Source organism: Phoenix dactylifera, unplaced genomic scaffold, assembly GCF_009389715.1.
Source record: "Phoenix dactylifera cultivar Barhee BC4 unplaced genomic scaffold, palm_55x_up_171113_PBpolish2nd_filt_p 002051F, whole genome shotgun sequence".
In the NCBI taxonomy this organism is placed as follows: domain Eukaryota; kingdom Viridiplantae; phylum Streptophyta; class Magnoliopsida; order Arecales; family Arecaceae; genus Phoenix; species Phoenix dactylifera.
This window is the reverse complement of record NW_024069326.1, coordinates 1-51,980: the sequence shown is the minus strand read 5'-3', so window position 1 is coordinate 51,980 and position 51,980 is coordinate 1. Positions and strand designations below refer to the sequence as shown.

The 51,980-nt window shown below is 45.2% G+C and overlaps 1 protein-coding gene across 2 annotated transcripts; it reads left to right on the top strand.

The window, feature by feature from the left end:
* Window positions 1–37,006: 37,006 nt before the first annotated feature.
* LOC120109335 (RNA-binding protein 24-B-like) lies at window positions 37,007–39,381 on the top strand. Of its 2 annotated transcripts, XM_039123083.1 has the most exons (7): window positions 37,007–37,318; window positions 37,409–37,624; window positions 37,702–37,837; window positions 37,921–38,047; window positions 38,192–38,231; window positions 38,314–38,557; window positions 38,650–39,381. In XM_039123083.1, the coding sequence occupies exons 2-7, from the start codon at window positions 37,421–37,423 to the stop codon at window positions 38,730–38,732; spliced, it is 834 nt and encodes a 277-aa protein (XP_038979011.1). In that variant the 5' UTR covers window positions 37,007–37,318; window positions 37,409–37,420; the 3' UTR covers window positions 38,733–39,381. The 2 variants fall into 2 exon arrangements, with proteins under 2 accessions (XP_038979011.1, XP_038979010.1); XM_039123082.1 differs by having other exon boundaries at window positions 37,007–37,624.
* Window positions 39,382–51,980: the final 12,599 nt, after the last annotated feature.

Here is a 51,980-nt window from a genome sequence, read left to right as displayed (position 1 = left end):
TCCATCAAAGCTATCTCTGCAAGGGAGCTAGCACCCCGGTGAGATAGAGAGCTTGGATCGGATCCTGCTTCGTGTGGATACCCGTAGAGGCCGGACGTTTGAACGGCTTCAAGCGAACCCTCTTCCAAAACCACGAATTCAGATTTGCGGTGATCATCTACCCGCGCAAGGTGAAGATTTGATCTTCCTAATAGTTTTAAAAGTTTTAATTCTTACCTAATTACGAAAGGTCTCGAAACAACGTTCATGCGATGAACGTCGAACCCGTGCATGCCGATTCCGCTGCCATCTGATTTTTTTGAAATATCAGCGGCATGGGCGGGTTCCCAACAGTGGTATCAGAGCCTAGGCTTCGTAGATTAAGGTAAGAATTAAATATCTAAAGGCTTATTAGATCTGAAAATTGAATGATCATGCATGCTGAAAAATTCTGCATGCAGATTTTTCAGGGGTGCTGATTTTTGCATGCTGATTTTTATGTGATAAAAAGATGATTCTAATTGCATTGTTAATGGGATTACAAAGTTTAGAATCATGATTAGCATGATCAGCGACCTATGTCATGATATAATCAGTTAGTTTTCAGATCTGAAAATTATAATTGTTGCATACGGTGATGATCATAGGATTCAAACCCTTTTGGTATCAAATGTAATGACCTGCGATGTGATCTGCGATGTCATGTAATTTTTCAGATGCTTGCATGCATCTTATTTGATGTTTTGAGAGGCCTGCGTGCCTCCTAAAAGGAGATGTAATTATTTTTATTTTTATTTTACATCTGGTATTTCGGTGATGTATGTACGTCATACGATCAAGTCGAAGACGAGCATGAGATGAACAGGGGTCTAAGCGGTTGATGGGCGATTGGATCAAGAGTTGGTCAAGGATTGAATCAAGGAGGCTTGGAACCAATTCAAGAGTTGAAGACCACTTGATCGATTGATGTGCATGTGCTTGTAATACGACCTAATTAGAATCCATGATCATACCTATTTAAAGTTAACTTTATTGATGCTGCGATTATAACTGCCTGTGATGTACCGTTTGCATGTGATGTGAATGCGAGTCGGGTAGATAGGTTACATGTGATGTAGCAAACCCAATTGAGACCTAAATCAAAACCTCCTCAATAAGTCGAGAGTGAACCGACATGAGCAAGTCATATTAGATTAATTGATCTAATTGGTGTCTAGGAAAGCATGAAAGGTGGTTACTTAATTAGGACCTTACTCTCTGAGTAAGGGGAGCCTCCCACCTGCTTACCTGGCCAATTGTTCGATTACCTCTTATGAAGGGCTCAAGTTGCAAACACTAAGACCTGATTAACCAATATTAAGTCAATAGGTCTTCCACTGTAGTAGAGCTGCTAAGGCCTTTTGATGTGATTTGTCTCGGCTGGACACAGTGGTCAAGTTGCATCGGGGGCTGGACCTCTCTATAGACATGAGATGTTGTAGGGTAAAGGTGGGGTTGGGCACCAATAACTGTTAGGTGAGGACCCAATGACGACTTTATTCCTATGGTTATACGGTGGGTCTGACTTAACTAAGAAATGGGACCAATAACTGTTAGGTAGGTCTTCATGGCTTAGAGACCAAGTTACACTGCAACATGCTTGAGAAGCATGTACAAGAGTTGTACACTCATCCACTATGTGTCACCAATAACTGTTAGGTGAGGTGGCATGTAAATCGGTGGACCGCATGCCCACTAGAAACCCTAGTCGTGTGGGATTCCGTTTCCCTACCAGGAAGTGTGAGGGATTCGAGAAAATAGTGGAGTTACATTGTCTAAAAGACCTTAGAACAGATTAGGATCAAGTACAAAAGTCTAACTAGAATCTTTACTCTCTGCAGATACAATGTCAGCTTCAAACCCTTTGACCCGTATTCTTGAGACCAACCGACTGACCGGAACCAATTACAAAGACTGGCTTAGAAATCTCAAAATTATTTTGGACTGTGAGAAAATAGGCTACATACTCGATTCAGATATCCCACACTACCAGCACGTCCTACTGACGTTCAGCGTGAGATGCATAAAAAGTGGTTGGATGATGACATAGAGTAAAATGCTATATGATGGCATCCATGTCAAATGAACTCCAATGCCAGCATGAAAATATGAAGACTGCTAGGGACATACTGGCACACCTGCAAGAGTTGTATGGTGAGCAGAGTCGCACAGCTCGTTTTGAAGTGTCCAAGAGGCTTTTAAAACAAAGATGCGCGAGGGGCAGTCTGTCCATGATCACGGTCTGACCATGATCAAGGACCTAGAGGAGCTTGAGAAGCTCGGTATGGACATGCATAAGGAATTACAAGTGGATTTGATCCTACAGTCACTTCCTGATTCATTTGGTCAGTTTATAGTAAACTACCACATGAATAAGATTGAATGCACTAAGACTGAACTAATCAACATGTTGGTAACTGCTGAGGGAGCCTTGAAAGGTTCAAGGGGCAATGTCCTTGCTGCTGAGTTGACTTCTGGTTCCAAGAAAAAGTCTACTTGGAAGAAAAAGAAGCCTGCTAAGAAGCAGAAGAAAGACAAGAAGCCAAAGAAGGAAGTTCAAAAGAAAAGGGCTGACGACAAAGGAAAATGTTTCCACTGCAATGTCGAAGGCCACTGGAAGAGAAACTGTCCTTCATACCTCGAGAGCCTGAAGAACAAGAAAGGTGACACACCTTCAGAAGGTATAGACTTGCTCATAATTGAAACTAATCTAACGGTTTCTTCTACTTCTAGTTGGGTTATAGATCTGGTTCTAGTGCTCATTTGTGCACTACCATGCAGGGTCTAAAGGAAAGTAGAAGGCTGGCGGAAGGTGCAGTAACCCTTAGGATTGGCAACGGGGCAAAAGTTGCTGCTGTGGTGTGGGCACCTACCATCTGCGACTACCGTCTGAATTAGTTTAATACTTAGAGACTGCTATTATGTACCTGTTGCTAGCAGAAATTTGATTTCTGTTTCATGTCTAGCACAGGAAGGTCATGTTTTTACATTTGACAAAGACTGCTGTTCTATTTATTTAAGAAATAAAATAGTCGCACGTGGTTTATGATTGACAGTCTCTATCATTTACATATGGATGTATCTGTGAATGTTACCGAGCAAGATGTGAGTGCCAAAGGATCCAAAAGATCCAGAGATGAGATAAACCAAAGATATTTGTGGCACCTCAGGCTTGGCCATATTGGAGAGGACAGAATGAACAAAATGGATAAAGATGGGCTTTTAGGCTCATTGACTTCCGAGTCATATCCAGTTTGCGAGTCCTGTCTTCAAGAAAAAATGGCTAGACTGCCCTTTGTAGGACATGGGGAGAGGACCACTGAAATACTTACCCTAGCACATACAGATGTATGTGGCCCATTCGATGTGCTAGCCAGGGGACGTTATTCTTACTTCATTACCTTTACCGATGATTATTCACGGTATGGGTATGTGTATCTTATGAGACACAAGTCTGAGTCTTTTGAAAAGTTCAAAGAGTTCAAGAATGAAGTAGAAAAACAAACTGGAAAACCTCTTAAGGCTCTTCGATCAGATCGAGGAGGAGAATACCTTAGTGGGGAATTCCGGGACTATCTCAAAGAAAACGGCATAGTCTCACAATGGACACCTCCGGGTACACCTCAACTCAATGGGGTGTCAGAGAGGAGGAATCGGACCCTATTGGATATGGTCAGGTCCATGATGAGCTTCACTGATTTACCTATGTTCCTTTGGGAGATGCCTTACTCACAGCGATTTATTTATTGAATAGAGTTCCCTCTAAATCCGTTCCTACCACACCGTATGAGATATGGCATGGTAAGAAACCAAGTCTGGTCATCTCAAGATTTGGGGATGTCCGGCCCACGTCAAGAGACTACAGGCGGACAAACTAGAGGCTAGGACCATAAGTGCTCGTTTTATAGGATATCCTAAAGAGTCATTAGGATACAATTTTTACGTCTCAGAGGATCACAATGTGTTTGTGAGCCGTCATGCCATCTTCTTGGAAAATCAGTTTATCCTTGATAGAGGCAGTGGGAGGAAAATTGAGCTTGAAGAGAAAGTCTCTGAAAAGCAACGAGTCATGGATCCTATTGAACCCATTCATACAGAGCCAGTACATGATGTCCCTCGACCACCTCGTAGATCTAGTAGGGTCTCCCATCCTCCGATAGATACTTAGGTATACTAGAAGAGGATACCGAGGAAATGTTCCTAGTGGGAGATAGGGATCACATACAGGATCCCAAAACCTACAACGAGGCGATATCTGATATCGATTCCGAGAAATGCTGGAAGCTATGAAGTCAGAGTTAGACTCCATGCATTCCAAGCGCAACGTTCTGGACCTTAGTAGTATCCACCCAGAAGGTATTGACCCTATTGGGATGCAAATGGATCTACAAAAGGAACGATAGGCCTTCGGATGGAGGAGGTAGATCACCTACTAAGGCAAGGGCTTGGTGGCGAAAGGGTATAGTCAGCGCGAAAGCGCATTGACTATCAGGAACCTTTTCACCTGTATGCCATGCCTAAAATCCCATCCGAACATTGCTTGCCATTGCAGCATTTCATGATTATAGAAATCTGGCAGATGGATGGTGAAGAACTGGCTTTCCTGAATGGATTATCTTGATGGAAGATATCTATATGGACAGCCTTTGGTTTCACTTCCATGATGGAGATCACAGAGGTCTGCAAGCTCGCAAAGGTCCATCTATGGACTAAAGCAAGCATCTCGGAGTTTGGAACCACGTCGTTTCGACGACAGCAAATCAAAACGTTTGATTTCATCAAAAACGAAGAGGAAACCGTGTGTTTACAAAAAAGTTAGTGGGAGTGCTGTCGTTTTTCTCGTACTGTACGTAGATGACATTCTCCTGATAGGGAATGATATTCCCATGCTACCTCGGTTTAAGGTCTGGTTGTCAAAAGAATTCTCCATGAAAGACCTTGGGGGAAGCATCCTATATTTTGGGAATAAAGGTCTATAGAGATAGATCTAAAAGGATGCTTGGCCTTTCACAGAAGATGTACATAGAGGAGGTACTGAAAAGGTTCACATGGAAAACTCCAAGAGGGGTCTCTACCCCTTAGGCATGGAATTCATCTCTCCAAGAAGATGTGCCCCAACACATCTGAAGAGATTCAACGCATGAGCAAGATTTCTATGCATCCGGCAATAGGAAGCCTCATGTATGCCATGCTGTGTACACGACCTGATATAGCTCTTGCTGTGAGTGACACAAGCCAAGATATCAGTCGAATCCCAGGTGAAGAACACTGGACAGCTGTGAAGAATATTCTTAAGTACTTGAGAAGAACTAAAGATTTATTCTTGGTTTTTGGAGGATGCATCAGAGTTAAAGGTAGAAGGGTACACAGATTCAGACTTCATGACTGATGTCGATGACAGGAAGTCAACATCTGGATATGTGTTCTTGTGCAATGGTGGTACGGTAAATTGGAAGAGTTCTAAACAACCGATCATTGCTGATTCTACTATGGAAGCTGAATACATCGCCCGCCTCTGAAGCTGCTAAGGAAGGCTTCTGGTTCAAGAAATTCATTGCAGAGTTGGACGTGATGACATCAGATGCCATAACACTTACTGCGATAATAATGGCGCCATAGCCCTTGCTAAGGAGCCAAGGTCTCATCAGAAGTCTAAGCATATAGAGCGGCGCTTTCACCTCATACGCGACTATGTGGAGAAGAAATATGTAGAGGTGCAGAGAGTAGACTCCGCGGGATAACGTGGCAGACCCGTTCACTAAGCAGCTAAGTCAGCAAAAGACTGAAGCCCACCTTGAGAAGATGGGCCTAAGATATATGACCAATTGGCTTTAGTGCAAGTGGGAGATTGTTAGATGTATGCCCTAGAAGCCAATTTGGCTGACACATTGTTGATTCTAGGGACATAATTTTGTACTTGACTATTATTATTGAATAAATAAAAGGCATCTTTTCATTCATATTGTTTATGTGTCTATGAATCGTCCAAGAAATTAATAAGATGATGATACATATTCTCAAGAGTTGAGAATTTGAGCCATGTATCATTGGTGATTAATTTCTAAATGCTCCTGATCAATGAATCGTCACGAGGACGGTGATCGATCCGATCAGTGCACAGATCACTTTCCTTCTGGATGGACGAGACTTGAGTCCACAGTGTAGGGACACTGAAATAATAGTGCAGGTGCTTGTTAGAGAACAAGGGTACTGAGCGTGACCAAGACAAGAAGTCACTTGGATGTCTATCCACTCGTCAGTGACTTGCTTGATGTTGCAGTAGTGTGACTGGTCCTTTGACCTGCGGTGCTTCGGCTACTCACCAGTGAGGTTATGTGTAGTTTGACTGCACACATACATGGTCTCTAGCCATATGGGTCCATGCAGTTGTAGATTGGCTGCAGTAGGTTCACTGTAGGAGTAGGGTATGCACCTATAAGGAATCTATCGACCTTCGATAGAAGAGGAGTGATCCCTATGTGATTTGTTAGACTGAGTTCTAAGACCTTGGCCAGGGCCAGTAATAAAAAAGTGGAAAAAGAGTTTTTCCACTATCCGACTCGAGTCGAATAAATCTTGACAATATGACAGACATGGGGTTTGACGAGTTTCCATGACCTCCGTCCTGTTAGGGATCCACGATAGTAGGACTGTATCACATGTTAACTGCACCTAGAGGTTCATCATTCCATTCTGCTGGGTAGCCACTACATGCTGGCTAGGTGTCACTGGTGGATGGTGGGACTCATAGGGATTATCTTGATGATCGATAAACCCTACGAGTTGAGTTGGAATCGTTCCAACCCATTGAAAGGAGTTTTCAATGATATTGAGATAGAGATCACAATAATCTTCACTACCAGTCAGAATAGAACCTATGGGGTCACACACGCTAGAAGTATTGACCGATCCGATGGTTGAATAGTGATTATGAATCACGAGTAATCATTCGATTGATATTCGGTTGAAGAAGGAACAAAGGAAATTAATCAATTGGACCTTAAACACAAATCCTACTTCGGGTAGGATTCCTAGAGTCCTAATTGGATTAGGACTGGGAATCCTAGTTGGAGTAGGACTGGGATTCCTACTTGGAATAGGATTCCTACAATCCTAATGAGATTAGGAATTTTGAATTAAAATAGGATTCCTACTTGGGAGTAGGATTCCTAGAAATCCTAATTGGATTAGGACTTCGGATTCAAATAGAGTCCTAATTGGATTAGGACTAAAATTAATACATCCTAATTGGATTAGGATTCCTTAAGTCTAAATTAATTATTAATCTAATGAATCAACATGACTCCTAATTGGATTAGGATTGAAGAGTTCAATTGAGTCATGGTTCATTCAAGTCCTAATTGGATTAGGACTAGTATAGATTGAACCCAATTTGGCTAATCCTAATTAGATTAGGATTAAACCATGAGAGAGGCACCTAATCCTCTTTGGAAGAGGATTAGGTTAACCAAGTAAGAGGGGCATCAGCCCCTCTCCACATGGCTAGGGCGACATGAAGAGAGGGGGCCGGCGCCCCCCTCTTTGGTAAGTTATCATGGAGCTCCTAATTGTTAGGAGCTCCACTCCCTTTAAAAGGAGGACTAGGGCCGGCCCCCCTTAAGGTTGAATCCCTCTTCCTCCAAGCCGTGGCCCTCTCCTTTCCCTTGGTGTTTCAGCCGCAAGCAAGGTGCAAGGCAAAGGAGAGCTTGGCGACATCCCTTCTTCCTCCTTTTGGCTTCAACGCGTGTGAAGAGAAGAAGGCTGCGAAGGGCTTGATCTTCTTCCTCTTCTTCATCCTTCTTCTTCCTCCTCTCAAGTGCAATCAAGAGTTGATTGAAAGAGAGGACATCAGCCATCAAAGCTATCTCTGCAAGGGAGCTAGCACCCCGGTGAGATAGAGAGCTTGGATCGGATCCTGCTTCGTGTGGATACCCGTAGAGGCCGGACGTTTGAACGGCTTCAAGCGAACCCTCTTCCAAAAACCACGAATTCAGATTTGCGGTGATCATCTACCCGCGCAAGGGTGAAGATCTGATCTTCCTAAAGTTTTAAAAAGTTTTAATTCTTATTTAATTACGAAAGGTCTCGAAACAACGTTCATGCGATGAACGTTGATCCCGCACATGCCCCCTTTCCGCTGCCATCTGATTTTTGTTTTGAAATATCAGCGGCATGGGCGGGTTTCCCAACAAAAATGTGGTTGGTGACAATTTATCACGATTAGTTTTTTAATGATTCGGTACCACAGTTTTCTATCAAGGACTCACTCTCCGAAGAGCAGTTGTTTGCACTTTCTACTATGCCATGATATGCTGATATTGTAAACTTTCTTGTCACGAACCGGATTCCGGAGCATTGGGGGTCGACAGATAGAAATCTTTTTTTGCGCGAAGTGAGGAATTAATTACTATGACGAATCCTATTTATTTAAATATTGCAATGGACCAAATTTTTAGACGATGCATACTGGATCATGATATACAAAGCGTACTTTCTTTCTGTCATACTGAATGCTTGTGGTGGACACTTTGCTTCTAAGAAAACCGCGCAAGGTCTTGCAATGTGGTTTCTATTGGCCTACTATGGTCAAAGATGCCCACAAGTTCTGCAGGACATGTGATCCATGTCAACGTATTGGAAGTCTAACTCGTAGGCAAATGATGCCTCTTCAACCCATTACTATTATCGAAATTTTCGATTGTTGGGGCATCGATTTTTATGGGCCCATTCCCACCGTCTTTTGGATATGAGAACATTTTAGTCGGTGTCGAGTATGTGTCCAAATGGGTAGAAGCTGTCGCTTATAGGACCAATGATCACAAATCTGTCCTGAAGTTTTTAAAAGAAAATATTTTTCATGATTTGGGGATGCCTAAGGTTATAATTAGTGACGGTGGAAAACACTTTTGTAATAAGCCTTTCGAGACCTTATTGAAAAAGTATGGTGTCACCCACAGAGTTGCTACCCCATATCACCCGCAAACTAGTGGCCAAGTAGAATTAGCCAATAGAGAGATCAAGCGTATTTTAGAAAAAACGGTAAATCCATCACGAAAAGATTGGTCCTTAAAACTATCAGATGCATTATGGGCCTATCGTACTGCAAACAAAACCATTCTTGGCATGTCTCCCTACCGGCTAGTTTACGAAAAAGCGTGTCATCTGCCTATAGAAATAGAACATAAATCGTATTGGGCAATTAGAAATTGAATTTTGATTTACAAGATGCCGGTCTAGCTAGAAAATTGTAATTGAACGAGTTTAATGAGATTCGCAGAGATGCTTATGACAATGCTAGACTTTGTAAAGAACGAATGAAAATTAGGCACGATAGATCAATTTTAAGAAAATCTTTTAAACCTTCGCAAAAGGTTCTTTGTTATGACTCTCGCTTACATATGTTTTCTGGCAAGTTGTGATCGAGATGGGCAGGTCTTTATATTATAAAAACTATTTTTCCACATGGGGCGGTTGAGATAGAGAATTCACGGAATTGTAAAATTTTTAAGGTAAATGGACACAGGTTAAAACCTTTTCTTGAGAATTTTGTAGATGAAGAGGACTCCTTTTTCTTGGGGGAGCCTTCTTATGACTGAACATGAAGGCAAAGGTATGTGTATATTAGTTAGAATTATTTTTCTAGTTTTGTAGGTCTTATTTTCTGGATATCAACAGCTCAAGAAATTCCTCTTCTCTCCAATATTATTTTCTTGTATCTATTATATTGAGGACAATGCAATGTTTAAGTTGGAGGGAGGGAAATATTTTGCCACCAAAAAAAAAGCAAAAAAAACCTGTTTCTGCATTTGATTTATTACCAATGCACATGTATTTTCATATTAAGTTTGTGCAACTATTAAGGCAAGGAACACATGCATACTATGACTGATCAGAGATCTATTATTAGATCCCCGCACATGTACTTAATGATTATAGGAAGGCCTCAGGAGTTCACATTTGTTTAATGCATTTTTATTAAGCCATATCTGTAAAAGAAGTACGAGCATCCTTGTCCGTACTATAAGGTTTATGATTTAGTTTTCACATAAAGATAGAAGTTGAATACCCTGGCTAGATCACCTAAGTGCCTTATGATCCGACCTTGGTTGACCTATAGTCACGATGCAGTCACGTTATATGGTTCAGTTTACCTACTAGATCTTATTATTAAAAAAAAAAGAAGAAAGAGATGACAAGTCTGACCTCTTGGCGTAGTCTGGTTCGAGTAATTAAGTCTGAGGGGTGTTTCACCTAATGCCTTGAGCCAACTAGATCAGGAGTCATTGGCCGAAAACTCGCTACATGGACCTTACTAGAGCCTAAGGGGGTTGGACTATTGTAATCGTCATATTTGATAAAATAAAATAAAAAAAGAAGCATGAATAACGTTGGTTGGACTGAACCCAGTAACATGTGGTAATGGCTGGTTTGACTCCATTAAATTGGAACTTTGTGTATGTTGCCCAGATAGACAACCCAAGAGGGGGGGGTGAATTAGGTTTTACACTAATTTTGCAATTAAAACGTTTGTGGATAACTAATTAATTCTTTTTGCAGGTTAATTAATTAGATGCTGTGTGCAGTGAATGAAAAGAAAGTGCAAATAACAAGACAATCACAAACACAAGGATTTTATAGTGGTTCGGAGCTAACCCTTGCTCCTACGTCCACTCCCCAAGTCTCACTTGGGAATTCACTATAACCCCTCGGATTACAGCCGGTTGTTTTGCAAGCTCACAACCCAACTTGTTGTTTTACGAGGTCACAACGAACTCAGTCGGTTTTTCCAGGCTCACCGACTAGAACCGCCCGATTGTTTTTCCGGAATCACAATCGAACCCTTACACCGTTGGTTTCAACCTAGGCTCACCAACAAACCTTTACACCCTTGATTCAATCCCCTGATTGAATCAAGTAAAGACAAAATAGAAAGAAGGAACAAAGAGAAAAATACAGCTTCTAAGAAAGCAGATATTCAGCAATATAAACAATAGAGAAGTTAAGAGCCCTCAAACTATTTTATGACGATGTAGAGGAGGGCTTCTCGAACTTTGGGTCTCCTCTTGAATTTGATGCAGACTTGCTGTCAGGAGGAGAGCCTTGAATGTAAGGAAGAGAGTTGGAGAGTCGACTTCAATGCACTTCTTCCTTCTTTTTCGAGAGCTCTTGGTTGGTGGAAATCTCTTTTGCTTTGAATGGAGTCTCACTTTTCTACCTTGCTACAGTCCTCTGTGGCTATTTAAGCCATTCCCCACGGAAACTAGCCGTTAGACACACTTTTCTAGCCGTTCTGCACATTCTGCACATCCTGACAATGTGTCCGTTGGGATCGGAGTCGACTCGCGCGATCTGGAGTCGACTCGGCTGTAGCAGGAGTCGACTCATGCTTTTCTGGAGTCGGCTCGGCAAACTGTTCCAGATTTGAATTAAAGTGGTCTTCTCGACTGGGAGTCGACTCGACTTAACCCGGAGTCGACTCGCCAAAATCTGGAGCTGACCTTGCCCTTTTGGAGTCGGCTCATCCCAAGAAATCCATAGATGTATTCTTCAACTTGGCTCACTCGAGTCGACTCGTGAATTCTGGGAGTCGACTCGGCGCTCAGAGGCCGAACTCCCGATCTTCTGTCTTTTGGCTCGTGCAGTCTTGGAGTCGACTCGAACTGTTCCGAAGTCGACTCGGCTCTCAGTATCCGAAAAACAGTCTTCTGTCTTTTTGGAGTAGCGCTGCCTTGGAGTCGACTCGAACTGTCTTGGAGTTGACTCGCGTCTCAGAGACAACAATACTGTCTTCTGTCTTTTGGGGTCGCGCTGTCTCGGAGTCGACTCGGGCTTTGCGGGAGTCGACTCGCCTCTCAGTGCCCGAAAGTTGGTCTCTGACTTTTCCCGTGTATAACACTGAGAGTCGACTCTCGCTTTCTCTGGAGTCGACCTACCAACCATCGGAGTCGACTCGCGTTCCTCAGGAGTCGACTCGGCTCTCAGGGTCCGAAAACTGCTCTCTGACTTTTTGTCTGTAACTTCCTGGAGTCGACTCATACTGCTCTGGAGTCGACTCGGCTAGCATCGGAGTCGACTCGCGCTCTTCAGGAGTCGACTCGCTGACAGGTTTTGAGTTCTATCTTTCTGCTCGTCTGTCTGTTCTCAGTCGGAGTCGACTTGTAATGTTCCGGAGTCGACTCGAGCCTGTGCCAGTGCTTCTGATACGCTTGGAGTCGACTCGAGTCTCAGACTTTTGTTCATCTTGACTTCTTAACTTATCCAAATTGTCTTGAACCAAATCTAGAGACACTTAACCATAAATTTACAAGAATATCACTAAAACACTAGATTGAATTCATTAGTAAACATAAGATATACTCAAATGCTTTGAGCTCATTAAAATCAAATAGGGTTATAATCAATCACTCCACAATCTCCCCCTTTTTGATGATGACAAAACATTGAGTATATGTAAAGTGAATTGCTCAACAAACAAGGAGAATTATAGTAAAATTTTAAAATGAATTCAAATATCTGGTTATTTAATTTATCCAAACCTGAAAGGTGTGAAACAATAAATTTTGAAGTTAAGGCTCCCCCTTTCATTTGGAATTATATAAGCCTTCATATCATGCAATCAATTGTTTGGTTTATATATATTTAATGATTTTGCTTTCTTAAACATTCAGATTCTCCCCCTCAACACATGCATTCAACTTAGTTTTGATTTTCAGAATTTAACCTTAAATTTTTGGTTTTTAGAGGAAAAATCTGTCAATTTGTTCTTAAGTATGATTCAACTAATCTCTGAATATCCCTTGAATAGATTCTGGAGATTACTCCATTAGGAGCCCCAACAGAGAGATAATGAGCCTCGAGGTATCGAATCCACTAAGAACAAATTCTTGTGTGTTTATAAAAATTTTCTTTTTATTGATTTTCATTGATTCCTTTTACATATCTATTAAATATATTTCTCCCCCTTTTTGTCATTGCATCAAAAGAGAAGTAAGCAGAACACACAAGCAAGCGGAGATCAATTTGCACAATTTTGAAGAAATTTGTCTACTCATTGTATTGATGTATATGTAAGTACATTTGTGAATACAATAAGTAAAGCAGTAAATACATGTCAAAGTAACCAAAATAAGCTAGGGCTTCCTCGAGGAGGATGCGGCTCCCTTGGGCAGTCTGGACTGTTGTTCCACGAGTACGGTGACCGCATCGATGACGTGCCCTAACTATGTGATAATGGCCGAGGTGGCCCTGCTGTGTGTCGTGGAGAGCTCGGTCAGAGTCTCCTGAAGTGTGTCCAGCTTGGCGATCATCACATTCGCCAGGCGCTCGGCCCCCTGACTGGTAGTGCCCATATCGTGTCGGATGTCATCTCACATCTTCCATGTGTTGCTTGTGACATCGCTCATGTTGGAGAACTGGGCTTGTATCAGGCTTCTGACATTGAAGATCTCCTCCCTCAGATGAGCCGTCATCTCGGTCACAGCTGATAGAGAGGGAACCAATGCAGAAGAAGGTGCAGGGGCTGGACCTCGGAGCTCCCTCAGCAGGTCGTCCCGAAGATCCCGAACAATCTCCTACCGCAACTCCCGGAGCTGCTCAGAAGATATCCGGACCTCCATCGGCTGAGTGGGTGGAGCTGAGGAGGAGGGTCTGGCTAAGGTGGAGGGTGCTGAGGTGGAGGGAAAGGTAGGAAAGTCTGAATCTGGATCAGGACTGGGGGAGCGTCTAGTGGTAGGTGTGGAGGAGGATGGTTTCCTGACCCAGGTTCCCTCTACCTTATGAAAACCCATCCTGTGAAAGGTTCCCTCACTCATGCGATCTGTCCATCACAGTGCGCGAGAGGGTTCCCCCTCAGGAATGGGGATCCCGAACTCCCTAAAGATAAGAGTGTACATCATGCCATAGGGAAGGGTGAGCCTAGGCCTGTCTAGTGGCTCACATAGGTACTTGTAGATTAGTTTGGGAAAGTTGATTGGAGTATCCTGAAGGAGGTAGAACATAGGGGCTAGGTCCCTCTCAGACACAAAGTCAAAACGGCCGGTTTTAGGGAATAGTGTCCTAGAAATAATGCTCAGGAGGAGCCGCATCTCAACTGACAGTGAGCTGGCGAACACCTCATCTAATGGGGACTGGGGTGGACTCCCTAAAATGGCCGTAAGGGCCTCAGTCCTATCCTCAGGATGAGTAGGTGATACCCCTACTTGGGGAAGATGGAGGATTTGAGCAATGATATCCTCGGAAATAAATAGTGGGACACCCGCTACGGTCCCCTCTATCCCACCATTTCCCCTATGTACTGTTCCATAGAACTTCCTAACTAGACCAGGGTATGTGGGGAGATCCAAGGAACAAAAGAACTCTAAACCCTAGGCCTTCATCTCCTATGGTGAAGCCCTCCCGGGAGAGATAGTCAAAGTTGACATATCTCCCGGTGGAGACCGCCTTCCCGGTGCACGGACGCGAGGGAACGGGCCTCGGCGGAGAACGAGCCGGAGGTTGTGGCCTCACGGGATCGTTCCGAGCCTTGGACCGTCGCTCGGCACCGATCGCGGGTTGGGGCCTCTTCCGGCTTGGGACAACGGTTTTCCGAGGCATTCTAGACCTAGGAAAGAGGAATGAACCCTAAGGGACGGAAGAGGGTCGATGGAAAAGCCCTAAGGACGGTCGGAGACGACGTAGGAGACGGCTTTAGGGTTTATGAATAGTGGCGGCGGTGAATAGAAGTGTTGATTAAACGCTTGGATTAGGGTTAAAAAACTCGGATCCCGACCTCGAGTCGACTCCAAAATATGCGCGAGTCGACTCCCCTAATGCTGTCATCGACCTCGAGTCGACTCCCGCCTATGTGCGAGTCGACTCCCCTTATGCTTCATCTTCCTCGAGTCGACTCCCGTCTATGTGCGAGTCGACTCCTCCTTATGAGCCGACTCTGAAACGTATCCAAGTCGACTCGAACTCTGGCACGCACTTAAAAATCATGCTATTTTTCGTGCCAAACAAGTGATAAGCACTAAGTTTATGATCTGACTTGATAATCATCGATGAGAGACTCTAAATTCAACACCACCTAATCATCAAAATCAATGGACTAGTGGATAACATCACTAGGATGGATCAATCACTCCTAATCCTCTCCTAAGCACACTAAATCTCTCTTCACTCAAAGGTTTTGTGAAGATATCAGCTAATTGATCATTAGTGCAAACAAATTGGAGTGTCATATCACCATTCAGAACATGATCTCTTATGAAGTGATGTCTTATCTCAATATGTTTAGTTCTTGAATGCTGAATTGGATTTTTGGTTAGATTAATTGCACTTGTATTATCACAATTAATGGGAATTTTGTTTTGTTTAATGCCATAGTCTTCAAGTTGTTGTTTAATCCACATGATTTGAGCACAACAACTCCCGGCAGCTACATATTCAGCTTCAGCAGTAGATAATGCAACCGAGTTTTGTTTCTTGCTAAACCATGAAATTAAGTTTTCTCCTAGGAATTGACATGACCCGCTGGTGCTTTTTCTATCAAGTTTACAACCAGCAAAGTCTGAATCTGTGTATCCTATTAAGTTCAGACTAGATTCTTTAGAATACCATAAACCTATACTTTTTGTTCCTATTAGGTATTTAAAGATTCTTTTTACTGCAATTAGATGAGATTCCTTAGGATTAGACTGATATCTAGCACACATGCATACACTAAACATGATATCGGGTCTACTTGCAGTGAGATACAATAAAGATCCTATCATACCTCTATACATCTTTTGATCTACAGATTTACTTGATTCATCTTGGTCTAGTTTGCATGATGAGCTCATGGGTGTGCTGATTGACTTGTTTCCCTCCATATCAAACTTCTTAATCATTTCCTTGATGTATTTAGCTTGATTGACGAAGATCCCCTCTTTTGATTGTTTGATTTGAAGCCCGAGGAAATAGTTCAGCTCTCCCATCATGCTCATTTCAAATTCACTCTGCATCAAGTCAGCAAATTCTTCGCAGAGGCGATTGTTAGTAGCACCAAAAATAATATCATCAACATAAATCTGCACTACTAACATATCTTTGTTTTTCTTCTTCAAAAACAGTGTTGTATCTACATTTTTCCTAGAGAACTCATGATCTAGTAGAAATTTGCTAAGTCTTTCATACCATGCTCTAGGCGCTTGTTTCAAACCATAAAGTGTTTTGTTCAATTTGTACACATGATTAGGGTATTGATGATTTTCAAAACCAGGAGGTTGTTCTACATACACCTCCTCATTAATATATCCATTTAAAAATGCACTTTTTACATCCATTTGAAATAACTTGAAATCCTTAGAGCATGCAAATGCTAATAATAATCTAATTGCCTCGAGTCTAGCAACAGGAGTAAAGGTTTCATCAAAATCTATACCTTCTTCTTGATTATACCCCTTTGCTACTAGTCTAGCCTTATTCCTTATTACAATTCCATTTTTATCAAGTTTGTTTTTATATATCCATTTGGTAACCTATAGTTGAATATTCAGAAGGTCGTTCAACTAGATTCCATACCTTGTTTCTAGTAAATTAGTTTAATTCTTCTTGCATTGCATTTATCCAATTTACATCTTTTTCAGCTTCTTCTATGTGTTTGGGCTCAAAATGTGAGACAAAAGCTAGATGATTATTTAAGTTCCTAAGGGAAGCTCTAGTCCTAACAGGTTGAGATGGATCATCTAAAATTAATTCTTTAGGATGCCCGTGAGCATACTTCCAAGCCTTAGTCAACTCATGATCCATAATAGCCTCTTGACTTGATGATGCATTTCCAAGTAATTTTTGTTCATTATCTTGTAATATCATCTCATCAATCTTTTCTTCAAGAATTTCAACATCATCATCAAGATTAACTTTCTTACTAGAAGAGGTATCACTTGAATCATCAAAAACAACATGTATAGATTCTTCTATAACTAGGATTCTTTTATTGAAAACTCTATAGGCTTTACTAGTCGTAGAGTACCCCAAAAATATACCCTCATCAGATTTGGAGTCAAATTTTTCTAGATTATCTTTCCCATTATTATGAACAAAACACCTACATCCAAAGACATGAAAATAGTTCACTTTTGGTTTTCTGTCTTTCCAAAGTTCATAAGGTGTTTTCTTTATAATGGGTCTCAATAAAACTCTATTTAATATATGACAAGAGGTATTGATGGCTTCTCCCCAAAAGTACTTAGGAAGGTTACTTTCACATAACATGGTTCTAGCCATTTCCTCTAGAGTTCTATTTTTTCTTTCCACAACTCCATTTTGTTGTGGTGTCCTAGGTGCAGAAAAGTTATGAGTTATCCCCTTTTTACTACAAAACTCATTAAATAAGTGATTTTCAAATTCGGTTCCATGGTCACTTCTAATAGCTATGACTAAAGTATCTCTAGCATTTGTTACTTCTTTATGAAATTTTTTGAAAACTGAAAATGCTTGATCCTTATGAGCTAAGAACATGACCCAAGTGTATCTAGAATAATCATCTACAATAACTAGACCATATTTATTTCCACCTAGACTTGTGGTTCTAGTTGGTCCGAATAGATCCATGTGTAGTAGTTCTAGAGGTCTAGAGGTAGAGACACAATTTATAGATTTAAAGGAGTTTCTTGATTGTTTGCCAAATTGACATGCTTCACATATTTTATTCTTTTCAAACTTTAGTTTTGGCAAACCTAACACGGAATCTCTTTTAACTAGTTTTGATATTGTGTCCATGCTTGCATGACCTAACTTACGGTGCCATAACCAACTAGCATCATTATCCTTAGTTTCATTAACAACTAAACATGGATTATGTTTGGCAAGATCCTCAAGGTCTACAACATACACATTCCGACGTCTTATTCCTTTAAAAACTAAACTATTGTCATTTGAGTTGGTTATGATGCATAGTGATGATTTGAACAAAACATCAAAACCTCTATCACACAATTGACTAATGCTAAGTAAATTATGCTTAAGACCATCAACATATCGAACATTATCAATAAAGGTTGAAGGGGTAATTTGTACTTTATCTATACCAATGGTGTGACCTTGGTTATTGTCTCCAAAAGTCACAGCACCTCCCTTCTTAGCTTCTAGGGTGAAGAATTGATCTTTGTCACCCGTCATGTGTCTTGAGCAGCCACTATCCAAGTACCAACAATTTTTGTCGACCTTGGCTGCAAGACACTCCTACACAAGCAAATCATACAATTTTAGGTACCCAAGTTTTCTTGGGTCCTTCAAGGTTAGTGATAAGTGCTACATAATGCATAAATTAATATCTTATTCATAGCACTTATCATTATTTTAATTCACATAATTTGTAAATTCAACCAAAAAAATGCATTACCTTCATGATTGCATTTTAATAAATTATCCAAGGTAATTCAAGTTTGATTTGATTATTTATTAATTAAGCTTAATGCATGCAGGTCGAGTCGAGCTCAATTAGGTAAAGCTTATGGACACTGCAGCATCCCCCAGAGTCGACTCCAAGAACTCTCCTCCAAAACCCAGTGCTTCCCATTAATTCCCGTTTCTTCACAATTTCACCTACTTCTCTTCCCACACTTTTCAATCATTTATTTCTCAGATCTCAAAGTATATCATTTATTCATCTATAGTTGCACAGATCTCAGAGAATTCTAGTCATTGGCCTTTTCCCAGCCAAATAGAATTAATTCCCCTGTTTCAAACGGTTCAATTCCCACGTCCTTCCCAACTTCACCAAATCCAGCGTCTTCAACCAACCCATCCTCATCCTCCCCACGCTCACATCCAAAGCTCCCAACTCATCTCTCCATCCTTATCCCGAGCTTCACGGATCAGAGGATGAGTTCCCCTTCTTCCGCATCATCTTCCCAAGCCTCCCGGATTGACCCAGCCAACCGTGGGTGATCTCCTGCGTCCAACGAACAGGGCCCTGTTAAGAAACAAAGCCAAATCCTTTGCATAATCCACGGGATCCCATCCTCTTCCGGCTTGATTCCATGTAATCTCCCAACGTCCAAGCTTCATCTCAGCTCCACGGACTGCGACCCCAGCCACGAACGAAGTTCTAGCTCCTAACAACCTCACGCGTCTTCTCCACGAGTCATCCTCATCTCCTCTCAGCCGTGAGTGTCCACATCCCCTGCATCCACGATCCAGTTCCATCCACAACCACTCCTCCCAGCTTCCGATCAGATCTCCCACAAACAGAACCAAACCAACTTCATCCCATTCCGCACTCCATCTCCCCATTCTTCCGGATTTCTCTCACCCGAGGCCCCTGCATCCCAAACCGACCAATCCCAAATAGATTCACATCTCCCTGTTATCAACCGTATCCACCGATTCTAAGCTTCAACAACGTCTTCCCCTGTGCCGAATCAAGCTTTCACCATCTACTGATTCATCCACATCATCCCCTGCTTCAGCAGAACAAAACCCAAGTCTTCCCATCGCGAGCTTCATCTCAACTGCCAACCGAACCCCCCTGCTTCCTCGGTTCAGCTTCTTCCCAGACTTCACGGAAACATCCCATGACCACATCAAATCCCCTGTTTCATCGGATGAAAACCAGAACCTTCTTTCGGATCTCCCAGCTCCCGTATCCCATCGAACAAACCAAACTTCTCTGCATCAACGTTCCAACGTCCCATGCTCCTCTCCAAATCCCCTGTTTCTCGTACATCCCGTTCATAATCCCATATACCCCATGGATCAGCTCTATCCTCCATCTTCACGGGATAAACTCCAACCGAACTCGCAGCCGTGTCATCATCCCCTGCCTCAAACCGAAGTTCGTTCCCAGCCGTCCGTGAATTCCAACGTCATCAGATTCCTCGAATCACTCCCAGCATTTGCAGCCAACCACATGAGATCTCCGCATCCAAAGGATACTCCCATCCGCATGAAGCCAGCTCTTCTCAACCATGGAACCATCTTCCATCATCTGCGGAGAAGATCAAGCATCCACAGCCTTATCCGGAACAGCCACAAGGGGAGAGAGGGGGAGATACGCAGCCTATAAAAGGCCAAACCGTGAAACAAAGGGGGCAATCCTTCTTCCCCCACCGGGGGGGGGGGGGGGGGAATCCTTCTTCCCCCATCGGGGGGGCATCCCTCTTCCCCCACCGGGGGGGGGCAATCCTTCTTCCCCCATCAAATCAAACTTGAATTATCTTGGATAATTTATTAAAATGCAATCATGAAGGTAATGCATTTTTTTGGTTGAATTTACAAATTATGTGAATTAAAATAATGATAAGTGCTATGAATAAGATATTAATTTATGCATTATGTAGCACTTATCAGTTAGTAATGTTGGTTCCTTTTGGAACCCAAACTCTTTTAATTTTTCTTTTAGTTTTTCCTTTTCTATAATCACATACATTTGCTTTGTGTCCTAATGTTCCACAGCAAAAACATGTTATTTTCTTAATTTTACTCTCCCCTACTTTAACAAAGAAATTACTAAGTAATTTTTGCTTATTTTTAGGTTTATACCCTAAACCAGCTCTATTGAATACAGCTCGTTGACTATTAAGTATCATCTCTAATTTTTCTGAGCTATATGTAAATTTTTCTACAAACGGCTTGTACTTTTCAAGTTCTAGTGTCAATTTTTATTTTTTTGTTTTTAGATCATCTAAGTCCTTTGTGTAGTTACTTCCAATAGTTAGTTTATCCTTTTTAAGTTCAGAAATTTCCTTGGCTAGTTTTTCATTATCCTTAGTTAAGGTATTAGATTTTTGAATCAACATTTGATTCCTTGTTTTAAGTTCTATATTTTCTTTAGTGATAGAGTCCTTATCCTTAACTAATTTATCGTATTTGTGGAGGTGAGATTGATTGGCCAGTTTTAGCTCTTTATTCTTAAGATTTATAGCCTTATATTCAACCATTAATTCATTAAATGCATCATACAATTCATCAAAGGTAAAATCTAGATGCGTTTCGGATGATACCTCATTTTCATTTGCCATGAAGCAGAAATTGGCCTTTTCTTCTTGTTCCTCATCCGATGATGATGATGATGAGTAGGAGTCCGATAAGGTGGAGACAAGGGCTTTCTTTTTCTTGTACTTGCTCCCCTTCTTCAGCAAGGGACACTCAGCTCTGATGTGCCCCGGCTTCTTGCACTCATAACATCCAATCCCCTCATTTTCCCTTTTCTTACCCTTATCCTTGTGATAGAAACTTGAGGGGCCTCTCCTTTGATGAAAGGACTTCTTTCGGTTGATGAATTTTCTGAACTTGCGCACGAGAAGTGCCTCATCATCATCTCCCTCATGATCTTCTTCTTCACTGCTGCTACTGCAAGACAAGTCTTTGTTAGAAGATGTAGATTTGAGAGCTATTACCTTTTTGTTATGGGTGGACTCTTCTTCGCTGTGTTGTTTCATTGTGAGCTCGTGCGTCATTAGGGATCCAAGAAGCTCCTCAAGTGGAAGCTTGTTCAAGTCCTTGGCTTCTTGGATTGCCATCATCTTGGCTTTCCATGACCTTGGTAGACAGCGAAGAATCTTCCTGACAAGCTCACTGTTAGTATAATTTTTGCCAAGGCTTTTTAGGCCATTGACAATATCAGTAAATCTAGTGAACATGCAAGTGATCGTTTCATTAGAATCCATCTTAAATAATTCATACTTATGTACTAATATATTAATTTTGGATTCTTTGACTTGATTCGTGCCCTCATGGGTCACTTCAAGTCTATCCCAAATCTCTTTTGCAGAATTGCAAGTAGAGACTCTATTGAATTTATTTCTATCTAATGCACAGTAGAGCACATTCATTGCTTTGGCATTGAGTTGTGCCTTCCTAAAGTCATTGTCATCCCAATCCTTTTCAAGTTTGGGTACAGTGACACCCTCTACATAGATGGATGGGATGTATGGTCCATTTAGTATAATGGTCCACATCTCATAGTCTTGGGCTTGGATAAATATTCTCATCCTAGCCTTCCAATATGAGTAGTCGGATCCATTAAAGAATGGGGGTCTTTGGGTGGACTGGCCCTCAATGTGGGAAGATCCAAATGGGGTTGTCATTTTGATCTTTTACTCTTAGGGTAAAAGAGTTCCGGCTCTGATACCACTTGTTGCCCAGATAGACAACCCAAGAGGGGGGGTGAATTGGGTTTTACACTAATTTTGCAATTAAAACATTTGTGGATAACTAATTAATTCTTTTTGCAGGTTAATTAATTAGATGCTGTGTGCAGTGAATGAAAAGAAAGTGCAAATAACAAGACAATCACAAACACAATGATTTTATAGTGGTTCGGAGCTAACCCTTGCTCCTACGTCCACTTCCCAAGTCTCACTTGGGAATTCACTATAACCCCTCGGATTACAGCCGGTTGTTTTGCAAGCTCACAACCCAACTTGTTGTTTTACGAGGTCACAACGAACTCGGTCGGTTTTCCCAGGCTCACCGACTAGAACCGCCCGATTGTTTTTCCGGGATCACAATCGAACCCTTACACCGTTGGTTTCAACCTAGGCTCACCAACAAACCTTTGCACCCTTGATTCAATCTCTTGATTGAATCAAGTAAAGACAAAATGGAAAGAAGGAACAAAGAGAAAAATACAGCTTCTAAGAAAGCAGATATTCAGCAATATAAACAATAGAGAAGTTAAGAGCCCTCAAACTATTTTATGACGATGTAGAGGAGGGCTTCTCGAACTTTGGGTCTCCTCTTGAATTTGATGCAGACTTGCTGTCAGGAGGAGAGCCTTGAATGTAAGGAAGAAAGTTGGAGAGTCGACTTCAATGCACTTCTTTCTTCTTTTTCGTGTAATCACTCTAGAGAGCTCTTGGTTGGTGGAAATCTCTTTTGCTTTGAATGGAGTCTCACTTTTCTACCTTGCTACAGTCCTCTGTGGCTATTTAAGCCATCCCCACGGAAACTAGCTGTTAGACACACTTTTCTAGCCGTTCTGCACATTCTGCACATCCTGACAATGTGTCCGTTGGGATCGGAGTCGACTCGCGCGATCTGGAGTCGACTCGGCTGTAGCAGGAGTCGACTCATGCTTTTCTGGAGTCGGCTCGGCAACTGTTCTAGATTTGAATTAAAGTGGTCTTCTCGACTGGGAGTCGACTCGACTTAACCCGGAGTCGACTCGCCAAAATCTGGAGCTGACCTTGCACTTTTGGAGTCGGCTCATCCCAAGGAATCCATAAATGTATTCTTCAACTTGGCTCACTCGAGTCGACTCGTGAATTCTGGGAGTCGACTCGGCGCTCAGAGGCCGAACTCCCGATCTTCTGTCTTTTGGCTCGTGCAGTCTTGGAGTCGACTCGAACTGTTCCGGAGTCGACTCGGCTCTCAGTATCCGAAAAACAGTCTTCTGTCTTTTTGGAGTAGCGCTGCCTTGGAGTCGACTCGAACTGTCTTGCAGTCGACTTGCGTCTCAGAGACAACAATACTGTCTTCTGTCTTTTTGGGGTCGCGCTGTCTCGGAGTCGACTCGGGCTTTGCAGGAGTCGACTCGCCTCTCAGTGCCCGAAAGTTGGTCTCTGACTTTTGCCTTGTATAACACTGAGAGTCGACTCTCGCTTTTTCTGGAGTCGACCTGCCAACCATCGGAGTCGACTCGCGTTCCTCAGGAGTCGACTCGGCTCTCAGGGTCCGAAAACTGCTCTCTGACTTTTTGTCTGTAACTCCCTGGAGTCGACTCATACTGCTCTGGAGTCGACTCGGCTAGCATCGGAGTCGACTGGCGCTCTTCAGGAGTCGACTCGCTGACAGGTTTTGAGTTGTATCTTTCTGCTCGTCTGTCTGTTCTCAGTCGGAGTCGACTCGTAATGTTCCGGAGTCGACTCGAGCCTGTGCCAGTGCTTCTGATACGCTTGGAGTCGACTCGTAATATCCCGGAGTCGACTCGAGTCTCAGACTTTGGTTCATCTTGACTTCTTAACTTATCCAAATTGTCTTGAACCAAATCTAGAGACACTTAACCATAAATTTACAAGAATATCACTGAAACACTAGATTGAATTCATTAGTAAACATAAGATATACTCAAATACTTTGAGCTCATCAAAATCAAATAGGGTTATAATCAATTACTCCACAGTGTACTCTAGATATTTAGCTGGGCTTGATAGCTCCTCCTTTATATGCGAACCATTTTTGACAAATTTAGACAACATGAGATATTCTGAAAATTTGATGGATCAGGCTCTAATAAACTGTAGTAAATACTTGTTGTTGCTGGTGGTCCAAACCGAGAACGATTGGCACAGCGGTGTGAACGGGGTTCCGTTTGGGTTGCCTTGGTTGGTGTTGATTGCACTCCACTTTCCACCGGGAAACCTGCAAGCAAGCCTCGCACCACCACTGGGGTAGTGGGGGCCCTCCGACGATCAAGTCAGAGGAGATTGGAGGAGAAGGAAAGATAATAGTAGCAAGTAGGAGAATGCTCTGGAAGTTCTTGCTTACCCCCCCCTTCTCCCCCCAGCCGCATATATACCAGGCTGGGGGGTCTTTCAGGGGGGTTCGTCATCGTGGGGCACGATGGAGCTGCCACTGACACGGCCGTTACAGGGCGTCGTGGGGCAGCGCTGGGTACGGCCGTGACAGGGCGTAGTGGAGCTCCGCCTTGTACGGCTGTTACAGGGGATCGTGGAGCAGCGCCAGATACAACCGTTGCAGGGAGTAGTGGAGCAGGAGGCTGCGGCGTGCCTCTGGGGAATAGCCTGTCGTTGTCGAGAGATGTCCGACTCGGGGTCGGGCTGCGGAGACGAAGATGTCCGACTCGGGGTCGGATTGCTGGATCAAGGGGCTGCCGACTCGGGGTCGGGCTGCGGAGGCGAAGATGTCCGACTCGGGGTCGGATTGCTGGATCAAGGGGCAGCCGACTCGGGGTCGGGCTGCGGAGCCGAAGATGTCCGACTCGGGGTCGGATTGCTGGATCAAGGGGCTGCCGTAGTCTTCCTGGGCGCGCGTGCCGGTCACGTGGGGCATGGTGGCTAAGTTCCCCCGTAACAGTAGCCCCCCACTTCCGAGCCTGGAACCAGAAGGGGAACGGGTGAAGGGAGTGATGCTTCGTGATTGCCGCCATCCCTCGGAGAGGCGTGCGCGCTTCGAGCTCCCCGCCTTCTTTATGGCGTATGGCGGTTGTTGCTGACCTGGCAGTCTGAGGATTTCGGCGGACATCCCTCCTTAATGGCGTCGATTCGCCTTTGGGGCGCGAGCGACCCTTCGGCAGCCAGGCGTCCTCTGGCGTCACCGAGGCGTCACCCACCTTTCCGCCTATTTAACCGGGGGCTCTCCTCCGTCCGCCTTTCTCTTTACAGACATCTTCGAGTTTCTCCTTTGCGCTGCCGTCATTGCCGTCGGACTGTTCGCTTGCTCCTCCTTTGACGCTCTCGGAGCCGTTCTTCCTTCTCTTCCGGTGAGTTGCCCCATTCTTCAATTTAAGGCTCTCCATACTTTCTCCTTTGTATTAGGGTACTCCAGTCGTTCCGGTCCTTTTCCCCTTCTTGACCCCGTCCTGACCGTAGATTCACTGGCCATTAGGGATGGGCGAAGTGAGAGCAGACCGCATTAAGTCGGAGCTGGTCGCTGAAGACCTAGATAGGTTCGTGGCTCGATACCACCTTCCCGAGGCCTGCAATGTTACGCTCCCGGGGCCTGAGGAGAGGATGTCCCATCCTCCTCCAGGGAAGGTCGCCATCAATGAGGGCATTCTTCAGGCTGGGTTTCGCTTTCCCCCCTCGGACTTAGTTGTGCAGGTGCTTCGGGGTTTAAGAGTGGCGCCGACGCAACTGGTGCCGAACTCATGGCGCGCCCTGACGGCCTTCCAGGTTCTCTGCCGCATGCACGAGGTTTCCGCCACCCTGAATGTCTTTTGGGAATGCTACGGCCTGAGCGGCCACCCCCAGGACAAAGGGTGGTGGTGCTTTGCGGCGCGGCGAGGGTGCGGCCTCGTCAAGGAGGCTCCTTCCTCCATTCACGGCTGGAAGGAGCGTTTCTTTTTCATTGACGTAGATCCCTCTTGGGGAATCAGGGCAACCTGGGAGACGCCGATGAAGTCCCCGATTGGCCTATCGAGGTTGTCGAGGGAGGAATCCGATGGCGTCGCCGTCTTGAAGGGGTTGGTTGCCGAGGGCCGGCTCCCCTCGGTGGCTTGCCTTATTTCCGAGGATACCTTGGTGAACGTTGGTCTGAGCTCGGTCCCCACTGACCGTGAGCCCGCCACCATTTCTTTTTTAGCTCTTTTCTCCTCTTTCGTCTCGTTCTTTCCTTCAGTTTCTCAACCTCCGACCACCTCGTCCTTTTTGCAGAGATCGACGACGTCATGCGGTCGGACAAGGCAACGGCTGTTGGTAGGACGTCCCTACTGGAAGCAGTCCGGAGGAAGAAACGAGCTCCTTCGAGCGGGGCCCCACCGGCGAAGAAGTCCCGCCGGCAAGCGACTCCGACGCCGACAGACGGGTCCGGACCCACCGATCAGGGGGACGTCGCGGGCGCGGACCGGGAGTTGACGCTGTATCAGCCCTCCGATGCCGAGACTACCGTTTCTCCGGAGGCATCACCCGGGCGCGGCCGAGATGGACGGGTCGGACGTGATCGGTCCCCAGCCCAGCCTTTGACTCGGTCGGCTCCGGATGATACGAGGAGGGACGCGCCGAGGCCCCGGCCGAGCGGGACCCTGTCAATTTCAGGGGCGGTCCCCGCCCCGAGCATGGTCAGCATGACTCTTCCCCAAGCGATGGGTAAGGGTAAGGCTGCAGAACCACCGTCCGACTCCGGGGAGAAGTCGGGGTCGGCCTTCACTTTCGCCGGCGCCCGAAACCTCATCGAGACGGTACTGCTGGAGAAGGACCGCAGGCAGGTCCGGGAGATGAGGGTCCCTGACGTTGGGGCTGCCAGCTGCGTCTGTCTCATGTCGGTGAGTGTTTTTTCGGTCGCTTTCATCATTTATAGGCTCTGTCGATCCCCGCCTGACGCCCTCGTTTTTCCTATCTCTTAGCTCGCCCAGTACATGATCCGCCTGGAGGAGTGCTACGAGGAACAGGCGAGGCTTCTGGCGAGGGCCGAGAGCCGACTGAAGGCAGTAGAGGAGGGAGGTCAGGCTGCGGCGGGGAGGACGACCAGGGACCTCGAGATGAGGCTCCGGGTGGCCGAAGAGCGGGCACTCGGCTTCGTCACCCTCGAGAAGCGACTGTTGGAGGCTCAGGAGCAACTCAAGGTTGCCTCGGGTCTCGAGGGCGAGATCAAGAAGGCGGAGGAGCGGGCCGAGAAGCAGTCCCGGAAGGCTGCCGACTACCGGGAGAGGTGGGAGAAGGCCCAGCGGTCAGCCGACAACGCCCGCAACCGAACCCGGTCTCTTGAAGCCAAGCTGGGCGAATTGGAGTCGGCCTTGGAGAAGTCCCGCGCGAGCGACCAGGAGCTTCAGTCGCGCCTGGAGGAGGCTGAGGCTGCTCGCATTGCTGCCGAGGCGAAGCACAAGGAGGCTCAGGCTGATCTGCTGAGGATCTCCTCCGAGGCGGACGACCGGATTGTGGCGAAGGTCTTGGAGGCGAAGGCTCAGATTATGGAGCGGGCAGAGGCGGCGCTGGCCGAGAAGAGTGCGGAGATCGGGCGTCAGGCGGTACAGGCTTATCGTCAGTCCGCCGAGTTCACCCGTGATATGTCGGAGGCGGTACAGGCCTATCGTCAGTCTGACGAGTTCGTCCGTGACATGTCGGACGTGGGGTCCGACTCCTTTGTCTTAGGCTTCGAGGAAGGCCTGGCAAGGGTGTCGGCTAAGTACCCCGAAATTGACCTGAGTGGGATCTCCCTTCTCGACTCCCCTCCGGCGCCATTGCCTGCTACTTCTCCAACCGTCTCCCTACCCCCTGCGGACGTGGCCGGCGTTCCCGACCCGGGGGTTCCTCCAAGCTGACCTTCTGTATTTTCGTTCTTTTCTTTGTGTGTTGGCGTTTTGCCAAGTTGTATGGGTCTCGGCCTTGAAACAATGAAAGTTAATGCAAATAGAGTTTCTTCATTTCACTTTCGTCCTTCTTCTTTTTAACTCTTGGTAGCGTCTCGCTGACTCCCGACTCTTGAAATTCTTCTGGCGCTAGGCCAGGTATCTGAGGGGTAGGCCTCAGGAAATTCTTCCGGCGCTAAGCCAGGCATCCGAGGGTTAGGCCTCAGGAACTTCTTCCGGCGCTAAGCCAGGCATCCGAGGGTTTGGCCTCAGGAACTTCTTCCGGCGCTAAGCCAGGCATCCGAGGGTTAGGCCTCAGGAACTTCTTCCGGCGCTAAGCCAGGCATCCGAGGGTTAGGCCTCAGGAACTTCTTCCGGCGCTAAGCCAGGCATCCGAGGGTTAGGCCTCAGGAACTTCTTCCGGCGCTAAGCCAGGCATCCGAGGTTAGGCCTCAGGAACTTCTTCCGGCTCTAAGCCAGTCATCCGAGGGTTAGGCCTCAGGAACTTCTTCCGGCGCTAAGCCAGGCATCCGAGGGTTAGGCCTCAGGAACTTCTTCCGGCGCTAAGCCAGGCATCCGAGGGTTAGGCCTCAGGAACTTCTTCCGGCGCTAAGCCAGGCATCCGAGGGTTAGACCTCAGGAACTTCTTCCGGCTCTAAGCCAGTCATCCGAGGGTTAGGCCTCAGGAACTTCTTCCGGCGCTAAGCCAGGCATCCGAGGGTTAGGCCTCAGGAACCTCTTCCGGCGCTAAGCCAGGCATCCGAGGGTTAGGCCTCAGGAACTTCTTCCGGCGCTAAGCCAGGCATCCGAGGGTTAGGCCTCAGAAACTTCTTCCGGCGCTAAGCCAGGCATCCGAGGGTTAGGCCTCAGGAAATTCCGCTCGTTGGTCGGCCAAGGCTGGCGCAAGCCGAGGCGACCGGTCGGGGCTTCAGGCTAGTCTGCTCCCGGGATGATCATCGGGTTAGCCTGGCATCCGAGGGCCGTGCCTCGGAGATTCCGCTCGTTGGTCGGCCAAGGCTGGCGCAAGCCGAGGCGACCGGTCGGGGCTTCAGGCTAGTCTGCTCCCGGGATGATCATCGGGTTAGCCTGGCATCCGAGGGCCGAGCCTCGGGAAATTCCGCTCGTTGGTCGGCCAAGGCTGGCGCAAGCCGAGGCGACCGGTCGGGGCTTCAGGCTAGTCTGCTCCCGGGATGATCATCGGGTTAGCCTGGCATCCGAGGGCCGAGCCTCGGAAAATTCCGCTCGTTGGTCGGCCAAGGCTGGCGCAAGCCGAGGCGACCGGTCGGGGCTTCAGGCTAGTCTGCTCCCGGGATGACCATCGGGTTAGCCTGGCATCCGAGGGCCGAGCCTCGGAAAATTCCGCTCGTTGGTCGGCCAAGGCTGGCGCAAGCCGAGGCGACCGGTCGGGGCTTCAGGCTAGTCTGCTCCCGGGATGATCATCGGGTTAGCCTGGCATCTGAGGGTTGTCAGGCCTCAGGAAATTCCGCTCGTTGGTCGGCCAAGGCTGGCGCAAGCCGAGGCGACCGGTCGGGGCTTCAGGCTAGTCTGCTCCCGGGATGATCATCGGGTTAGCCTGGCATCCGAGGGCCGAGCCTCGGAAAATTCCGCTCGTTGGTCGGCCAAGGCTGGCGCAAGCCGAGGCGACCGGTCGGGGCTTCAGGCTAGTCTGCTCCCGGGATGATCATCGGGTTAGCCTGGCATCCGAGGGCCGAGCCTCGGAAAATTCCGCTCGTTGGTCGGCTAAGGCTGGCGCAAGCCGAGGCGACCGGTCGGGGCTTCAGGCTAGTCTGCTCCCGGGATGATCATCGGGTTAGCCTGGCATCCGAGGGCCGAGCCTCGGAAAATTTCGCTCGTTGGTCGGCCAAGGCTGGCGCAAGCCGAGGCGACTGGTCGGGGCTTCAGGCTAGTCTGCTCCCGGGATGATCATCGGGTTAGCCTGGCATCCGAGGGCCGAGCCTCGGGAAATTCCGCTCGTTGGTCGGCCAAGGCTGGCGCAAGCCGAGGCGACATGTCGGGGCTTCAGGCTAGTCTGCTCCCGGGATGATCATCGGGTTAGCCTGGCATCCGAGGGCCGAGCCTCGGAAAATTCCGCTCGTTGGTCGGCCAAGGCTGGCGCAAGCCGAGGCGACCGGTCGGGGCTTCAGGCTAGTCTGCTCCCGGGATGATCATCGGGTTAGCCTGGCATCCGAGGGCCGAGCCTCGGGAAATTTCGCTCGCTGGTCATGCGCCTGTCGCTTGCCGCCCGACGGGATTTCTCCGTGGCCAGCTGCGATCGTGTTTCTCCTCCTCTCCAAGCGTCGCCTGGGGAACACCAGATGGGCATTAAATGCTAATTGAGGGGTTACCTGGGAAATCGGATCGCCAGTTGCTGCTTGCGAGGAGTGTCAGTTAAGCGGCCGCGATACGCGCGTTCTTCGAGGCGGATGCGGCCTGGGCGCGAGCGGAGATATGTGGACCTAGGGGTACAGGGCACCCGGAGTGTCCTGCACAAAGAATGCGATTAAGGAGAATAACGCTTAGGAAATCGCGGGAAGATACGCCTCGAGAGCCGGATCGGCTCCGGATTCAATGCGCCCGCATTTATTGGAGCCACCCGCAGCGGAACGACCGGGGGGCCGCAGTTTGGCTATAAATATAGGTGCAGGTGCGATGGAGCCTGCCAAGCCGGAGCTGTTCAGGTTGCCATGGATCGTGGGCCTCCTCTCCGGCGCATGGTTGAGAGACCCCTATCGAAGGAACGGGAGGCGCGCCCTTCGCGACTTCCGCCAACTAGCCGTTTCATCTGGGATCAACAAGGAGGTTCTCTCCGGCGGAACTCCGCTCTAGGCGTTTCATCCGGGATCACGTCTCCCCTCCTTGAAGTTCGGCCTCCCGATTGAGCTCCGCACCAGGCGCTTGATCCGGGACCGCGCCTCCATATGCTCTTCTCCCTTGTATTCCTTCTCTCTCCTAACACTGGGGAGGACCGGAATATCCCTTGGAGGTGGCGTTCCCCTGGAGGCAGCGGGAGCTTCGTCTGCGGCGGCTCCTCGTCTTTTTCGTGAGGCGTGGATGGCGCCTCTGGGTAGGAGCAGCGTGGACTTCTCCTTCGTCCACTTCTTCTTCATCCGCGCCGGCTCTTCGTCTTCTTCGTGAGACGCCGATGGTGCCTCCAGTTGGAAGCACCCACTTCCGGCGGGATTGCAGCCGCTTCGGATGGAGGTTTCGGGATCCCAGATCTTCAGCTCCTCGGAGTCTCCACCTCTTCTTTACTTTCTTTACACCCTAATTCCCCTCTGGGAATTCCTTGTAATCACACGAGCACGCCATTGTAACCAGAAATTATTGAAATAAAAAGTGTTATACATTTTTGAACTGTCTTTCTGGCATTGTCGTTCTACTGGTAATACATCCGCAGGTTAGCGGAATTCCAGCTCCTTGGAATTTCTCGACCATCTAGGGCCTCCAACTGGTAGGAGCCAGGTCGGTTTACCCAGCGAACCCTATACGGGCCTTCCCAATTTGGCGCTAGCTTCCCACCTTCCGCAGGTTGAGATGCTTTAGCTCGCCTTAGCACCAGATCTCCGATTCTGAAAAGCTTCGGTCGGACCTTGGAGTTGTAATTTCGGGCCACCCTCCGCTGATACATCGCCATCCGAACCTGCGCCATTTTCCTTGCTTCTTCCAAGAGATCCAGGTTCCCTCGGAGTTGCTCCGAATTGGCCTCGGGTCGGTGCGCGGCCACCCGAGGTGAGGGGAGTCCGAGCTCCACGGGGACAACGGCTTCCGTGCCATAGGTTAGGCTGAAAGGCGTCTCCCCGGTAGGGGTCCGATGCGTGGTCCGATACGCCCAAAGGACATTCTCGAGTTCTTCGACCCAAGCTTGCCCCGTCCGACCGATTCGCGCTTTGATTCCTTGGAGGATTGTCCGATTTGTGACCTCGGCCTCGCCGTTGGTTTGGGGATGCGACACAGATGTGAACCGATGCTCGATCCCAAACTCCTCGCAGAAGTCACGGAAATGCTTGTTGTCGAACTGTCGACCATTATCCGAGATGAGGACTCGAGGTACCCCAAATCGGACAATGATGTTCTTCTTCACGAACTTCCGGACTTGCGCCTCCGTGATAGTGGCCAGCGGCTCTGCCTCTTTGCGACGGCTGCCCCCGGCCCGAGAGGAACGCACCAACTGTTGCTGGTGGTCCAAACCGAGAACGATTGGCACAGCAGTGTGAACGGGGTTCCGTTTGGGTTGCCTTGGTTGGTGTTGATTGCACTCCACTTTCCACCGGAAAACCTGCAAGCAAGCCTCGCACCACCACTGGGGTAGTGGGGGCCCTCCGACGATCAAGTCAGAGGAGATTGGAGGAGAAGGAAAGATAATAGTAGCAAGTAGGAGAATGCTCTGGAAGTTCTTGCTTACCCCCCCTTCTCCCCCCAGCCGCATATATACCAGGCTGGGGAGTCTTTCAGGGGGGTTCGTCATCGTGGGGCACGATGGAGCTGCCACTGACACGGCCGTTACAGGGCGTCGTGGGGCAGCGCTGGGTACGGCCGTGACAGGGCGTAGTGGAGCTCCGCCTTGTACGGCTGTTACAGGGGATCGTGGAGTAGCGCCAGATACAACCGTTGCAGGGAGTAGTGGAGCAGGAGGCTGCGGCGTGCCTCTGGGGAATAGCCTGTCGTTGTCGGGCTGCGGAGAGGAAGATGTCCGACTCGGGGTCGGATTGCTGGATCAAGGGGCTGCCGACTCGGGGTCGGGCTGCGGAGGCGAAGATGTCCGACTCGGGGTCGGATTGCTGGATCAAGGGGCAGCCGACTCGGGGTCGGGCTGCGGAGCCGAAGATGTCCGACTCGGGGTCGGATTGCTGGATCAAGGGGCTGCCGTAGTCTTCCTGGGCGCGCGTGCCGGTCACGTGGGGCATGGTGGCTAAGTTCCCCCGTAACACTTGTGAACTTGAGTAGTGCACCTAAAAATTCGAGCAGTATCATGTTGTGGTGGAGGTATTAGTGCTCTAAGAAAGTCATTCTGTTTATGCACACTACACTTTAGTATTCTCCTTGCTTTGATAGTTGCCAAGCTTAAGAAAAATATATATCACATGTGTATTAGCTTAGGCTTTATTTCATATTTTTTAGGATCTCATGTCATATCATTCATGATGTTTGTAGGTAACATCCCTGAAAACTCTCACGAGACAACACTCGTCTACTAGGGTAACCTAGGGGTTTAACGGCTTGTTGCACGTGCTAAGTGCAAACGTGATGCCCTACAAAAGTGGGTACATATCTTAGTTTTATGTCTTTAGCTTTAATAAAAAGTCAAAGAATTGACCAACACTTTTTGTACTCTCATGTTATTATTTACTCTGAATTGCTAGAGACTAGCAATAAGCTAGTTGGGGGGTATGATGAGAGCAAAAAGTGTGATCTAAGTACCAATTAACTTAGCCTAATGCTAGCAAAATAATGATAAATAATAGATGTTAACATTTGCATGATTAATATTTTATCCTTATCACTTATTATAATTTTTAACATTATTTTATATAAATTCATCTAAAAAGGATGCATCCTCCCAACTGCAGAACAGAGTCTATGACTCTTCTTCCGCGCACCCAAGCGACTCCCCAAATTCCGCAATGCAACCCAAGCTTCCAGCCGTCCGTGAGCCAGGATCTGTGATCTTATCTCCCGCACCCAATCCTAGCATCCTGATTCCATCTGCACCAGTGATCAGCTCCCTTCCCGTCTTGACCGCGTACTCAACCTCCCAGTCCCAGCTTTCGCTTCATCCACGGCGTCCGGTCCTCTTCTCCCTGCAATCCCGTCTTGACCGCGATCACCTCCCAAGCGTCCGCGGAGCACCCGTATCAAGCCTCCAGATCCTGTGCGAGCTTCTCATGAAGCGTCGGACCGTGAGCAATCTTCTCCAGTGATCCTCACGTGCGGCCCCAGCGTCCACCTCCTCCATTCATGCGTCCAGCTCTCAGCGTGATTCTCCCGTGTTCATGATCCCAGCGTCTGTGGCGATCCTCCATCGCGTCCATTCTCAGCACCGGATCCAGCCGCGATTACCTCTCAGCCCCATTTATCCCGATCGTCCAAGCTCCAGCTCCCGCGATCACCGCCCAGGGTTTCCAGCGTCCGCAATCAGCTCCTCCACAGCCATCCGCGCCCATTTTCCGGCGAGCAATAGGGCTCTCACGAACTATATAAGTATCTCTCTCGGCTGGGAGGAGGGGGGAGGCTCATTTGGGGAGAAGAAGAGGAAGAACAGAGGAGGCGGGGGCTGCTGCGGTTGAAGAAAGGAAATAGAGGAGGAGCTCCAGCCGTTTGGGAAGGAAAGAAAAAAAAAAGAGCCCTGTTTCCGAAAAGAATAAAAAAAAATGGTGAGGCTAATTTCTGGAATGGAGGGCTAATTTCTTTTGGCAAAGGGTGATGGATGAACCCTTGGCATGTTGCTTTCATCAAGTATACTCTAAACTTGTATTCTAATTGTTTAATATCTATTGGTATGACTTTGATTCTTGCATACTTATCTATGAGATAGACTTGTATGGTTTATATATATTGATGCATGGATTGTTTTGATGCTTGATTTGTCGTAGACGTAACCGGCACGATAAATACTTGGATGTTGAATTCATGTTCTTAGATTGTATACTCCATGATTAGAACTACTCTATCATATTAATCCTTAATCAAGAATCGCCGAGTTTATTTATTGAAAGTAATATTGTCAAGAAGGATTTCGGATCCCTAGCCTTTTCTATATCATCGAATTTTATTTATTGATCTATTATTCTTTGTTTTTAATTTTTGAAAACCAACTAAAAATTATATTTAAAAATTACGCTAATAATTCATAGACCGTTCCCTGAGGAATCGACCTCGGACTTCCGAGTTATACTACTTGTGCGATTCTCCTGTACTTGGGAGAACAATTTTTCGAAAGCACCAGTCACTGTGGTGGAGCTTGTCAAGAAGGAGAGTTTGGTCGCCACGTTGGGAAGGGGTGGGAGAGATTTGAGAGATTGGAGGCCATATGAGAATGTGAGAGATTTTAGGATTTAGGGTCAGCTTTCATTATAAGAGTGGATTGGGATGTCAAAAAAAATATCAACAAATGTTATTTGTATTAAATAAAATAAGTTTCCAAGAAATTATTTTTTGTTCTGACTTTTCCTTCTAGATCATTATAGAAAATTTCGAATTCAAATGCAATCCCTATATTAAATGGCTTATGATTCAATATTAAATTAAAATTATTTTCCAATCATTTTAGTTCAGGTTTGAGATTTTGGATTGTCCACTTTTAAACTTTATTTCCTATCTAATTAGATAATGTGGTTTAAATTTAAGAATGATGTGGCACTTGACCGCCCTAGCATGAAGAATTTTTTTATAATTTTATAGAATTTTTGTTGAATTCTAAAGAACCTTTTCTTTTATGGCTGAAATCTGATCACATACAGATTGGATACTAGTATATATATATCCATATTTATTTTGTTTGGCGAATACGGATACAGAAACAAATATTTAGTCGAATGCAAAAATTTATATCCATATTTTTTTTAAATGGATATAGATACAAATAGGATACCAAAAGTATAGATATAAATACGGATATAAATAGGATAATTAAATTTTATAACTACAGAATTAAATATATTACTAAGTAGATGATAAATCAAGTTAATAGCATAGTGGCTATTTATTTTCTTTAAAAGTTCATGATTGCTATATAAAATTAAATAGGGTTATAAATAGAAATGGATATTTGAATACAAATTGGATAGTTATCTATCCATATCTATATTTATTTTTTTTGGACAAATATTGATACAAATATGAATACTAGTAGGATGCTCATATTTCTATTCATATTTGGATAGATTCGGATCCAATCCACTATTTTTACCTATAATCTCTCATGTTCCTTTGTTAGGTATACAGAAAATATTTTATCAACCAGAAAGAAGAGATGTATGGAGAGAGAGGGAGCGCTTTAATCAAGAATAGGCAGTCTAAGCCGTTGGATGCTAGCAACTGATATGATTCAGTTTCAGGCTACTTTTCTACTAATATTGCCGAGGGAAACTAAAAACAAAATATTGTACCCATTGACGGCATGGATAGATTCGGATGATGGGTATTATCCGATCCACCACTTTCACCCGTACTCTCCCATGTTTCTTTATTAGGCATACAGAAAATATTTTATCAACAACAAAAAAGAGATATAGAGAGCGAAGAAGCGCTTTGACCAAGAATAGGCTGTCTAAGCTAGCGACGGCTATGATTCAGTTCCAGGCTACTTTTCTAATAATATTGCCAAATAAAGCTAGAAACAAAATATTGTACCCATTGGCCACTGTTACGCTTCTCCCAACTAAAATCTATACCCTTTCCATAAGAAACGCCGCTTCTTCCGGAACTCAGTACTTCTCTTTTTCATTTTTCTTGTTTTTTAAAAAACCAAAACCGTAACACGGAAAGAGAGACAGGGCTGAAAAGATCCAAGCTTCAATACAGTTGATAATTAATTCAGTCACTCCCATGTTAATCTCTCTCATTTCTTTTTGAAACTTTGGAAGGAGAGCCCAGTGTCCATGCTCCTGGTCCCTCCTCCAACTGCACTTTTTAGGATTTGAGGCCAGAAGTTGGCAGTGAATGCATTGGGGATATGATGGAGAAAGACCCAGCAAACAGACAGCCCTGGCAATCCCCGTTCCCCTCCAGAAAGATAAGGTTTAGGACAAAATTATTTTTTTTTTAACAAATGGTACAGATAAGTGAGAAATTATATCTTAGGTCCCAGCCGTTCGTTCCAATGGCGTGCATCAAGATAATATACTGTATTTGGGTGGCTTAATATGTGGCAGTTATTTCCAAAGTACCTTAAAGATTTGAAATAGAGAACTGGTTAGAGCGTTTTAGAATTTTTCGTTTTCTAAATTTATTGAATATATCCGTACTAAAAATATATGGGTCATCCATTCTAAAAAAAATAAATATTTGATTAATAGGATTAATAAGAACTGTGATCGGTGTCAAGAACAAACACAGTATTATGTACCTTATAGCTGTAAAGGTTGAAGCCAGCGAAGCAGAAACAAAGCCCCCTCCTTCCCGAAAACCTTTCAATTATTTTACGGAAGAGATACAGCTCTTCCATCGGACGTCGACCTGTCTTTCTCCTTGCCGTGGGTGCCACCACCTCCCTTTCTTTCCCTGCTCGCTCTCCGCATACATACTACTTCCCCTTCCCCTCCTCTCTCTCTAACTTCTCTTTCTTTTCCATGTTCCTTTCCTTCCTCCATTCCTCTGGCCTGTAATGATTTCTGTGCCACCGCTATCACCATCTGAGAATCCAAAGGGAAGGTTAGAAATCTTTTCTGGTCTATGAAAATATAAGAGAGGGACAAATAATCTGCGAGCTACTCCACCTCTATTCTCTCTTGTTGTTGTTAGTGTCTCGTTGTGATGGCGGCGCAGCCACGACAGTTCCAGATGGGCGGCGGCCATGCCGGTGGAGGCGACACTACCTACACAAAGATCTTCGTGGGAGGCCTCGCCTGGGAGACCCAGCGCGACACCATGCACCGCTACTTCGAGCAGTTCGGCGAGATCCTCGAGGCCGTCGTCATAACCGATAAGAACACCGGCCGTTCCAAAGGCTACGGCTTTGTATGCCTCTCTCTTCCATTGACATGTTAAAAACCATGTCATTATCTCTTCTAATTCTCTCTAGTCTTGTATATCAGGTGACTTTTAAAGATCCTGATTCAGCAACAAGAGCATGCCAGGATCGATCGCCGGTGATCGACGGAAGGCGGGCTAATTGCAACCTGGCATCGACCGGCACCACTCACCGAACCCGGCCACCGAACTCCCAACATGGTCCATCTTTCATAGTCCCAAACCATCTGTGAATCTCTCTTTCTCATCCAAAGGAAAGCTAATGGTGTAAGTTCTAAATGCAGGGATGGCAGGGCGGTTTAGACCTGTGATTGGACCCAGCATTGCTGCTTCTATGTACCATGGATCAGCTGCCACAACCTCTTACTTCCATCAGCCTGCCCAATATGTCTATCCTTATTCTGTTTATGGGTAAATAAACTTGGCTTTTTCTTGCTAGACTCAATGCTCCTTTCATTATTTTCAAATTAGAGGCTTGTTTCATTTTTTGATCAGTTAGTATATGCAATGATGATATCCTTCTTCCTCGGTTCATCTGTCCTCTTTTTCTATCAGATACTCTGGAGGACACTCACAAGAAAGCATGTATCCAATGGTGAGTATCATGAGAAAAACCTAAACAAAATTTGGACAGGAGAATGGTGGACAATAGCTAATTTTTCATGGCATGGGTGCAGAGCTACTACAGTTTGTACGGCGGCAGCGGAGGGCAGCAGCACCACCAGTTCTCTCCATACTATGCGGCTGCTGGGCCAGGGTCCTTCCAAAATTTTTACCCATTCTATGCTCAATTCTCGCAGGATAGCCAGGCACAGAGTGGATATGGGCTGCATTATCCACAGATGCTGCAATACCCTCGCTTGCCACAGCAATACAGGGCTGGGATCCTCTCCATGCATCCCTCCACAGAGCTGACCACCGGTAAGCTTCCATCGTGAGGCCTATGCAACGTGCCATTGCTTCTCTCTAATGCTGCCTCGCAGGTCAGTAACGGTGCTTGTTTAATTCAACAGGGGTGACTGCCACAGCAGCTGTTGGGTCCAGCTCTTTGCAGCAGCTGCCGGGAAACACCTCGGCGCAGAAGCCGTCGTCTTAATTCTTGCATCTGATATTAGGCATTCATGCATTTCCCCATCCAACATACTAACATGATCACATTGATAGGAAAGAAAAAAGAGGAATCGCGTATTTAGTGATATGAAGGGGGAGGAGAAGGATGATTTGAGATTTCCTTGCACTCCTCATTCCTCTCTGATTTCAGAGAGGGTAACTGATTCATCACCTTGTCGATGGAACAAGCGACCGGATGTAGCGCTTGCTTCGCTAAATGTCTTAGGCTTTACCATTGTCTGTTCTTCGCCATCATCATCATGCATTGTTGCATTATTTAATCATCATTGCTGTTCCATTAGACTAGGATGGATAGGTCTCTTTCATTCGCATGGAGGTTTTAGTTTTGTTCAGGCATCGACCGGAGGCCGGAATGGAATATTTGACCAGCTTTCCAGCCTCACATCTTCATCATGCTAGCAGTTGATGGTTCACTTCAGAGAGACGATTTTAAGTCTTGAAGCTGATCCATTGGAAGATAGCAGCAGAGGCCGCCGGAATGGCTCTGCTGACTGACTTGTAATGTTCATGTTTGCTGCTTGTTATTAAACTTTTAAACTAATGTAGGATTAAAAAGATTGATGGGATTCATGGTTCCTTCAACTGTTCTATTTTTTATAACTTTCTTTAATTTCCTTCTTACTGTGTAACAGCATCATCTCTCGTTGCTTTTCTTCTCAAACTCCTTTCCCATTTCCTCTCTTTCTGGTGATGGAACAAAACTGAGAGGTGGAATCCAAGGGAGCAATGCCACTGGCGTGGTGGTGTGGTATGAGAGAGAGGTGGAGAGGGTTGTGGGGAGAGGAATCCGAAGTAGCTTTAGCTGTTGCAATGAGAGCTCCAACTGGGTGTACTCGGTTCATTAGCTGGCAAAGGAAAGCGAGCCTTTTCTTTGTATATGGCCTTGAGGCATGCACAGGATGAGAAAGGTGGCATGTGAGGGAACGTGGGTTGGACTGGCATTGTTTCTGCTCTGAAGAAGGTGATGTATGTCTCGGAGAGCAAAGGTGGGGGGAGGAGAGAGAGAGGGACCAGTTCCAATTAAAAGCTGTGGGCACAAATCAAAACTGGATTAATTAGTTGCATATATATGGGTGAGAAAGGAGGTTGTGATTCCCAATTACAAAATCATGGGAAACAATTCACAGAATTTTGTTTTTCTTTTGAGAGAGGAGGGGGGGAGATCCAAGCGTACTATAATTATCCAGGCTCAAATTACTAAATATGCTTCATGCAAAACCTCAACCTAGAATATATCACTAGGGCAAACCCTAATTCGCCATTCTACATACTTTTGAAATAAGGGATTTCTAAAAGTTATTTCATGTGTAGGTTGATGAGTTCTTAATTTTCTTGTAATTTTTTTTGATGAAAGGTCTTTGCTTGTAATGTAGTCATCGACATCAAATGTACTTAGTGCTACTGGCCATTACCATTGCCCTAAATGGTGCTATCCTGCATACTTTTGAGTCAAGGTTTCCAAAACCTTTTTCATGTGCGAGTTCTTTGGTTCTTAACTTTGCTTGTAACCTAACCAGCAATTGCACTAATCCGCAATTGTTTCCATTTGCACTTGATGCTATTGGTGCTAACCTATGAAGGCCATCCTACTTAGAATGAATCTTAGATTCAATTTCACCAAGTGATGGGAATGGTGCCCTTCCTAGTACTTGAGGCCACAAAGCCTGGGTTGCTCTTCCAGGTTTTTGCTGCACTATTAATCCATTGGCTTGGCATATGCAATGAACATGGTCTACACAAAGAAAGCAGCTGTCCTTGGCACGTGCATGCACGTAGAGGGGAAAGGGCAGATACACACACACACACACAGAGAAAGAAGCTAAAATATAATTGGTAGTATTTGGTGAAAAAAGCATTCAAATACAAACTTAACATTCAACCGTTCGAAAAGTAGTATCATAGCTATGGATCATAATTTGGAATGTCTGAATTATCTAAAACTCAAATTCTTGTGCTTGAAATTCTCGTCTATGCATCCAGTGAATAATAATATTGTTGGCGTGAGTCTCTCTCAACCAGCCAAGAATGGAAAGAACCTATTTAGGAATCCCTTCATTCAAGGATTCCTAACCGTGGGTATGAGCCCCTCCATCAGCCGAACATGGAAGAAACAGATATAGAAACTTCTTCATTCGGGAATTCATAGCTAAATGTAGCCGTAAATATTTTATGGAATTACTTGATTTAAGAATCCCGTTATGCTGGGATTAATAGTTTCCTAAAATAGCTTCTCTTGTATCTCTATAAATGTATATTCATTCTTTACGGAAAAGAATAACAATGAGAAAGAAGTTTTACATGGTATCAGAGCAGGCTCTGAATCTCAATGAGTGTCGTGGAGTCGATGGTCAGGCCGGAGATTACCTCACTCATTAAGAGTTCATGATCCTTCTCCTTTTACTGTGTCTTTCAGGCAGGGATCAAGTTTCTGCTCGGCTCTCATGGCGGACTCCACCGAAAGCATCCTTGATAATCTAACGTCAAAGATGACGGAGGCTTTGTCAAGGGTCCATACTTCCCCCTCTTCCATCATTGATTCCCCGATGGTTCCAATCGGCATCAAGCTTGATGGTTCCAATTATGGATTATGGTCCCAGGTTGTTGAGATGTACATCTCAGGAAAGGACAAACTGGGATACATCAATGGAGATTACCCCCAACCTTCAGAATCCGACCCATCCTTTCGTAAGTGGCGCACTGAGAATGCCATAGTGAAAGGTTGGTTGATCAATTCCATGGACCAATCATTGGTCGTGAACTTTATTCGCTATCCTACGGCTAAGCAGGTATGGGATTTTGTTGCTACTACATACTTTGATGGAACTGACACCTCTCAAGTATACGAACTCAGACGTCGTGTATCTCGAATGAAACAAGCAGGTGGATCTATAGAAAAATATTATAACAATCTACAGGGTTTGTGGCGAGAGATCGATTTTCGTCGACCAAACCCAATGAAATGTGTAGTTGACATACAAAGCTACAACTCCATGTTACAGGAGGAGCGAGTATACATTTTTCTTGACGGACTAAATGATCGATTGGATCATGTTCGGAGCGATGTCCTTCAGCTGAAACCTTTCCCTTCAATTGAGCAGGCATATGCTCACGTTCGAAGGGAAGATCTCCGACAATCCGTGATGATATCGGGAGCAGAAGAAGTGGCGAGTGGTGCTGTTATGGCCATCAAAGGCGTGAAATCTGGCCAGTCACAAAAGTCTGGATCCTTCTCCAGATCCAAAGGTCATTCTGATGGGAATAAGTGCACTCACTGTGGGGGTACAAAACATACTCGGGAGACTTGTTTCAAATTGCATGGTTACCCAGACTGGTGGCACGAATTACAAGCCCGAAAAAACCAAGATACTCCTGCAACTAAAGACATCCCAGGTCGAGCAGCGGTGGCTACAGCTGGAGATCAACTCTCCCTTATTCCCATGACAGAACTATCTACCTCAACTCCAGATCAAGGTAATTGTGGTCAAAGTTTTTGCAGCTCTACTACTCGGCATAATGATGCTTGGATTATTGACTCCGGAGCGACGGATCATATGACATTTGATCCAAATGACTTCTCAAACACAACTCAGCCACGGAGGACCTGCATTGCCAATGCTAATGGGGCCACGTACCCAGTCACCGGGGCTGGAACCGTACCCCTATCTCCCTCTCTCTCTCTAGCTCACACACTTCTTGTTCCATCTCTTTCCAACAAGTTGATGTCTGTGAGTCAAGTTACTGAAGAACTTAATTGTGCTGTGCTGATATACTCTACCTTTTGTCTTCTTCAGGATGTTCTCAGCAAGGAGATTATTGGGCGTGGTACTAAGAGGGGGGGGCTGTATTACCTTGATGACTTCAGTCCAGGCAGAGCTAATCATACGCACCATCAAACTCGTAGTCATGAACGGCAGATTTGGCTATGGCATAGGCGCTTGGGGCACCCATCTTTTGGTTATCTTCAGCATCTACTCCCATCTTTATTTTCTCATATGAAGCATGTGGACTTTAAATGTGATACATGTATCAAGGCTAAAAGCCAACGGGTTTCTTATCCAGTTAGCTTGAATAAAGCTAACTCTCCATTTGCTATGGTACACTCCGATGTGTGGGGACCATCCCCGATACCCACTTCCTCTGGTCATCGTTGGTTTGTTATTTTTGTCGATGATTGTACTCGAATGACATGGCTATATCAGCTAAAAACCAAAGACGAAGTCTTCACTATTTTTCAAGCCTTTCATGTCATGGTTCAGACACAATTCTCCTCCAAGATACAAATTCTTCGTTCCGATAATGGTGGAGAATTCATCAATCAAAGATTTCAGGCCTATTTCCGCCATCATGGCCTCCTCCATGAGACCTCATGCTCCCAAACACCTCAACAAAATGGTATCGCCGAGAGAAAAAATCGGCATATTTTGGAAACATCCCGTGCACTGCTTCTTGGTGCAATGGTGCCGCACTGCCATTGGGGGGATGCTGTGGCTACTGCTGTATACTTAATCAACCGTATGCCATCTAAAGTTCTACACTTTAAAACCCCCTTACAGATCCTCTCTACCTATATATCCCTTCCTTCAATATTGATGCTTCCTCCTCGAATTTTCGGGTGTGTTGCTTTTGTCCACCTCCACAAGAATCAACGTACCAAACTAGACCCGTGTGCTGTTCGGTGCTTATTTTTGGGCTATGGTTTACACAAAAAAGGCTTCCGGTGCTATGACCCCACTACCAAACGCACCTATGTCACCATGGACGTTACATTTCTTGAGTCCGAGAATTTTTATTCTTCACCAGTACCCAATTCCTCTCTTCAGGGGGAGACTCAAGTAGAAGAGACAAATTGGTTTATGGCCCCAGTGGGTGAGCATGGAACTGGAAATAGAGAGGTTGAACTGCATGAGGCACCACCAGAGATTGAATATGACGAATTGAGGACCGAAGAACCTCAAAATAAAGAAGCAGAGTATCCTCAGTCCCCCTCCTCATCAGTGCCACTAGACCCTCCTCCTCCTGAGAACGTGCCTGAGGTAAGCACCCCTACTGCACCGTTATCTGCACCTTTACATACTCATGTTTTGGATTCCTTTTCTACTTCTGTGTTGCCTTTTAGACACAATCGTGGGAAACCACCAAGTAGATATAGCCCAGATGAAGAAGGAAGGAAGTCTAAATACCCAATTGCAAATTATGTATCTACTCAAGGTCTGTCCAAGCCGCTCAAGACTTTCACTCAAACACTCTCCTCCTGCCATATTCCCAGTAGTGTTGAAGAGGCGCTATCTAATCCTAAGTGGGCACAAGCAATGCAAGAAGAACTAGAAGCTTTAAAGAAAAATAATACTTGGAAGTTGGTCCCATTACCCGAAAAAAAAAAAATCAGTGGGATGCAAATGGGTGTTTTCTATAAAATACAAGGCTGATGGATCAATTGACCGATACAAAGCGAGACTTGTGGCAAAGGGATTTACTCAAACATATGGCATAGACTACTCAGAAACCTTCTCACCAGTAGCTAAACTGAATACTGTTAGAGTCTTACTATCTCTTGCAGCAAATCTGGACTGGCCTTTACAACAACTCGACGTGAAGAATGCTTTCCTTCACGGCAACCTTGAGGAGGAGGTATACATGGATATTCCACCAGGATACACAGGATCAGCTGGGAACAAAATTGTTTGTAAATTGGAGAGGGCATTGTATGGACTAAAACAGTCACCGCGAGCATGGTTTGGCCGACTGAGTTCAGCTATGAGGAAGTATGGCTATCGCCAAAGTAACTCAGACCATACTCTTTTCCTTAAACACCAACAAAGCAAGGTGACAGCGCTAATAGTCTATGTGGACGATATGATAATTACTGGGGATGATACTGATGAGATCTCAAAGCTACAAGAACAATTGTCTACTGAATTTGAAATGAAGAACTTGGGAGGGCTTAAGTATTTTCTGGGAATAGAGGTGGCGAGGTCAAGAAAAGGCATCTTCCTCTCTCAAAGAAAATACGTACTAGACTTATTGACGGAAGTGGGATTACTAGAGTGTAAACCTGCGGATACGCCGATTGTGCAGAACCATAGGCTTGGAGAATATTCAGACCAGGTGCCAGCCGATAAGGGGAGATATCAAAGACTAGTGGGGAAGCTCATTTACTTGTCTCACACTCGTCCAGACATTGCTTACGCCGTAAGTGTGGTAAGCCAATTTATGCATAATCCAAGTGAAGACCATATGGATGCTGTAATTCGAATTCTCCGCTATCTAAAGTCATCACCTGGAAAAGGACTATTGTTCTCCAAGAATACTCATCTGAATATTGAAGGATACACTGATGCGGACTGGGCTGGAAATACCCTGGATAGAAAGTCTACTTCGGGCTACTTTACATTTGTAGGAGGAAACTTAGTTACATGGAGGAGTAAAAAGCAGAAGGTGGTAGCCTTATCCAGTGCTGAAGCCGAGTTCCGAGGCATGGCGAAAGGATTATGTGAGCTTCTTTGGCTTAGAGGGTTGCTAACAGAGGTCGGTTTTCCTCCTGACTCTGCAATGAATTTATTCTGTGATAATAAAGCGGCCATCAGCATATCTCACAACCCAATTCAACATGACCGAACCAAGCATGTGGAGATAGACCGACATTTCATCAAACAGAACCTGGAAGAGAAGATCATTCAGTTTCCTTTTGTCAAATCGGAGGATCAATTAGCTGATATCCTTACCAAGGCAGTTTCCAGCCGAAACTTCAATGACGCACTTGACAAGTTAGGTGTTAGAGATATCTACACACCAACTTGAGGGGGAGTGTTGGCGTGAGTCTCTCTCAACCAGCCAAGAATGGAAAGAACCTATTTAGGAATCCCTTCATTCAAGGATTCCTAACCGTGGGTATGAGCCCCTCCATCAGCCGAACATGGAAGAAACAGATATAGAAACTTCTTCATTCGGGAATTCATAGCTAAATGTAGCCGTAAATATTTTATGGAATTACTTGATTTAAGAATCCCGTTATGCTGGGATTAATAGTTTCCTAAAATAGCTTCTCTTGTATCTCTATAAATGTATATTCATTCTTTACGGAAAAGAATAACAATGAGAAAGAAGTTTTACAAATATATCAATGGTCATTTAGTTACAAATCCAAATCTGGTGACAACACAATACACTACAGAAAAAATAGGCCATCCCGACGCTTTTTAGAGCCTCTACCGACGCTTATAAGCGTTGGTAAATTTGGTGCCGACGCCTCTAAAAGCGTTGTGTAGGTGGGGATGAAATTCTTTTTTATAAATCGGAAGCTATGCCGACAGTTAAACGTCGGCATAATTATTATTTTTGAAAAAAAATTATTTAGAAATCCTAACCCTAGAGGCCTTGAGGACGGCTTCCTGGGGCGGTCCCTAATCGTCCGAAGGCGGAAAAGAAGAAGAGAAAGAGGTGGGGGAGGAGGCCTCTATTCAGAATCATTGTCCATGCTCTCCATATCCTTCAACCTACTGGAGAAATTATAAGAAGCAACATCAAGTTAATCACAAGATAAAAAGATACTACACACTTGAACAATGGACGGAGAAGGCTTAAAAAGATAAACAGATAGTAAATCCACACAAGGGGAACCCCATGCGTTTTGAAATCCTAAAAATCGGCAACATACTGGTCAAATAAATCACATGACAAAGGCTTAAAAAACAAATCAAGAAAAAAAAACAACGAAATAGAAAGTTAACGGAAAGAAGATACTAGGGCTTACATCAAGAAGATGGAAGACTTCATCGATAGCGGACGGAGGAGAGGCGAGCCGGTTCCCAACCTCTTGAAACCGGTCCTCTAGCTCCTTCTGTCCGGGTATCATTTCTCCAGGCTCGAGATCGCCCACGCTCCGAGCTTCCCCGAAGCATCAGGGCATCCAAATCCTAGAAAAATCCTAGAAACCCACCGTGAGGACTCGAATCAAGAACCTAGAAGAACAGATTGGAGAGCGAAAAAAAGCAAGAAAAGAAATCGAATTATAGGGTTTCGAATGGGAGAAATCGAAAAGAAGACCCACCCGCTGCTCGGATGGACAGCTCCCCATGCTTCATCATCGGGACCCCTATGGCCCTCGGTTCCCACAGCGAAAGAAGCTTGTCGCCACGAAGTCCATCTCAAGGTGGGTCTTCTTGCCCCTTTGTCGTGAAGAAGCTTGTCGCCGCTATAAGTTCTCTATCTCTCTTCACTCTAGGGATCGGGAGAGGGAGGGGGGCTTTCTTTGCTCTAGAAATCGGAAGGGGTTAGGGATCGAGAGAGGGAGAAGGTTGGGGATTTGTGCTAGTGGGTGCGAGGGAAAATGGGCCTCCGACGATGCTTTAGAGAAAGCATCGTGGGGGCGTGGGTGGGTGGTTCATTTGGACTCCAACGATGCTTTAAAGAAAGCGTCAAAGAGGGGGGAGGGGTTCATTTGAACTCTGATGACACTTTAGAGAAAGCGTCATTGGGGTATTTGGACTCCGACGACGCTTTTAAGCGTCGTCTAATCGCACCCTTTTTTATTTAGCATCCGACAATGCTATTTAGCGTCATAATAATATTATGACTGTTGACGCTATTTAAAAGCGTCGGTATATTTTGGCGCTGGAGCCAAAATTACCGATGCTTCTAGCTAGTGTCGGCATATAAATGTCGAGATAGCCTATTTACTCTGTAGTGAAAGAACTTAATGATTTTAGGGTATTTTCTCTCTCATAAAATTCTATTTTGGGCTAGACACACATTAATAGAGTTCTTAAACCTTTTTTTTATTGTTGAACAGGCAATCAATTTTTTGTTAAAAAAACATCTCAATGCACGATGCTCCCTCTATTGTAAGGTCTAAGGAGGGCAAATGTACTTAGATACAGAGAGGTTATTTTTGTATTTTGAATGTATAATCACCTTGCAAGGAGCAATCTCACCATTGCCAAAATATGCCTTTCTGCGTAAAATAACTTTATGAATATAAACCTGGAAATGGAATTTGAGGTAATATCTAATGATATTCTCTTAGAAGATTCTAATTAATACGGATATGCTACAAAAGATCTTTATTATAAACTACTAGCAATTCCATTTTTTGTGAAGGATCCTGACTAATATCCCTATTTTCTTCTTCCTCCTTAAAAAAGATGTTGACTAGGTCCCCGTTATTCTATTTAAAAAATAAAATGATACAAGATGAGGAAGTCATGGGAGAGGGATGGTCCTCGTCCAACCAAAATTTCTTCTTCACGGGCTATTCCAGCTCACGAGCTTGTGAAGAACATGGTTCGGAGATCAGTGGATGCATGGGATTCTTTGCAAGTGAAGAGGTAGGCATTTTGCTGCCTCCAAATAGTCCAGTGTAAATTCGTAACAAGGTAATGAAGATGAAGCCAAGAGTGCCTCAGGATCCTCTTTGGACCCTCCACATCGAGCAAAGAGCATGCATAAACCACGGAAACCACTGACTTGGAAAATGGACTTGATTGCAAGCCATTTGTACCGGATGAAGTAGAATAGAGAATTAGGTGCTCGGGTATCTAGGGATATACACCCCTGGAAGTCACAATTATAGCTAGCTACCTTCAAGCAACATTTCTGGCTGAAGAATATCCTGCAGAAATCAGACCTATTGGTCCATTCAATCTACCTCCTTTAAAGGCTCATCAGAGTCCTAGCCTAAATCCAAGAAATTGGAGTTGGGAGTGTTGGCTTGATAAGGGCTATACTCAAATAAACTTCTTAATCGAAGATCATAGCCTTGAACAAAGCAACGGTTACTCTACACGAATATTTTGCAGAAATCAGGCTTACTCAGTCTACATCTTCTTCAAAGTCATTGTCATGCCCTGAGGCGGGAGCACAGCAGACGCCGTATGCCTGTACGACAGACCGTACATGCATGCAAGGCAACAGATTGTATCAAAGCAATGACAAATCCTTAAAATTTATTTAAGCATTAATTTATTTAAATAGTTCTTACAGTAGTTTTAAAGTAGCATATGCTAACATAAATCAAATAATCTAACTAATCTAACTAAAATGCTCATAACCAAAGAATCTTCAGAAAATCTAGCGCACACCCCAGTCTCATGCGATCATGCCTCTAGCTCCAAAAAACAGAGAAAATATAATAATGAGCTACACTAGCCTAGTAAGCAACATAATAACCCATAGTGGGGTTAAAGCATGCCAGATATTTAATTAAAGCACAAAATAATTACTAAAAATAAATTACAAATAAACATATTTTTCTTTTAAAATTTATTAAGCAGTTTTATAAAAACTAATACTAAATTCCGACATCAATAGGCTATGGCCACGTAACCCAGTGGCAATGGTCGTACAAAGTGCCAAAAACCACTATTGTTAACCACCAGTGGCAATAATGTTCAAATACCACTATTTTAATCACTGATGGTGTGATGTTGAAATTAGTTTCTCACAGATTACAGATGATAAGCCTAACGAATAATCTCCATTGGCGGGGCTAAATCATAGCCATGCTGAGAATACATACATATAAAATAGATAATTTGCCCAATCAATTTTTTCAGATTTTCATAACATATATCATAATTTTAAAATAATTATTAATATGCGTGACCCGTTTTACTAAGTATAAAACAAATATCAAAATTTTAATCAACTAATTATTAAATTTACCAAAAATTTTAAAAATATATTTTGAAGCATTAGGTTATTTACCTTTTCTCATTTTAAATCCAACTTTAGGCAAATGGGTCAGTGCACCTGTTTAATATCATTAAAATATTATTAATATTTGACAGAATTCTAGAAGTCAATTAAATGCTACGGTCTTATGCCCCCAAATCAGGTTGGTCGGGTGACAGTGCCCGACTGCTCAGGTTGGTCTAAGCTAAGAGAATTTAATAAGTTAGGTAAAGATCAAAAGCGATTAAATCTAGCTGGGGCTGAAGTAATGGCCCGTCAACCCACTATAAGAAAATACACTTTCAGCGACTAAGATTCTAGTCGCCGAATAACCATATTTGGTCGCCGAAACCTTTTCGCGACTAGCATACCCTTCATCGCCGAACCCTAGTCACTAAAAGGTTTTGGCGACCAATATTGTGTGGTCACCTAAGGTACACCAACAATGACCAATGTTTGGTTGCCGAAGAAAATTATCAGCGACCAAATCTGTTGTCGCTAATTTCAACGCCGACCAAATAATTGGTCGTGGAAGGTTTGTCTTCTGTTGCCCAGATAGACAACCCAAGAGGGGGGGGTGAATTGGGTTTTAAAATAATCTTACAATTTAAAACGATGTGGATGACTAATTGAAGCTATTGCAAGTTGTTCGATTAATTGCTATGTGCTGTGAGTGATATGAGAGTAAGAGAAAGAGAGACAATCAATCACAAACACCAAGTTTTATAGTAGTTCGGAGCTAACCCTTGCTCCTACGTCCACTCCCCAAGTCTCACTTGGGAATTCACTATAACCTCTTGGATTACAGCCGGTTGTTTTCCAAGCTCACAACCAAACTTGTTGTTTTACGAGCTCACAACGAACTCGGTCGGTTTTTCCAGGCTCATCGACTAGAACCAACCCCGATTATTTTTCCGGGATCACAATCGAACCCTTACACGTTGGTTTTACACTCGGCTCACCAACCAACCTCTATACCCTTGATTCAATCTCCCGATTGAACCAAGCAAAGACAATGTGTAGATGAAAAGAACAAACAGAAAAATACAGCTTCTCAAAAGCAGATAAATGGCAATATGAACAATAACGAAGTTAAGAGCCCTCAAACGCTTTTAAGTTGGAGAAGAGGAAGGGCTTCTTGAACTTCGGGTCTCCTCTTGAATGTGTAGTCGACTTGAATGCAGGAGGAGGCTCTTTCAATGTTGGGAAGAAGTAGGTGGATGCAGTTAATGCTGCTCTTCCCTCTTTTTCGTTGAAGAACAAGTTGCAGAGATTGAAAGCTTGATTACTTGGAGTGGAATGGTTGTTCTCTGCTTTGCTACAGTCCTCTGTGGCTATTTAAACCAACCCCCACGGAAACTAGCCGTTAGAGAGCTTTTTCTGCCCGTTCTGCACACTCTGTACACCCTGACAATGTGTCTGTTGGTGGGTTGGAGTCGACTCGCGCGATCAGAAGTCGACTCGGCTGTAGCGGGAGTCGACTCATGCTTTTCTGGAGTCGACTCGGCAACTGTTTCGGATTTGAATTAAAGTAGCCTCTTAGGCTGGGAGTCGACTCGTCTTGACCTGGAGTCGACTCGCCAACTTCTGGAGCTGACTTGGCTTTCTCGGAGTCGGCTCATCCCATGGAGTCCGTGGATCTATTTTTGAATTTGGTCCACTCGAGTCGACTCGACAATCCTGGGAGTCGACTCGGCGCTCAGAGCCCGAACTCCCTATCTTCTGTCTTTTGCCTCGTCCAGTCTTGGAGTCGACTCGAACTTCCCCGGAGTCGACTCGGCTCTCAGTTTCCGAAACACTGTCTTCTGTCTTTTTGATGTAGAGCTGCCTTGGAGTCGACTCTAGCTGTCTGGGAGTCGACTCGAATCTCAGAGACAGTAAATTGGTCTTCTGTCTTCTTTGTGGTTGCGGAGTCTCGGAGTCGACTCGCGTATTGCGGGAGTCGACTCGAATCTCAGAGTTCGAAAAACGTTCTCTGACTTTTTCCTTGTGTTCCTCTGAGAGTCGACTCTCACTTTCTTTGAAGTCGACTTGCCAACCATCGGAGTCGACTCGCATTCCACGGGAGTCGACTCGAATCTCAGACCCGAAAACTGCTCTCTGACTTTTCTGCCTGTGGCTCCTTGGAGTCGACTCTTGCTACCCTGGAGTCGACTCGGTGAACATCAGAGTCGACTCGCGCACTTCAGGAGTCGACTCGCTGACAGGTTTTGAGTTGATGCTTTCTGTTCGTCTGTCTGTTCTAAGTCGGAGTCGACTCGTACTTATCCGGAGTCGACTCGAGCCCGTGCCAGTGAACTTGATACGCTTGGAGTCGACTCGTGATACTCTGGAGTCGACTCGAGTCTCAGACTTTGGTTCAGGCTGACTTCTTAATTTATCCAAAATATTATGAACCAAGTCTAGAGACACTTAGACAAGATTTTTACTGAAACACTTAATTGAATTCATTAGTAAGCAAGAGATATACTCAAATGCTTTGAGCTCATCAAAATCAAATAGGGTTTTAATCAATCACTCCACAATCTCCCCCTTTTTGATGATG

Excerpts from the sequence above, each read along its gene's own strand:
- LOC120109335 (XM_039123083.1), top strand. The coding sequence starts at position 37,421 with ATGGCGGCGCAGCCACGACAGTTCCAGATGGGCGGCGGCCATGCCGGT. Across the intron at positions 37,625-37,701 it reads GTTCCAAAGGCTACGGCTTT|GTGACTTTTAAAGATCCTGA; the intron begins GTATGCCTCTCT and ends CTTGTATATCAG. Across the intron at positions 38,048-38,191 it reads TATCCTTATTCTGTTTATGG|ATACTCTGGAGGACACTCAC; the intron begins GTAAATAAACTT and ends TTTTTCTATCAG.